Source organism: Stomoxys calcitrans, chromosome 3, assembly GCF_963082655.1.
Source record: "Stomoxys calcitrans chromosome 3, idStoCalc2.1, whole genome shotgun sequence".
Lineage (NCBI taxonomy): Eukaryota > Metazoa > Arthropoda > Insecta > Diptera > Muscidae > Stomoxys > Stomoxys calcitrans.
In genome coordinates, this window is record NC_081554.1 from 139,555,491 (window position 1) to 139,627,579 (window position 72,089).

General features: G+C 42.1%; 4 protein-coding genes across 4 annotated transcripts; all 4 read right to left on the reverse strand.

Annotated features, from left to right (window-relative positions):
• Positions 1-1,849: 1,849 nt before the first annotated feature.
• On the reverse strand, positions 1,850-2,374 carry LOC131995887 (histone H2A). Its single transcript, XM_059365165.1, has one exon. The coding sequence runs from the start codon at positions 2,329-2,331 to the stop codon at positions 1,957-1,959; it is 375 nt and encodes a 124-aa protein (XP_059221148.1). The 5' UTR covers positions 2,332-2,374; the 3' UTR covers positions 1,850-1,956.
• Positions 2,375-17,837: 15,463 nt separating this feature from the next.
• Positions 17,838-22,015, reverse strand: LOC131996160 (histone H1-like). The gene is made up of 2 exons (XM_059365612.1): positions 21,347-22,015; positions 17,838-17,873 (listed from the first exon to the last, which is right to left on the reverse strand). The coding sequence occupies exons 1-2, from the start codon at positions 22,013-22,015 to the stop codon at positions 17,838-17,840; spliced, it is 705 nt and encodes a 234-aa protein (XP_059221595.1).
• A 4,529-nt stretch (positions 22,016-26,544) lies between these two features.
• LOC131996161 (histone H1-like) lies at positions 26,545-35,228 on the reverse strand. The gene is made up of 2 exons (XM_059365614.1): positions 34,560-35,228; positions 26,545-26,940 (listed from the first exon to the last, which is right to left on the reverse strand). Exons 1-2 carry the CDS (start codon positions 35,226-35,228, stop codon positions 26,545-26,547), a joined length of 1,065 nt encoding a protein of 354 aa, XP_059221597.1.
• A 14,020-nt stretch (positions 35,229-49,248) lies between these two features.
• LOC131996162 (histone H1-like) lies at positions 49,249-53,757 on the reverse strand. The gene is made up of 2 exons (XM_059365615.1): positions 53,089-53,757; positions 49,249-49,275 (listed from the first exon to the last, which is right to left on the reverse strand). The coding sequence occupies exons 1-2, from the start codon at positions 53,755-53,757 to the stop codon at positions 49,249-49,251; spliced, it is 696 nt and encodes a 231-aa protein (XP_059221598.1).
• Between the last annotated feature and the right edge of the window lie 18,332 nt (positions 53,758-72,089).

The window sequence follows — 72,089 nt, forward strand, 5'->3', positions numbered from 1 at the left end:
GGCACCTCGATGGACAAAAGACCAAGTTCGTGTCTTAAGTCTTTCGACACTCAAATGCCGTCGGCAAATGCACAAGTTTGTGTCCTAAGTCACTGGATGCAGAATGCCGTCGGCAAAACAACAGACCAATGAGTAGCTGGCAAACAGGAACACACAACAGGGAGCAATGGAATATTCTTCCAGCTCTATAGGTCACTTCCAAAAGATCTATGTGGCCAAAGGACACACGCGTGAATAAAAGTCTTTTCTTTTTTCAATAAATCCTCTCAAAATCAAGCTTTTTTGCCACCAGTAGATTTACGGGCAGTTTGCTTAGTACGAGCCATTTTTCACTAGAGGTATTTAGTTCACTTCACGATATGCACACAAACACTGTTAACACTGTAATAGTTGCCTTACGGAGCGATTCCCGATATTTATAGAAAAAATTTGGCGGGCTACAGTTTCCAATAAGGGTGTGTGCTGCGTATATGCTTCAACATTTGTATCTGTACACACGAAGTGTATACGAACAACCCCGAAGATAGATCGAAGCGTATGTGTATGTAGTAAATTCAGAGCGGATTTTGTATAAATATGAGGTATCGCAGCATGGTAAGTATTAGTTCTTGTGCATAACTTGTGAAGTGAATTTAATTTAAAAAGTGAAAAAATGACTGGTCGTGGTAAAGGTGGCAAAGGCTTGGGAAAAGGTGGCGCTAAACGTCATCGTAAAGTGTTGCGTGATAACATCCAAGGTATCACCAAGCCTGCAATCAGACGTTTGGCTCGTCGTGGCGGTGTAAAGCGTATCTCTGGATTGATTTACGAAGAAACCCGTGGTGTCCTGAAGGTGTTTTTGGAAAACGTTATTCGTGATGCTGTCACCTACACTGAACACGCTAAGCGTAAAACCGTCACCGCTATGGATGTCGTCTACGCTTTGAAGAGACAAGGCCGCACTTTGTACGGTTTCGGCGGTTAAACATTATCTTGACGCTATTTTGGAGAAAATTTTAAAAACTAAAACAATCGGTCCTTTTCAGGACCACAAAACATATTTAAAAAGAGATATATCTTGTTATAAATTTTTACTAAAAAAAAATACATAAAATTTATTTGAAAATAAATATTACCATTTTTCAATTTGCCGTCGGCCAAAATGTAGCTTCTATAATATACATACATACATGACGAAACTAAAACCGACGCCATTAGAACAATACGATGAAACGATGGTATACAACACTAAAAAGCATACATACACACAGATACCAAAATGCACGCATATACTACCATTAAATGTTTCCTTTGCTTGGAGCTGCTAACTTTGTCACAAATGTACGAAGAGGGACGATCGTAGATACTTCGTTTCGATGTTTTGTTATTACATATGCCAATTTTTTTCAGCATCAGAAAATGAACAATGATTACCATGTGATATTCAAATGTAAAATAAATAGTTTTTACAGTACCCTAATGGTAACATTGATCCTATTAAATGCCGATAATCTTGAGTAGGGTCGATAAAACTAAATTCTTATTATGTTAATGTATGCAAATAGGCGAAATGTTGATGCATGATAATTGATAACTGATAATTATGACATGTATATTAAAAGACCTGCAATAGTCGATAAGATGTAAACATATTTGAAAATGTTTACCTATAAACAATAGATGGCAGATTTTTTTGTATTTACGCCAAAAACAGGATTGTTTAAGGAAATTTCGAATAACGAAATTGCTAGCAAATTACCAAATCGACCAAAAAATATTTTTTTTTAAATTTAACTACAATTAAAATTTTATTTATTATTTAAAACTATTTTTTAAGTAAATTTTCTTGATAAAATAAGGGGTTTGATATAGTTTTTTCTCTTTTAAAAAAATTTTTGTCGTCCTGAAAAGGACGGATTGTTGTTGATTTATACGATGGCCTGTATTTACATTTTTTCTTTGATGCTCGTAGATAATTTAAGCCTTCTTTTCGGTCTTCTTGGGCAAGAGAACAGCTTGGATGTTTGGCAATACACCACCTTGAGCAATGGTGACACCGGACAGCAATTTGTTCAATTCTTCGTCATTACGGATAGCCAATTGCAAGTGACGGGGGATAATTCTTGTCTTCTTGTTGTCACGAGCAGCGTTGCCAGCCAATTCAAGAACTTCAGCGGCCAAATACTCCATGACAGCAGCCAAGTAAACTGGAGCTCCGGCACCAACACGTTCAGCATAGTTGCCTTTGCGCAACAAACGATGGATACGACCGACGGGGAATTGAAGACCAGCACGGTTGGAACGGGACTTTGCCTTTCCCTTAACTTTGCCACCTTTACCACGACCAGACATTTTTAGTTATTTTTTTTTTAATTCACTTCACTTAGCACTGAAACACAAATGATATTAGTTCGCATTTTTTTTTTTTTTTTTGCCTTACGTTTGATTTATTTATTTCCATATTCACTTATGTTTACGTTTACAAGATTCTCTTATAACTATGCGTTCATATGCTCTAACTATTAAATAATATTCTCTAGAGATATACATTTCTTCTCCAATAATGACCTGATCGAGTCCAGCCCATTCATATCTTATTAAATATCTGTGGAAGCAATCCATTAAAAGTCCTGTACCCCCGAATAAAAGGAAAAATCGGGATCTATCCTTAACCATAAAATAAATCTAATTAACAAGCTAACTACAACTAATTAAAACTAATAACATCAACTAAATAAAATGTGTAATCCAATGCAAAGGAACAAAAATTAACTATTTACAAAAACAAAATAAAATAAAAGCAAAATATACAAATAATATACAGAAATAAACAAAATAAATCAATCAGAACAAAATAAAATAAATCCAATCCAATAGACTATCTACATATTTACAATCACCTTATAGCCCGCAGGCTACTATTGATCAAGACAATACACAGGGTCGTCAAAGTCCTGTCTCCCATATCTCCTGTGGTAGTACATAAGACGACCATTCGAGTCGTACATCATACCATCCTCAACCATATGCAGAAGGCATGTGGGAGGGAGGATTCCTCCAGCAGTCTTAAGGCTGTCGAATCGTCGACGTGTTGGAAGGGAGTCGCGAACCATCCCATTCGGGTGTGTGGCGTATCCATCGATGTGCTTGACGGCCATGCCGACCATGAATGCGTCGATCCTGGGTATTCCTGCAGCCCCATATACCCTCCTGTTAGCGGGCGACCTAAATTGTCCTTGCGGCGTCATCATCTTCCTAAGGCCCAGTGAGTACCGAAGCATCTTCCTCTCAAAGACCCTTATCCGTTCCATTTGGCACGATGAAATTGAGCTCCACACTGGGAATGCATATGTCATTGTTGGCCTGACCACCTGCCTGTATATACAGAGCTTTACCTTCCTGCTCAATCCACTTGTCTTCTTCATCATACCAGCGTATGCATGGAATGCATTCTTTGCCCTCTCTAATAGTCGATCAACATGTCTAGTGAAGGCCATGTCTTCCTGAAAGGTGACGCCCAAGTACCTCAACGACCCATAGTTCGTGATGGCTTCATTCCCAATCCTGATGTCAGGGACATAGGACCTGGCATTCCTATAGAGATTCCGCTTCCTCCCCCTGAATACCATAGTCCTGCATTTAGAAATATTTAGACACAATCGCCACTCGGTGAAATATCGCTGAAGGACCTCAAGATACTCCTCAAGATTCCGGGCAGCCCTTTTTGCCCTAGCATGAGTAGATGCCACCAAGATGTCATCCGCATATATCAGAAGCAGCTCACCTGCAGTCGGCTGCGGTATATCGGCCAAATAGAGATTGTACAGGACCGGCCCAAGCACAGATCCCTGCGGCACCCCGGCTCTGACACTCCTCAAGGCTGACCTAGATTCAGCCACCATCACCCTGAACGACCTCCCCTTGAGGTAGTCTTCCACCATGTCAATGATGAAGCCATCAAAGCCATATCCCCTCATCTTATGAACCAGGCCCTCATGCCAGACTGTGTCAAAGGCCTTAGCAAAATCGAGGCTCGCTGCTATCGTTACACTCCTGTCATTCATTCCCTCTGTGACCCTATTCGTCAGGGTCATTAGTGCATGCGTTGTAGATGTTGATCGCCTGAATCCAAACTGGAACTCCCGTAGCACCTGGGACTCCTCGACATGATCATTGATTGACTGAAGAATAAAAATCTCAAACAATTTAGAAACTGATGACAACAGGGATATGGGCCTATATCCAGCGGGTGACGTAGGATCCTTGCCTGGCTTCAAGATTGGGACCACTTTCGCAGTCTTCCATTTCGCGGGGAAATATCCTAAATTAAGGCAATGATTAAAAGTTATTGCCAGGAATCGCCATGTTCTCGCATCCGTCCTGCGGAGTATATAATTCGGCACGCCGTCCTCTCCCGAGCTCTTCTTATTATTCATTCTCTGGAGGACAGCTCCAATCTCCGCAGGTTTAATCAAACGGAATGGACCCTCCGTGGTAACCGAAGCATCAGCCATATTCCTTTCATTGAAGTCCATTTTAGGAGCATAGGTTCTCGATGCAAATTCAGGAATCCTGTTCGACATCTGGGGTGTTGCAGCGTTTTGAGCCTTGGCAAATTCGTCAGCTATAACATTCGCCTTTCCTTCATCAGTCGTAACCTGGTTACCGCTCTCCTCAATTAGATTCTTGATCCTGTTACGTCTTCTAGCGCCACTAATGCTCTTGAGTTTCCTGAACATTTCATTGTTAGGTTTTATACCCTCCAACATCCGAATATAACTCTCTTCTTCAAAGCGAGCGATGCGCTGAGCGATAATATTCCCCAGATTCTTTATAATAGCACCGAGGGTCGAGGCTTCCTGTTGATCTATGATTCTATGTCTCCTTCTTCGTAGGGTCTTTTTTCTGTTTATGAGGTTCACAATGTCCTCAGGCAGGCTTCTCAAGGTCCCTTTATATGGCCTAATTCTCTTCATACTACTATTCATTGCCTCGGAGAAAGCCGTATCCATTCCTTCAATCGCCCTGTCCACTTCGTCCTTCGTGACAATCCTTGTCGTAGGCAACTCATACTCGCGGAGGCCCTCGGTTAGTGTATCATTCAGGGCTCGGATCCTTAAACTACCAAAATCAAAAATCTCCCTTGGCCGGCACTCCTCAATATCAATATCGGTTGTCTCCAAGAGCACTGCTCTATGATCCGAGTCAAAATCAAGCGTCTCTAGGCCCCTGTAGTCCCGGGCCGAGTCCGCAAGTCGCAGTCCACTCGTCTTCATGAACACGTCAATGAAAGACCTTGTCGATGCAGTAACTCTTGTTGGCCCCTCAGTCCTTAGGAGTGAAATAGTGGGAGTCATCCTCAACCACTCGTGAAGTATGCGGCCGTTCCTATTAATATCGTCTCCACCCCAGTCAACATGCTTAGCGTTCAGGTCACCGCCTATCACCGCCTCGGCAGGACCTATAAGATCTGCAAGCCCATCCAGTGCCCCACTAGGCAAGATGTCAGTTGGTCTATTATACAGAGAGACAAAATACGTATATCCCCCAGAAATCCTCACCTTGACGACCGTACACTCAATCCCGTCTAGATTGCATTCACATCCCTCAGCCATCATATTCGATCTCACCAATATCGCAGTACCTCCGCCCCTCCTGCCATTAGTCCTGTCCCGTCTGAAGCAATTGTAGCCATCAATCTCAAACACATGTCTACTCGAAAGTCCATGTTCCGCCATCATCAAAACATCCGGTTTATGTCGATCCATAAACATCTTGAGATAGTGTCTCTTTTGGCGAGACACTATAAAATTCACATTTATAAAAATAGTCTTAAATCCGGACATCAAGGCGCATGGATAACAATAGCCCATAGAGCGCACGGGTCCTCTCATCATCGTTCCTAAGTTGTCGATATGTGTCAGCATATGCCCCAATTTTCCTGATGCAGGTCATTAAATCACCACCAAGGAGACGCCTACATTCACCGTCAAAGTGGTCCAGTGCCCTGTCAATGCCGCCAGAGGGAGCAGCTCGAGCAGTATCCGCTGAAGATCCCATACGTACTCCACGGGCCATATCAGCAAACGACCCACCTCTGCCATCAATGGGAGGAGGGGGAGGAGCCACAATCGTCGTCCTGCGTCCCGGTGCTCTCCTGGCGGTTTTCTTCTGAAGCAGTTCTAACCGTTTTGGACATTCCTTGGAACTGGCCACATGTCCATCAGTCCTACAATTGACACAGTGGACAGGGACGCCAATAGTCTTAACAATACGACCCGTAGACGGCTCAGTCACCACATTCTCCATCGTGTTCAGATCCCTCTCAGGAATGCTGCAATTGTCTGGCCCATGCGAGCCTCCACACTTAACGCAACGGAATACCATCTTGCAATTCGTCGATATATGCCCAAACCGCTGGCAATTTCTGCATTGCGTCAGGCCACCCGACTTATGCCTCTTCACGTTAACCCGACAATGTAGTATATACTGCAGTCTCTTAAAGCCGGCGACGTCAGACCCATTCCCCAATTGGACGATCCAGCGATCCCTTTCCAACTTAATAATCTTCAAGACGTCCAATTCAAGTCCACAGCCCTCCAGAAACTGCCGAAGGTCCTCAATGTCATACGTACCAGACAAGCCCCGTATCATAAGGGAGAAAGGCCTCAATTCCCTTGGTGTAAAGGTAAAAAAGTTCAAACCTAGCTCCGTCAAGAAATCCTTGGTCTTAACGTGATCCTCCATCTTGCTCAGATACAAGCCAACTAAGTTCCTGTTCACTAACTTAATACTAAACAAGGAGTGTCCTAGATGCCTAGTCAAACCATCAATCATCTCCTTAGGATTGCCTCCATATACCCTAATAACAGGTGGGCTGGACTTACCTTTACCACGTGTATTCATCTGCGCACTTGGTTCGCCACTGCTTGCCTGCGCCACTCTGTTGTCATCATCAGTCATCCTTCTCTCGGGTAATTTGACTGGAATAGTTGCCTTCTTGATAGCACCCTTGTTGGTTCCCATGGTTGGTTTATCGTTTTCGGATGCCTTCACCCATACTTCTTTCTGTGGTACCACAGTCTTCTTAGGAATCATCTTCGCAGTGTCAAAGCTTTCGGCTGCTTTGACCGACAATATATCTTTATTTAGGGCGGCAGCTTCGTTGACGACCTCCATGTCATCGCCATTGTTTGAGCTGCTTCCATTATTCATGGTGCCATGTATATGACCTTGGCCATCATTGGCAACAGTCGATGATGCCATACAAGTATTAACATTGGCCTGCATAAGTAAGCGTAATTCGGTCACTTCCTTAGCAAGTTGATTTTTCTCCTCCTGTAGTTTCTCAATTGTCTCCATAAATTGAGACGTAATCAATTCAATGCGGAAATCCTCATATTGGGAATCACTTCCACTTCCGCTGCCACTCTTCTTCTTCTTCTTACGCTTGCGTTTCAGGATCTCATTGGTGGAGAGACCCCCATCAGACGTACATGTATCGTTTGTTTTCATATTGGCTCCTTTAGGACCTGAAGCTGTCTTATTATTCTGATTTTGAGCAGTGCCCTGTGCATGCTCAGTAAGTATACTGTAGTAATTTTCACCAGCCATTAGTTCATGATGACGGTCAGAACTATTTGTGGCCTGATTGCCAGTCTCTAATGGCGCACATGAGAAATGTGCGCCGGTATTGTTTCTGTGGTCTCTCTGCTTCTCCACTGGTACGTATCAATCGAGGCAAGTGACTACTATCACTTCTCAAAATTTCAAGTGATGTTTCACAAATCACTAACTACTATGTGATTCTCAATGTTTGTACTTAATAAAAGTTTTCAATGGTGACTACTATCACTTCTCATAAATTTGAATGAGGTAACACAATTTTAAAGACTACTATCACTTCTCAAAAGTTCGAGTGACTTATCAAATTTGTCAAAGTGTTCTGCGCTTACTATGCGCTTCTCACTAATAGCACTTAACCAATCAAAAGATCACTGGTTGAGATTAAAATTTGTCATCAAACACAAGGCTGAGATTAAAATTTGTTATTAAACACTTGAAACTATCCGCAAATTGATCTTCACTGCACAAGAGCTTAACAATGAATTAATATTAATGAATGAATATTAGTTCGCAGCATGAACTGCAGTATTTATACTTTCGGATCCAACGTGTAGCTAATTTTAGAGGGTTGTTTTCGTAAACATAGCGACTGTTTTCGTCTACCTGAATATCTTGTGCATGAAATGGTTTAAATATTCCGAGTAAGCCATCAAACACACAAAATCGTGAACAGTGTTAAAAGTGTTTGTGTGACTTAAAAAAAAACCAAGTGAAAATGCCTCCAAAAGCCAGTGGTAAAGCAGCAAAGAAGGCCGGCAAAGCCCAAAAGAACATCACTAAGGGTGACAAGACCAAGAGACGCACCAAGCGTAAGGAGAGTTATGCTATCTACATTTACAAAGTGTTGAAGCAAGTCCATCCCGATACTGGTATCTCCTCAAAGGCCATGAGCATCATGAACAGTTTCGTCAACGATATCTTTGAACGTATCGCCGCCGAAGCCTCCCGTTTGGCTCACTACAACAAGCGTTCCACCATCACCAGTCGGGAAATCCAAACTGCCGTCCGTCTATTATTGCCCGGTGAGTTGGCTAAGCACGCTGTCAGTGAAGGTACCAAAGCCGTTACTAAGTACACCAGCTCCAAGTAAATGGCATACTTATTTCGTCGTACAATATTTTCCCTACAACATCAAAGGCCCTTTTCAGGGCCACAAAATAAATTAAAAAAGAGACTTAATTCGTTATTCAACTAAAATTAATTTATATTTACAAATTTAAAGAAAAAATATATCTACCACTCACCCTCACATTGCCCTTATTACTTTTTTAAAATAAAATATGTATACTACCCATACTCTAATATTGCCCTCCTTGCTTAGCACCATCTACATCTACAGTAATATGATCAACACATATTGCTCTTATGCTCAAACACTCGGTATGCAACGTTGTATTGATGTTCGAGTATATGTGAGCGTGTGTGTTGATACTAAATTTTTTAGGGATGTATACTAGTATGTTAGCGTGAAATGGTGTAGAGATGTATATGTGGACTTATGCGTTTGTACGCGAGATCTATGGGTAGGTATGCTCGTAAAGAATGAAATAGGTATGCTAAGTGCGATTTTTGAAGGGAATATTGTACGCCACTCTCTTATTGGTTAGGTATGCTAAATGAGATTTTCTTTAACATTAAGTGATTTTCATAATTCTTAGTAATTGCTTTGGTTTATGACCCTAAGTGAAACAGTTAATCCAGTTGCGGAAAAAATCCCATTTAACATGTGATTACTTAAATTTTCTTAAAGGGTAATTTATTCCCATATTAGGTAACAATGGTATTAAAAGATTTCAACAGATGTTTTACAGCTACGAAAAGGGCTGTGATTAGCTTTTCCCTTAAAATTAACATAGTATTTATTAGGTAATTAAAAAATTGTTCGAGTTAAATTTGGTCTCTTTTTAAAAAATTTTTTGTAGCCCTGAAAAGGGCTGTTAGATATACTGCTTTCGAATATCGAAAATAATCATTTTGACATGATAAGTAATTTTGCATGGAAAAATTACTTCTTAGCGGCGGTCTTCTTGGCAGCTGGCTTCTTTGCTGCGGCAGCCTTTTTGGGCTTGGCAGCGGTGGTTTTTGCCTTGGGTGCCTTTGGTTTAGTGGCTGATGCTTTGGCGGCTGTTTTTGCGGGTTTAGCTTTAACTGTACCTGTCTTTTTGGCAGTTTTAGCCTTGGCCTTTTCGGTCTTCTTCTTCTCGGCGGTCTTTTTAGCAGCGGAAGGCTTCTTTGCAGCGGCTTTCTTTTCACCGGCTGCCTTTTTGGGTGCTGCTGCCTTCTTTTTCTTATCACCGGCTGGGGCCTTCTTCTTCTTTTCAGCGCTCTTTGCTTTAGGTTCCTTCGAGGCAGATGGGGACAATTTGAATGAACCGGAGGCACCCTTACCTTTAGTTTGGATCAATTTTCCACTAGCAACAGCGCTCTTCAAGTACTTCTTGATGAATGGGGCCAATTTTACAGCATCAACTTTGTATGTGCTGGCCAAGTATTTCTTGATGGCAGGCAATGAGGAACCACCACGTTCTTTCAATGTTTTGATGGCAGCATCGACCATTTGTTGGGTTGGTGGATGGCTTGGGGCAGCAGAGGGTTTCTTTGCCTTGGCAGCGGCTTTCTTAGGTGCCTTTTTCTCAACAGCGGCGACTGGAGATGCGGTGGCTTCAACAACGGCGGCGTCAGACATGATTTCACTTATATTTTTCTTTTTAAACACACTTTAACACTTTGTAAATATACACTCACTACTGGTGTACGCTGATTGGTTGAAAATATGGTTTCAACCTTTAGACTAGTGATGGCTGGGTACATCGAAATTATGAGAAGTACATAGTAGTCAACTACGAAATTTTGCGAAACGTTGTGTGGAAGCGAATAAAAATTTTTACAAAAGTTTTCACAGAATTATTCATTTTACGATGAGATAGTAACAATTTCTTTTAATTTTTTATACAATTCTTCTAGTAGAGATATCCAGCTAATCATTAAAGAAAATCCGAGTTAATTATCTTTAAGCGTTACCGAGTTATAAGGGTTTGAGTTGAAAGTTTATAAAAATGTTATGATAAAATTGTAACTAAATTATAAAAATTTTCCAATTTTTATTGAAAATTGGTTTTTATAAAAATTTAGTATGGAATCTTGATATGTTTTCTTGAAAGAAGTGTAAAAAAAAGTGAAAATTTGGATGATTTTCATAGTGAAATAATCGATTTTATTATGTAGTCTATGACAGTTGAATTCACCATATTGGCGTATTTTCCATGAATAAAAGTTTTTCTGCAAATTAATTTGAAAGCTCTAATGTAAAAATGTTTTAGGAAAATTTTATCATAAAATATTATAGAAATGATAGATTTCTATTAAAATGTTACATAATTTGTAAAAAGTGTACGTTTGTTACGAAAAGTCTAAAATATTACGATGCTATGTTATACCAACGTCGTTGGCTATGCAAAATGTGCGGTGAGCTCTATTGCATTTATTATAAAATATTTTTTTCTATATAAAGTGGACTTGAAACTAAATAAAAAATTTAAAAATGTAAATTCTAAACAATGTATTGTTGCAATTACAAATTTAAAAAAAAATATATTTTTTTTTTTGGAAATTAAACACAAATTGAAAAATGCCCTTGTCTAAGCAAGCAAATGTAGAACAGTTGCATACCGAACGAAATCTATTTCCCTTTAATAATTTAAAATATTAAAATACTATTTTATTCTTTTTAAAACAGTTTTTAGAATAGCAAAAAATATCATTTGTTTAAAAATAATAAAAAATACAGAAAAAATTTATATTCAATGTATCTAAATTATCTATTTAAAGTTAAAATTCTCTCGAATGTATTGGCCTGCCTGTTTTTATCTTCATTCATTCTTGTTATGTAGCTACTACGAAAAATCAAATTTTGCAAAAAGAATAACAGCAAATATACTGTTGCTAATAGAAAATAAAAAATTTCAATTCCACATAAAAAGTAAATTAAATAATTTTTTTTTAAAAAAAGTTTTTGATTTCGCTCCATGTTTTGAAACCCAATATTACCAAAAGTAAAACGCATAGAAAAGAAAAATTTTTTTTTAATAAAAATAGTGTATTTTTCCATCCCCAAAAAAAGACTATATTTATTTATTTTAATAAAAATAAAAAGGTGTAAGTTTTGAATAAATTTTTTTCTCTTTTTTATAAAAATATTGTGGTCCTGAAAAGGACCGATTGTTTTTGTAAAAAAAAGTTGGCTTTTAAAATGTCAATAATTTAAGCACGTTCTCCACGAATACGTCTGGCCAATTGGATATCCTTGGGCATGATGGTGACACGCTTGGCATGGATGGCACACAAGTTGGTATCTTCGAAGAGACCGACCAAGTAGGCTTCGCTAGCTTCTTGCAAGGCCATGACAGCAGAGCTCTGGAAACGCAAGTCAGTCTTGAAATCTTGGGCAATTTCACGAACCAAACGTTGGAAAGGCAATTTGCGGATCAACAACTCAGTACTCTTCTGGTAGCGACGGATTTCACGCAAAGCAACGGTACCAGGGCGGAAACGATGTGGCTTCTTAACACCACCGGTGGCTGGTGCGCTCTTACGAGCAGCTTTGGTAGCCAATTGCTTACGAGGGGCTTTGCCACCAGTAGATTTACGGGCAGTTTGCTTAGTACGAGCCATTTTTCACTAGAGGTTTTTAGTTCACTTCACGATATGCACACAAACACTGTAATAGTTGCCTTACGGAGCGATTCCCGATATTTATAGAAAAAATTTGGCGTGCTACAGTTTCCAATAAGGGTGTGTGCTGCGTATATGCTTCAACATTTGTATCTGTACACACGAAGTGTATACGAACAACCCCGAAGATAGATCGAAGCGTATGTGTATGTAGTAGATTCAGAGCGGATTTTGTATAAATATGAGGTATCGCAGCATGGTAAGTATTAGGATTCAGTGTTTGGTGCTCGAAGCGTAAACATCAAGAGCGGATAACTGAAAGTGGAAGTGACAACAAATTTTAATCTCGAAGATAGTTCGAACAAATTTTAATCTCAAACTGAAACGAAATTGAAATTTCTTAAGTGCCTTAAGTGAGAAGAAATAGTAGGCACCAGTGCTGCGCAAAGGACAATAATTTGCATTTTGGTGCCTTTAAAACTTGAGAAGCAAGAGTAGGCATCAGTGCTGGAATTTTTACAAAAACCATCAGATGACGTCCCTTTCGATTTTGAAAATCGCATAGGAGGCGGTCAAAACACGAAGATGGAGAAGTTAAGCGAAGTAGTGGCTAATGCCTCAAATATTATTGCTGGCAACGAAATAGCACGCAAATCTGAGAAGAGAAAATCCACTGAAAAGGATTATCATTATAATAACATAAGATATGAAGCAAAAATAAGAGAACAAAATAAGCAAATCGAGGTTCTTAATACGAATCTCAAGATGACCACGGAGAAGTTTGTGGAAGCAGATGCAAAAAGATTGCACGCGGAAAAGCGAGTAGATGATCTGGAAGCTAAGTTAAACAGCCTCATGAAAGACCTAGCGGGCAAGGAAGTCCGTGTTAATCTACAACTGCCGAGAGAGTGGGCAACAGCAGATTCATATCAGCCCAATACTACTAAGAAGGATGACTGGAATGTTGATTCTAATTTAATTAATGGTGATGTGTCAGTGGGAAGCCGTAGCACTGATATACCGGAGAATAGCCAAGTAACTCCGATGGAGGAAGAAGCTGCTACTGCCGTGCAGCGGGACAATGAAGAAGCTGTGAATGCCGAACAGCAAATGGATGGTGAAGCTGGTTTCATCAAGGTGCCGTCTAGAAGAAGTACTGGAGCAATTCCGAAACAGACAGCAAAGAAGTCCACGAAGGATCATAATATGAATACGAAGAGTAACGAGGATAAAGGTAAGGCCAGTCCACCTATGATAAAAATATACAATGTTAATATTAAGAACCTCACGAAAGAGATTACAGGGCTGTTAGGTCACAGCATATTCACACTTAATATTGTAAATAGGAACATGATAGGTTTGATGGTAGGGACGGTTCAAGACCATACCATGGTCAAACAATACCTTGAGAGGGAGAAGATCTCATTTTTTACGTTTACGCCTAAGATTTTAAGGCCATATTCGCTTGTAGTGAGAGGACTCTCAGACACGTATGACGTGGATGACCTCAAGGAGTTCATTGAGGAGAGAAAACTGAATCTGAAGGTAGTCAACATTATTAAGGCATTTAATGACAGGTGGATAGTGCAGCTGGATAGGGAGTCTGACATCGGCGCATTTAGGAAACTACGATACCTCCTTAACTGTAGGGTCTCGATAGGTAGGTACAGGAAGAAGGGCATAACACAATGCAGAAATTGCCAGAGATTCGGGCATGCATCTACCAATTGCAGTATGCCATACCGCTGCGTTAAATGCGGAGGCGACCATGGCCCAGGAAAATGTGCAGTTCCCAATAAGGAACAGGAGAAAGAGGTGCTGAAGACAGATCCTAAGACAGGACAAGTTGTGAAGACAGTGGAGCACCCAGTAAGGTGTGTGAACTGTGGGAACGAGGGCCACGTGGCAAGTTCGAAGCAGTGCCCGGTCCGACGGAGGATATTGGAAGGAAGAACCGGAAATCGAAAGGTCGTTGTTAATATGGCGCCACATGCTGGTGTGGCACCTACGACTGTTGAGATCCCTTTATCGCGAAATACCGCCTCATCAGTGGGTGCGACAAAGGCTATACCGAAGAATAATAGTACTGTTTCCTATGCGGGCGCAGTAAGGAACAGGTCGACGGACGGTGGTGCATCCCCAGCGACTGCTACGGATATTACAGGAACCGTGACACACACCATGAGGTTCTTCGATGGAGAATGTGAGAGACTTCTAGGCGGGGACTTCCTCACTATATTTAACAAGGTTGGCGGTTATCTTGCTGACTACAGGAGATTGAAGACCGATGAAGAGAGGACACGTGCCATGGTAGGGCTTATGGCGACTCTAGTGATGGACAGATAATGACCTATAAGTGCATCTTTATTAATGCGAACTCGCTGGTGTCCAGATGTAAGAGACACTATATGCAGATGTTTTTAGATCGTCATAAGCCCGATGTGTTGCTGGTGGCGGAACATAAATTGACTAGTAGGAATAGGATATGTTTTAAAGGATATAGATCCTTTATAGGAAATAGGACAGGCGGAGGCGGTGGTGGCACCGCTATTTTTATGAGGGAGGGAATAAGAGGTGAGAGGATATCGGCGGACCTAGGCAGGATAGAAAATACTGTAGTCAGGGTGAGTACAGTCAATGGAAGAGGATTTATTATAGCGTCTCTATACCTGAGACCACTGGATACACTGAGGATGGCAGAATTGGAGGCCTTGAAGGGTCTTATAGGTGCAGACGAGGCGATCATAGGGGCAGACCTGAATGCCAGACATGTGCAATGGGGAGATCATACTGATAATGGCAGTGGCAGGACATTGGCGAGGTGGTTGGAGCGCGAAACCATACTAGTACTGAGAAGAACGGCGGGACCGACAAGAATTGCGGCGCAATCCCGCTCATATATAGATTTCTTCTTGACGACAGTCGGGATAGTGAGGACAGAGATCGAAAGGAGCGAAGGCGGCCTTCGGACGCTGGATTTCGAGTCAGATCATATGGCTGTTCAGCTCGATGCTGAGATGGAGACGCTAGCCACGAGGACACCTACAGAGATGTATGACTATACCACAATTAGAACGCAGGCATTCAATGCCAGGCTTGCTGCTGAACTGGCGACATGTGCGTTGCCGGATGATCGCAACGTAAACACGGAGGAGATAGATGCCGCTGTGGAGGGTGTAACAGTGGCCTTCAAATCTGCAATGGAGGAAAGTATCCGGAAGTTTAGGCCCAGGAATGGTTTAATGCGAGAGTTACCCGGTGACATCTTGAATCTTATTTCGCAGAAGAAGACCTTGAGGAGAAGGATGCATAGACTGGTAGATATACAGGAGGCAATGACCATAAGGGCAGTGGTCAGAAATTTAGACACTATAATAAGAGAGAGAATAAAATTATTCGAGGATGACCTCTTTGTAAGACAACTGAACGGGATAAAACCAGACAACAATATGTATCGGAAAATACATGCTTTCACTGGCACCCGAAGGAGGAAGGAGATAGGGCAACTGGTTGACGATACTGGAAGGACGATTTTAGCTGACATGGAGAAAGCCGAGACACTGGCGGAAACATTTTCAAGGATACAAGGAAATTCAGGATTACGAGACGATAATGGCGTTACAAGAGAGGAGATTTACCGCCCAATGACGACATTTGGAGATTCCCACCTTGCGAACGGGAATATGCTACCTGGAGCCAGCCCTTTGCCGATGAGACTGGTGAAACCAGGGGACATAGGAGCGGTACTTAGACGCCTGAATAATAAGAAGAGCTCGGGAGAAGATGAGATTCCCAACTATGTCCTGAGAAGGGCTGGCGAAAGGTCATGGAGGCACCTTGCAACGCTATTTAATCACTGTCTAAATCTGGGTTATTTCCCTGAGAAATGGAAGAGGTCCAGGGTGATACCGATATTGAAACCGGGGAAAGATCCCACTCGTCCCGAAGGATATCGACCAATATCCTTGCTTTCCAATCTGGGTAAGATGTTTGAAATATTCGTTCTGGAGAGAATAAACGAGCATATAGAGGATAAAGAAATACTGTCTCATGCGCAGTTTGGATTTAGGAGAGGTTTATCCACCGGTCATGCACTCATGTCTCTGGTGGACAAGATAAGCAGAGGACTCAACAGGAAGAGGGCCACAGTAGCTGTCAGCCTGGATTTTGAGAAGGCCTTCGACACTGTGTGGCAAGAAGGAATACTGCAGAAGATGGAAGGTACCCATGGATTTAATCCATGTCTATCCAGGCTGACACGCGACTACCTGAGGAGTAGAAGCTTCACTGTTGAAATTGGAGAAACCAGATCTGCTGACAGAGACGTTAAGGCAGGAGTGCCACAGGGTTCGGTGCTCGGCCCTGTCTTATATAACCTATATCTGGCAGACTTGCCAAGGCCGGAGAGCGATGAGACAGTAATAATATATGCCGATGATATAATCGTGGCTGCAACAAATGCCAGGGCGAAGACAGCCGAGAAGAATCTTACGAGATACCTGGAGAGACTGGGAGAATATTTCACGCAATGGAGGCTGCGACTGAATGTTCCAAAATGCCAGGCGATCATTTTCAAAGGGAAAAGGGGCAGTGTATATAGGAATGCCCGTTCATATGTTCCAAGGATAACAATCAATGGAGAGACCATAGGCAGTACCAGCACGATTAAGTACTTGGGTATCATGTTTCAGGAGGACATGTCCTTCATAAAACATGTGGACTACGTACTTAGAAAGGGATGGGCTGCCTTGGCCAACTTCAGAGGTCTGTTGTCGAAGAGAGGAGGGCTGAGCAGAAAGGTGAAGACTGCCTTATATAGACAGGTGATAAGACCCACGATGACGTACGGATTCCCGGCATGGTATACCATCAGTTCCCATCAGATGGAGCGAATCAGAGTCCTCGAGAGGAAGATGCTGGCTTACTGCCTCGAGATTAAAGGAAGGCTGGACATCACCGGCTCCTATAAGAGACCTTCATGTAGGGAGATCTACCGGGAGGGAGGATTGCCGCGCATTGACGTATTCATGTTCGGTTCTGCAGTTAGCCACCTGTCGAAATGCCAGGGCCATGTGAATGACTTGGTCAGAAATTGCGAGTTGGCAGCGGAAGAGCTGCAGAATATCCTTGATAATAGAGGTCATCTCACGCCTATGTGTATGCTGGGATTGATTGAAAAGGGTCTAGCATTTGACCGGGAGGATAGATTACTCTTTTATCACCGAAGATACGGCGAATATGGCCTTGATAACATGGTGTACAACACTGCACAGTGAGATAGCGGGGAAAGCATATTTTCTTTATTATTTTTATTATTTTTATTATTTTTGTTTCATTCATGATTTTGTAAATAGTTTATATTTCTGTTTGTTTACATGCGATGGATTGTTTGTTTTCTTTTTTCTGTTTTGTTTGGCGTTATTTGTAAATAGTAGACATATATTAGTTTTAAGTAGTATGTAGGTAGAAGGGAGAAAGATGAGTTGGAGATCTCGGTTTTTTTTATTCCATTTTTCCGAGGCATATGAAAATGATGAGTAGGGCTTATTGCTAAATATTTGTTAAAAACTGAACGGACTGGCCTTTGCCAAAGTATACTAGTAAATAGAATAATACATCTCTAGATAGACATAAGTGCTTAGAGGATAAGGGATATATATATATAAATATATATAGACAATAGATTTAAGTGTGATTTACATACATTGTAATAATGAATTATATGGAAAATAAAAGACAAGTATACATGGTAAGTATTAGTTCTTGTGCATAACTTGTGAAGTGAATTTAATTTAAAAAGTGAAAAAATGACTGGTCGTGGTAAAGGTGGCAAAGGCTTGGGAAAAGGTGGCGCTAAACGTCATCGTAAAGTGTTGCGTGATAACATCCAAGGTATCACCAAGCCTGCAATCAGACGTTTGGCTCGTCGTGGCGGTGTAAAGCGTATCTCTGGATTGATTTACGAAGAAACCCGTGGTGTCCTGAAGGTGTTTTTGGAAAACGTTATTCGTGATGCTGTCACCTACACTGAACACGCTAAGCGTAAAACCGTCACCGCTATGGATGTCGTCTACGCTTTGAAGAGACAAGGCCGCACTTTGTACGGTTTCGGCGGTTAAACATTATCTTGACGCTATTTTGGAGAAAATTTTAAAAACTAAAACAATCGGTCCTTTTCAGGACCACAAAACATATTTAAAAAGAGATATATCTTGTTATAAATTTTTACTAAAAAAAAATACATAAAATTTATTTGAAAATAAATATTACCATTTTTCAATTTGCCGTCGGCCAAAATGTAGCTTCTATAATATACATACATACATGACGAAACTAAAACCGACGCCATTAGAACAATACGATGAAACGATGGTATACAACACTAAAAAGCATACATACACACAGATACCAAAATGCACGCATATACTACCATTAAATGTTTCCTTTGCTTGGAGCTGCTAACTTTGTCACAAATGTACGAAGAGGGACGATCGTAGATACTTCGTTTCGATGTTTTGTTATTACATATGCCAATTTTTTTCAGCATCAGAAAATGAACAATGATTACCATGTGATATTCAAATGTAAAATAAATAGTTTTTACAGTACCCTAATGGTAACATTGATCCTATTAAATGCCGATAATCTTGAGTAGGGTCGATAAAACTAAATTCTTATTATGTTAATGTATGCAAATAGGCGAAATGTTGATGCATGATAATTGATAACTGATAATTATGACATGTATATTAAAAGACCTGCAATAGTCGATAAGATGTAAACATATTTGAAAATGTTTACCTATAAACAATAGATGGCAGATTTTTTTGTATTTACGCCAAAAACAGGATTGTTTAAGGAAATTTCGAATAACGAAATTGCTAGCAAATTACCAAATCCACTGAAAAAAAAATCGACCAAAAAATATTTTTTTTTAAATTTAACTACAATTAAAATTTTATTTATTATTTAAAACTATTTTTTAAGTAAATTTTCTTGATAAAATAAGGGGTTTGATATAGTTTTTTCTCTTTTAAAAAAATTTTTGTCGTCCTGAAAAGGACGGATTGTTGTTGATTTATACGATGGCCTGTATTTACATTTTTTCTTTGATGCTCGTAGATAATTTAAGCCTTCTTTTCGGTCTTCTTGGGCAAGAGAACAGCTTGGATGTTTGGCAATACACCACCTTGAGCAATGGTGACACCGGACAGCAATTTGTTCAATTCTTCGTCATTACGGATAGCCAATTGCAAGTGACGGGGGATAATTCTTGTCTTCTTGTTGTCACGAGCAGCGTTGCCAGCCAATTCAAGAACTTCAGCGGCCAAATACTCCATGACAGCAGCCAAGTAAACTGGAGCTCCGGCACCAACACGTTCAGCATAGTTGCCTTTGCGCAACAAACGATGGATACGACCGACGGGGAATTGAAGACCAGCACGGTTGGAACGGGACTTTGCCTTTCCCTTAACTTTGCCACCTTTACCACGACCAGACATTTTTAGTTATTTTTTTTTTAATTCACTTCACTTAGCACTGAAACACAAATGATATTAGTTCGCAGCATGAACTGCAGTATTTATACTTTCGGATCCAACGTGTAGCTAATTTTAGAGGGTTGTTTTCGTAAACATAGCGACTGTTTTCGTCTACCTGAATATCTTGTGCATGAAATGGTTTAAATATTCCGAGTAAGCCATCAAACACACAAAATCGTGAACAGTGTTAAAAGTGTTTGTGTGACTTAAAAAAAAACCAAGTGAAAATGCCTCCAAAAGCCAGTGGTAAAGCAGCAAAGAAGGCCGGCAAAGCCCAAAAGAACATCACTAAGGGTGACAAGACCAAGAGACGCACCAAGCGTAAGGAGAGTTATGCTATCTACATTTACAAAGTGTTGAAGCAAGTCCATCCCGATACTGGTATCTCCTCAAAGGCCATGAGCATCATGAACAGTTTCGTCAACGATATCTTTGAACGTATCGCCGCCGAAGCCTCCCGTTTGGCTCACTACAACAAGCGTTCCACCATCACCAGTCGGGAAATCCAAACTGCCGTCCGTCTATTATTGCCCGGTGAGTTGGCTAAGCACGCTGTCAGTGAAGGTACCAAAGCCGTTACTAAGTACACCAGCTCCAAGTAAATGGCATACTTATTTCGTCGTACAATATTTTCCCTACAACATCAAAGGCCCTTATCAGGGCCACAAAATAAATTAAAAAAGAGACTTAATTCGTTATTCAACTAAAATTAATTTATATTTACAAATTTAAAGAAAAAATATATCTACCACTCACCCTCACATTGCCCTTATTACTTTTTTAAAATAAAATATGTATACTACCCATACTCTAATATTGCCCTCCTTGCTTAGCACCATCTACATCTACAGTAATATGATCAACACATATTGCTCTTATGCTCAAACACTCGGTATGCAACGTTGTATTGATGTTCGAGTATATGTGAGCGTGTGTGTTGATACTAAATTTTTTAGGGATGTATACTAGTATGTTAGCGTGAAATGGTGTAGAGATGTATATGTGGACTTATGCGTTTGTACGCGAGATCTATGGGTAGGTATGCTCGTAAAGAATGAAATAGGTATGCTAAGTGCGATTTTTGAAGGGAATATTGTACGCCACTCTCTTATTGGTTAGGTATGCTAAATGAGATTTTCTTTAACATTAAGTGATTTTCATAATTCTTAGTAATTGCTTTGGTTTATGACCCTAAGTGAAACAGTTAATCCAGTTGCGGAAAAAATCCCATTTAACATGTGATTACTTAAATTTCCTTAAAGGGTAATTTATTCCCATATTAGGTAACAATGGTATTAAAAGATTTCAACAGATGTTTTACAGCTACGAAAAGGGCTGTGATTAGCTTTTCCCTTAAAATTAACATAGTATTTATTAGGTAATTAAAAAATTGTTCGAGTTAAATTTGGTCTCTTTTTAAAAATTTTTTTGTAGCCCTGAAAAGGGCTGTTAGATATACTGCTTTCGAATATCGAAAATAATCATTTTGACATGATAAGTAATTTTGCATGGAAAAATTACTTCTTAGCGGCGGTCTTCTTGGCAGCTGGCTTCTTTGCTGCGGCAGCCTTTTTGGGCTTGGCAGCGGTGGTTTTTGCCTTGGGTGCCTTTGGTTTAGTGGCTGATGCTTTGGCGGCTGTTTTTGCGGGTTTAGCTTTAACTGTACCTGTCTTTTTGGCAGTTTTAGCCTTGGCCTTTTCGGTCTTCTTCTTCTCGGCGGTCTTTTTAGCAGCGGAAGGCTTCTTTGCAGCGGCTTTCTTTTCACCGGCTGCCTTTTTGGGTGCTGCTGCCTTCTTTTTCTTATCACCGGCTGGGGCCTTCTTCTTCTTTTCAGCGCTCTTTGCTTTAGGTTCCTTCGAGGCAGATGGGGACAATTTGAATGAACCGGAGGCACCCTTACCTTTAGTTTGGATCAATTTTCCACTAGCAACAGCGCTCTTCAAGTACTTCTTGATGAATGGGGCCAATTTTACAGCATCAACTTTGTATGTGCTGGCCAAGTATTTCTTGATGGCAGGCAATGAGGAACCACCACGTTCTTTCAATGTTTTGATGGCAGCATCGACCATTTGTTGGGTTGGTGGATGGCTTGGGGCAGCAGAGGGTTTCTTTGCCTTGGCAGCGGCTTTCTTAGGTGCCTTTTTCTCAACAGCGGCGACTGGAGATGCGGTGGCTTCAACAACGGCGGCGTCAGACATGATTTCACTTATATTTTTCTTTTTAAACACACTTTAACACTTTGTAAATATACACTCACTACTGGTGTACGCTGATTGGTTGAAAATATGGTTTCAACCTTTAGACTAGTGATGGCTGGGTACATCGAAATTATGAGAAGTACATAGTAGTCAACTACGAAATTTTGCGAAACGTTGTGTGGAAGCGAATAAAAATTTTTACAAAAGTTTTCACAGAATTATTCATTTTACGATGAGATAGTAACAATTTCTTTTAATTTTTTATACAATTCTTCTAGTAGAGATATCCAGCTAATCATTAAAGAAAATCCGAGTTAATTATCTTTAAGCGTTACCGAGTTATAAGGGTTTGAGTTGAAAGTTTATAAAAATGTTATGATAAAATTGTAACTAAATTATAAAAATTTTCCAATTTTTATTGAAAATTGGTTTTTATAAAAATTTAGTATGGAATCTTGATATGTTTTCTTGAAAGAAGTGTAAAAAAAAGTGAAAATTTGGATGATTTTCATAGTGAAATAATCGATTTTATTATGTAGTCTATGACAGTTGAATTCACCATATTGGCGATTTTCCATGAATAAAAGTTTTTCTGCAAATTAATTTGAAAGCTCTAATGTAAAAATGTTTTAGGAAAATTTTATCATAAAATATTATAGAAATGATAGATTTCTATTAAAATGTTACATAATTTGTAAAAAGTGTACGTTTGTTACGAAAAGTCTAAAATATTACGATGCTATGTTATACCAACGTCGTTGGCTATGCAAAATGTGCGGTGAGCTCTATTGCATTTATTATAAAATATTTTTTTCTATATAAAGTGGACTTGAAACTAAATAAAAAATTTAAAAATGTAAATTCTAAACAATGTATTGTTGCAATTACAAATTTAAAAAAAAAATATATTTTTTTTTTTGGAAATTAAACACAAATTGAAAAATGCCCTTGTCTAAGCAAGCAAATGTAGAACAGTTGCATACCGAACGAAATCTATTTCCCTTTAATAATTTAAAATATTAAAATACTATTTTATTCTTTTTAAAACAGTTTTTAGAATAGCAAAAAATATCATTTGTTTAAAAATAATAAAAAATACAGAAAAAATTTATATTCAATGTATCTAAATTATCTATTTAAAGTTAAAATTCTCTCGAATGTATTGGCCTGCCTGTTTTTATCTTCATTCATTCTTGTTATGTAGCTACTACGAAAAATCAAATTTTGCAAAAAGAATAACAGCAAATATACTGTTGCTAATAGAAAATAAAAAATTTCAATTCCACATAAAAAGTAAATTAAATAATTTTTTTTTAAAAAAAGTTTTTGATTTCGCTCCATGTTTTGAAACCCAATATTACCAAAAGTAAAACGCATAGAAAAGAAAAATTTTTTTTTAATAAAAATAGTGTATTTTTCCATCCCCAAAAAAAGACTATATTTATTTATTTTAATAAAAATAAAAAGGTGTAAGTTTTGAATAAATTTTTTTCTCTTTTTTATAAAAATATTGTGGTCCTGAAAAGGACCGATTGTTTTTGTAAAAAAAAGTTGGCTTTTAAAATGTCAATAATTTAAGCACGTTCTCCACGAATACGTCTGGCCAATTGGATATCCTTGGGCATGATGGTGACACGCTTGGCATGGATGGCACACAAGTTGGTATCTTCGAAGAGACCGACCAAGTAGGCTTCGCTAGCTTCTTGCAAGGCCATGACAGCAGAGCTCTGGAAACGCAAGTCAGTCTTGAAATCTTGGGCAATTTCACGAACCAAACGTTGGAAAGGCAATTTGCGGATCAACAACTCAGTACTCTTCTGGTAGCGACGGATTTCACGCAAAGCAACGGTACCAGGGCGGAAACGATGTGGCTTCTTAACACCACCGGTGGCTGGTGCGCTCTTACGAGCAGCTTTGGTAGCCAATTGCTTACGAGGGGCTTTGCCACCAGTAGATTTACGGGCAGTTTGCTTAGTACGAGCCATTTTTCACTAGAGGTTTTTAGTTCACTTCACGATATGCACACAAACACTGTTAACACTGTAATAGTTGCCTTACGGAGCGATTCCCGATATTTATAGAAAAAATTTGGCGTGCTACAGTTTCCAATAAGGGTGTGTGCTGCGTATATGCTTCAACATTTGTATCTGTACACACGAAGTGTATACGAACAACCCCGAAGATAGATCGAAGCGTATGTGTATGTAGTAAATTCAGAGCGGATTTTGTATAAATATGAGGTATCGCAGCATGGTAAGTATTAGTTCTTGTGCATAACTTGTGAAGTGAATTTAATTTAAAAAGTGAAAAAATGACTGGTCGTGGTAAAGGTGGCAAGAACCAGCTACCTGCGCTTTTGACTGCTGAATTGTGAAGCTGTTATTAACAAACAAGTGTGTTATTGTGCCGTCGGCATTTGGTTGGCCGAAGACTTAGGCAACAGAAGATATTTGCTTTCGAAGACTGAAGCAACGAACCTGATTTTGGTGGCGAATTTTGAAGGACTTAAGACACAAAGTCGTTATTGTGTGTCAGAGTATAGCACTTTCTCTGCATCGAATTCTCAAAGGTGCATTGGTGTGGCTGTGTGCTCCAATCCAGGGGTCACATAGCCAGTTAACAAGATGTCAGTACGTCCGAGGGTTGAGTCCGATGAGGAGTACCCTGAGAAGCGAATGGCGATGGAGACTGACATCGTGGTTTTAAACCGCGGTGATCTGCGAGAGAAGGAAGAACTCCTGGAGACTTATGGTCGCCAAATCCAGGAATACCAGAAGAATGAGGCCAGCTATAGGCGTGTTATCGACCAGCTTACGGCCGACAACGCCAGATTTCAAGCTGAACTTGCGGAATTTCGAAAAGAGTTGCGAGGCATGGCTTATGGCCAGACGATGGAGTGTGAATCTGTGTCCACAACGCCGGTGGCACAGCCCGGGCTCAATAAGCCAATGCCCGGGGGAAGTGGATGTGTGAAGGCACCGCCGGCCTCACAGGAAAAGCTATTGAAGATGACAGAGCCGATAGCCAGTACATCGGCGGAAGCTAAGAAGAATTTGGGGGCGAAATCATCCAAGAAGCCCAAACGCAAAGTCACTGTGAGTATAGTGAGAAATGACAGTACAACAGCAGAGCGGCAAGACGAGCCGGTCCAACAACAAAAGAAGTCTGAAGAAGCAGCCGTGAAGAGAGATGATACTAGTCCTAAGATTAACGGCGGGGCAGCTAATATCAGTAATGGGTCATCTATGGTATCTAAAGCTAGAGAGAGAGCAATGCCTGCAGTCACCATCTATGATGCGGGCGTCAAGGAAATAAGCAGTCTCCTGAGAGCAATTCTGCGTCCAGGTGAGTTTTTTATGAGTCTGGTTCGAAAGTCCATTATCTCGGTTAGAATCAAGGTCCTGGCAGGTTTCGAGACATTTAGGGCTAGGCTATTGGAAAGGGGGTATAGGTTCCATACACACACCCCTAGTGCTCTGGTTCCTCACACTGTTGTGATTGAGGGGTTGTCTTCGGAGTTTACGGTGGATGAGGTGGCTGAATTCTTTGATAGTCAGCCTGAGTTGAATGCTCAATTCGTTGGGGGTTATAGCGTGGCAGGTGATAAGTGGGTCGTTCGCCTGGCAAAGGGTTGTGACATCGGTAAGGTGTATGCGGTTACGAGGATGTTGCACTGTAGGGTGAAGATTAGAAGGGACAGGAAGCTGAAGGTGACACAGTGCTTCAGATGCCAACGGTTTGGACATGTTTCGATCAACTGCGGGATGCCCCGCCGTTGTGTGAAATGTGGACAGGACCATGAATCATCTGAGTGCACTGTGCCTCCAAGGAGTGAGGAGGTTCCGGTTGATGTGTTGGATGCTTCTACGGGCGAAGTACTTAGGAAGGCGACGAAGGAGGTGAGTTGTGTCAACTGTGGTGTGGTTGGGCACTCTGCTGGTTACGTGCAGTGTCCGAAGCGCGTGGAGTTCCTTGGGAGGCTGAACGAACGAAGGGAGGAGGCTCGTGCGAGGGGCCAGGCGCGTTCTTCTCGTTTGGCTGATATTCGGGCTGGTGTTTCGTATGCGGCTGCGATTGGGGGGCGCCCTGTAGGGACGACATCTGGTCTTCGGGCTGCCCGGCCCACTGTGACTGCGCCGTCTGATGCTGGCATGATGGCGGATTGCAGGGACATCTTAGGTGGGGATTTCCTGGGGATCTTCAGGGTTTTGAAGGAGTTTGGACCATCGTATCGTCGGTTGAGGGAGGAGAAAGGTAGAGATGCTGCTTTTGCAGCACTCTTAGAAAGATTCTGTGATGATTAGTCCCCTTAAATGTATATTCCTGAACGTAAACTCTCTTATCTCTCTGGATAAGAGACATTACCTCAGGAACTTCATTAGGGGTCAAAAGCCTGATGTTCTTCTTCTGGCAGAACACATGCTTTCTGACCGTCACAGGGTCGAGTTCGACGGGTATACTATGTATAGACAGCATAGGTCGGTAGGTAGAGGAGGCGGAACCGCTGTGCTTGTGCGTGAGACTTGCGGTCACGATTTTATTCCCCTTCGGCTGGAGGGCGTTGAGGGCTGTGCGGTGAGGTTGCGGCGGAGTAATGGCTCATCGATTTCCTTTGTTTCCTTATACCTTGCTCCTTCAGCGGGGTTTGATGTATCAGCGCTGGATCCTGTGGTACGGCTGGCGGATGAAGGTGAGGTTGTAGTGGGATGTGATCTCAATGCTAGGCACCCCCTCTGGGGTGATGTGATGCGTAATCGGAAGGGCAATTTGCTGGCTGCGTTCTTGATGGAAAGGGCGGCTTTTTGTGTTGTTCCGTCCGACAGGCCATCGAGGCCCAATGGAGTATCGGGGTCATATATAGACTTCTTCCTCAGGACACAGGGAGTCTCCTTGGCAGGTGGCGATGGTATGTGTAGGGCGCTCGACTTTGAGTCAGATCATAGGGCGATCGCTATTGAACTTAGATTGGGCAATCTGATGAGGGTGGAAGGCCGCACCTTTATGGACTTCGAGAGGATGGATGTTAGGCGATTTAGGCGTGAGCTTGAGGCGAGTTTGAGGGATTCTGCTCTTCCGGTGGACCGGAATGTTGGGCCCCGTGAGGTCGACTTGTGTGTAAGGGATCTGGACTCTGCGTTTTGTAGTGCTATTGGAGCTGCTGTTCCGAAGGTCCGGATTAAACGCAGAATGCTGGGTGAACTTCCACCTAGGATTATGCATTTTATCCGTGAGAGAAAGAGGCTTCGGGCTGTTTTGCGCAGATGTCCTGATCCGGACAGGGCTCGTGTTCTGAGGGCTGATGTGCGGAATTTAGGATGCATAATAGGCGACTTGATAAGGTTGTTTGAGGGTGATCGGGCTAGGCGTTATCTTGAGGGCATTCGTGTGGATGCTAGGTCCTATAGTCGTGTGAGGAGGGCCGCTGGGTTGTCGGCTGGGAATCCTTTCGGGGCCCTGGATGGGGCAGATGGTGCGCCGGTTCAGGATGATACGGCTAGGGCGGACCTTCTGGCTGATTATGTGGGGAGTTCCTTCGGATTTGAGGGAGATTCTATTGATATCCCCCTACGCAATCTTGTTGCTGGGGCGGCGGAGGCGGCGATTGATGAATCCCCTCTTGTGGAATTCTCCACTTCCTTTTCGGCTGATGGTCGTACTGTTCACGACAGATCCCTCTGGAAGGATGGGGGATTTATTGACTGTGGTGCAATTGCTTTGGCTATTTCCCGCAGGCCCTCGAAGAGATCGTGTGGCCTTGATGGGATTCCGGATGTGGCATTGAAGAGGGCTGGTGATGTGGTGCACTCTTTCCTGGTTGTGCTATTCAACCATTGTCTCAACGTGGGGTATTTTCCAACTGCCTGGAAGAGGGCGATGGTTGTCCCTATTTTGAAGCCGGGCTCCGACCCGGCTCGTTGTTCCAGTTACAGGCCGGTGTCACTCCTCTCTGTTTTTGGCAAATTATTTGAGTCCTTTCTGCTCGCTAGGATCACAGATTTCATTGAGGATAGGGGAGTCCTGAAGAACTTCCAGTTTGGCTTTCGGTCGGGGCACTCAGCCACACATGCACTCGCGGTTTTTGCGAATTATGTGACTGAGGGTCTCCCCCGGGGACGTGGCACGATTGCGGTCGGACTCGACTTCGCGAAGGCGTTTGACACTGTCTGGCATGACGGTGTCATCTACAAGCTTCGATCAATCGGGATTGATCGTCGGATTTGTAGACTGGTGGCGAGCTTCCTGACGGGTAGGACCTTCAGGGTGAGGGTGGATAGAGGACTCTCTTCGGAGAGACAGGTGATCGCTGGAGTTCCTCAGGGGTCCCTACTTGGACCGATTTTGTTTAATATTTTTGTCCACGATGTTCCGGATCCGCCTCCTGGTGGCCTCTTGTTGGCATATGCCGATGATGTACTTCTTGCTTTTTCTGGGGTAAGGGCGTCTACTGTGGGTGATGCGATGAACTCCTTCTTGGAGGAACTCCACCACTACTATATGAGATGGAGACTTAGGTTGAATGTGGGTAAGTGCTCGGCACTGGTGGTAAGAGGGAGACCGGGGGTAACGTTCCCTAATTTTAGGAGATACAGACCCCGCCTCTCAATTGGGGGCGAGGATATCTCCGTGGCGGATACGATGAAATACCTGGGGGTGGTATTCGACTCTCGTTTCACTTTTGCGAGACATGTTGATCATGTTCTGGATAGGGCGAATAGGGCGTATTTTGCATATGGTGGTCTTTTACGGATGCGGGGTGGTCTATCTCAAGAGGTTCGCCTTCTTATATATAGACAGGTGGTCAGGCCGGTGTTGGCGCATGCATTCCCCGTGTGGTATGACATATCGTCGTGTCAGATGGAGAGGTTTAGGGCCTAGGAGAGGCGTGTCCTATGGCGTTGTTTGGGCCTTAGGGCTGTCGCCGATGGGAATGGCATCTTCAGATATCCGGCGTCAAGGGTTGCTTATGACAAGTATGGGGATCGAAGGATAGATGTGTTCCTTATGGGCTGTGCCCTTGATTTTATAGAAAAATGCCAGGACCTTGATAATGGACTTGTTGCAGACTCTGTGTGCCGAATTGTGGACCTAGACTTCGTTCTCAGGAAAAAACATCTTCCGACTGCTGCTCTGCCCGCACTCAAAGAGGCAGGGCATTTATATGTTGATGGGCGTCTCCTCTTCTATCATCGGAGAGCTGACTCTTATGGTCTAAGGGACTTGGTCTATGATCCTACGCAGTAGGGATGGTGACTGCAACAATTGTAAATAGTGTACATAGTTAGTCTTAAGTATAGGTTAGTTGATAGAATTAAGTTATATATTAATTGGAAAGCTGCCTTGGCCTTTTTTAAAAATCTATTTTTTGGGTCTAACTTTTTGTTTTTGTTTGAATTTTAATTTTCATTTTGATGTATGTAGTAACTGTTGCCTAAGAACGCAGTACAATTGAATTTAATGTAGAGTACTCAAGATCGCATTAGCAATGAGATAGTAGTTCTAAGAATTTATCAGTAAGCGCCTCTGTTACATGCAAATATGAATTTAGAAATAAAGCGTTATATTTGAATTGAATTGAAATGGTAAGTATTGGTTCTTGTGCATAACTTGTGAAGTGAATTTAATTTAAAAAGTGAAAAAATGACTGGTCGTGGTAAAGGTGGCAAAGGCTTGGGAAAAGGTGGCGCTAAACGTCATCGTAAAGTGTTGCGTGATAACATCCAAGGTATCACCAAGCCTGCAATCAGACGTTTGGCTCGTCGTGGCGGTGTAAAGCGTATCTCTGGATTGATTTACGAAGAAACCCGTGGTGTCCTGAAGGTGTTTTTGGAAAACGTTATTCGTGATGCTGTCACCTACACTGAACACGCTAAGCGTAAAACCGTCACCGCTATGGATGTCGTCTACGCTTTGAAGAGACAAGGCCGCACTTTGTACGGTTTCGGCGGTTAAACATTATCTTGACGCTATTTTGGAGAAAATTTTAAAAACTAAAACAATCGGTCCTTTTCAGGACCACAAAACATATTTAAAAAGAGATATATCTTGTTATAAATTTTTACTAAAAAAAAATACATAAAATTTATTTGAAAATAAATATTACCATTTTTCAATTTGCCGTCGGCCAAAATGTAGCTTCTATAATATACATACATACATGACGAAACTAAAACCGACGCCATTAGAACAATACGATGAAACGATGGTATACAACACTAAAAAGCATACATACACACAGATACCAAAATGCACGCATATACTACCATTAAATGTTTCCTTTGCTTGGAGCTGCTAACTTTGTCACAAATGTACGAAGAGGGACGATCGTAGATACTTCGTTTCGATGTTTTGTTATTACATATGCCAATTTTTTTCAGCATCAGAAAATGAACAATGATTACCATGTGATATTCAAATGTAAAATAAATAGTTTTTACAGTACCCTAATGGTAACATTGATCCTATTAAATGCCGATAATCTTGAGTAGGGTCGATAAAACTAAATTCTTATTATGTTAATGTATGCAAATAGGCGAAATGTTGATGCATGATAATTGATAACTGATAATTATGACATGTATATTAAAAGACCTGCAATAGTCGATAAGATGTAAACATATTTGAAAATGTTTACCTATAAACAATAGATGGCAGATTTTTTTGTATTTACGCCAAAAACAGGATTGTTTAAGGAAATTTCGAATAACGAAATTGCTAGCAAATTACCAAATCCACTGAAAAAAAAAATCGACCAAAAAATATTTTTTTTTAAATTTAACTACAATTAAAATTTTATTTATTATTTAAAACTATTTTTTAAGTAAATTTTCTTGATAAAATAAGGGGTTTGATATAGTTTTTTCTCTTTTAAAAAAATTTTTGTCGTCCTGAAAAGGACGGATTGTTGTTGATTTATACGATGGCCTGTATTTACATTTTTTCTTTGATGCTCGTAGATAATTTAAGCCTTCTTTTCGGTCTTCTTGGGCAAGAGAACAGCTTGGATGTTTGGCAATACACCACCTTGAGCAATGGTGACACCGGACAGCAATTTGTTCAATTCTTCGTCATTACGGATAGCCAATTGCAAGTGACGGGGGATAATTCTTGTCTTCTTGTTGTCACGAGCAGCGTTGCCAGCCAATTCAAGAACTTCAGCGGCCAAATACTCCATGACAGCAGCCAAGTAAACTGGAGCTCCGGCACCAACACGTTCAGCATAGTTGCCTTTGCGCAACAAACGATGGATACGACCGACGGGGAATTGAAGACCAGCACGGTTGGAACGGGACTTTGCCTTTCCCTTAACTTTGCCACCTTTACCACGACCAGACATTTTTAGTTATTTTTTTTTTAATTCACTTCACTTAGCACTGAAACACAAATGATATTAGTTCGCAGCATGAACTGCAGTATTTATACTTTCGGATCCAACGTGTAGCTAATTTTAGAGGGTTGTTTTCGTAAACATAGCGACTGTTTTCGTCTACCTGAATATCTTGTGCATGAAATGGTTTAAATAATCCGAGTAAGCCATCAAACACACAAAATCGTGAACAGTGTTAAAAGTGTTTGTGTGACTTAAAAAAAAACCAAGTGAAAATGCCTCCAAAAGCCAGTGGTAAAGCAGCAAAGAAGGCCGGCAAAGCCCAAAAGAACATCACTAAGGGTGACAAGACCAAGAGACGCACCAAGCGTAAGGAGAGTTATGCTATCTACATTTACAAAGTGTTGAAGCAAGTCCATCCCGATACTGGTATCTCCTCAAAGGCCATGAGCATCATGAACAGTTTCGTCAACGATATCTTTGAACGTATCGCCGCCGAAGCCTCCCGTTTGGCTCACTACAACAAGCGTTCCACCATCACCAGTCGGGAAATCCAAACTGCCGTCCGTCTATTATTGCCCGGTGAGTTGGCTAAGCACGCTGTCAGTGAAGGTACCAAAGCCGTTACTAAGTACACCAGCTCCAAGTAAATGGCATACTTATTTCGTCGTACAATATTTTCCCTACAACATCAAAGGCCCTTTTCAGGGCCACAAAATAAATTAAAAAAGAGACTTAATTCGTTATTCAACTAAAATTAATTTATATTTACAAATTTAAAGAAAAAATATATCTACCACTCACCCTCACATTGCCCTTATTACTTTTTTAAAATAAAATATGTATACTACCCATACTCTAATATTGCCCTCCTTGCTTAGCACCATCTACAGCGGTCAAAAAAAGTATTCATCATTCAATGTTTTTTTTTTAATAAGTCTACAAAAGACAATTGGAATAAAAACATATTAAACTAATGATGCAGTAGTGCTTGTGTGATATATATGTACACAATTTCATTGTTTTTAAAGAAAAAAATAGTATTTATTGGAACAAAAAGGGCCATTTTACAGCTGAACACAAAAAATTAAACAAAAAAAGTATTCATCATTGCAAAAAAACAAAAAAATAAATAACATAATTTAAAAAAATTAATACTTTGTTATTCGACCACCGCGTCTTATAACTTCTTTTAAACGGTTTGACATCGATTGGACTAATTTAGCGGTTATATTTTGGTCTATATTAGTCCATTCCTCCATTATCACCTGTTGCATTTGACTCTTGCTCGAAAAATTGCGCGTTCTCAATTTGCGTTCGAGATGTTCCCAAAGATGTTCAATTGGGTTCAAGTCGGGACTTTGAGGAGGAGTTTTAATGACTTTGGGGCAGTTATACAGCATCCACATCTTGGTATTTAAAGCAGAATGTTTGGGGTCATTATCTTGATAATATTGAAAGTTATTACCAAGCCCAAGTTTTACAGCACTATCTTTTAAATTCCTCTTTAAAATGTCAATGTAATACTTATGATCCATTACTCCATTAATAATTTCAAGATTTCCCGCTCCTGAAGCCGCCATACACCCCCAAACCATTAAACCACCTCCACCATTTTTTACAGTAGCAACTGTGTTTCGTTCTTCAAGCTCTGTATTTGGTTTTCTGTACACTATGACCTTTCCATCGCACCCAAAAAGATTAAACTTGCTCTCGTCTGCAAAAATGACTGTTTTCCAAAATGATTCGGGCTGTTTTACATACATTTTTGCGAAGTTTAGCCTTTTCACTCGGTTTATTTTATTTATAAAGGGCTTCTTACGTGCAGTTCTTCCTCTGTAACTATGCCTTTTGAGTGTATTTCGAATTGTTTGTGTAGTAACTTCCTTCCCTAAATATTCCATAGTGTTTTTACGAAGAATGGTCGCATTTGTCTTCGGAGTTTTCTGAACTTGCCGCACTAGCCAACGCACATCTCCAACTGAAAGTGCTTTTGGTCGACCAGATCTTGGTTTATTGTCAACAGTTTTCGTTTCTGTCCACTTTCTGATGATGGATTGTATAGTAGATCGTGGTCTATTTAATATTTCACTGATAGTTTTTTGAGTTAAACCATTCCTGTGGTGTTTTATTATCAAAACTTTTACCTCATCAGAAACCTCGTTTTGCTTACGACCCATTTTGACAAAAACTATATTTTCAATGAAATTAAATATTTGCTGTTAAGGGCAAAGCCTCCTTTACTAAATAAAACAGAAAAGGGGGATTCCCAAATAATATTTGAATTTGACTTTGATGATAGCACATCAATGATGAATACTTTTTTTGTTCTGTTTTTGGTGTTATTATATAAAATTGCATTTTTTGCGCTAATTAAATTTATTTTTTGAATTTATTTTAAAACATATTACGAAAAATAAACTATTACATAAAACTGCATTATTTGTTTACTTTAAATTTTCTTCAATTACCCAAAATAAGTGAATTTATTATCAATTTTGCTAATGATGAATACTTTTTTTGACCGCTGTACATCTACAGTAATATGATCAACACATATTGCTCTTATGCTCAAACACTCGGTATGCAACGTTGTATTGATGTTCGAGTATATGTGAGCGTGTGTGTTGATACTAAATTTTTTAGGGATGTATACTAGTATGTTAGCGTGAAATGGTGTAGAGATGTATATGTGGACTTATGCGTTTGTACGCGAGATCTATGGGTAGGTATGCTCGTAAAGAATGAAATAGGTATGCTAAGTGCGATTTTTGAAGGGAATATTGTACGCCACTCTCTTATTGGTTAGGTATGCTAAATGAGATTTTCTTTAACATTAAGTGATTTTCATAATTCTTAGTAATTGCTTTGGTTTATGACCCTAAGTGAAACAGTTAATCCAGTTGCGGAAAAAATCCCATTTAACATGTGATTACTTAAATTTCCTTAAAGGGTAATTTATTCCCATATTAGGTAACAATGGTATTAAAAGATTTCAACAGATGTTTTACAGCTACGAAAAGGGCTGTGATTAGCTTTTCCCTTAAAATTAACATAGTATTTATTAGGTAATTAAAAAATTGTTCGAGTTAAATTTGGTCTCTTTTTAAAAATTTTTTTGTAGCCCTGAAAAGGGCTGTTAGATATACTGCTTTCGAATATCGAAAATAATCATTTTGACATGATAAGTAATTTTGCATGGAAAAATTACTTCTTAGCGGCGGTCTTCTTGGCAGCTGGCTTCTTTGCTGCGGCAGCCTTTTTGGGCTTGGCAGCGGTGGTTTTTGCCTTGGGTGCCTTTGGTTTAGTGGCTGATGCTTTGGCGGCTGTTTTTGCGGGTTTAGCTTTAACTGTACCTGTCTTTTTGGCAGTTTTAGCCTTGGCCTTTTCGGTCTTCTTCTTCTCGGCGGTCTTTTTAGCAGCGGAAGGCTTCTTTGCAGCGGCTTTCTTTTCACCGGCTGCCTTTTTGGGTGCTGCTGCCTTCTTTTTCTTATCACCGGCTGGGGCCTTCTTCTTCTTTTCAGCGCTCTTTGCTTTAGGTTCCTTCGAGGCAGATGGGGACAATTTGAATGAACCGGAGGCACCCTTACCTTTAGTTTGGATCAATTTTCCACTAGCAACAGCGCTCTTCAAGTACTTCTTGATGAATGGGGCCAATTTTACAGCATCAACTTTGTATGTGCTGGCCAAGTATTTCTTGATGGCAGGCAATGAGGAACCACCACGTTCTTTCAATGTTTTGATGGCAGCATCGACCATTTGTTGGGTTGGTGGATGGCTTGGGGCAGCAGAGGGTTTCTTTGCCTTGGCAGCGGCTTTCTTAGGTGCCTTTTTCTCAACAGCGGCGACTGGAGATGCGGTGGCTTCAACAACGGCGGCGTCAGACATGATTTCACTTATATTTTTCTTTTTAAACACACTTTAACACTTTGTAAATATACACTCACTACTGGTGTACGCTGATTGGTTGAAAATATGGTTTCAACCTTTAGACTAGTGATGGCTGGGTACATCGAAATTATGAGAAGTACATAGTAGTCAACTACGAAATTTTGCGAAACGTTGTGTGGAAGCGAATAAAAATTTTTACAAAAGTTTTCACAGAATTATTCATTTTACGATGAGATAGTAACAATTTCTTTTAATTTTTTATACAATTCTTCTAGTAGAGATATCCAGCTAATCATTAAAGAAAATCCGAGTTAATTATCTTTAAGCGTTACCGAGTTATAAGGGTTTGAGTTGAAAGTTTATAAAAATGTTATGATAAAATTGTAACTAAATTATAAAAATTTTCCAATTTTTATTGAAAATTGGTTTTTATAAAAATTTAGTATGGAATCTTGATATGTTTTCTTGAAAGAAGTGTAAAAAAAAGTGAAAATTTGGATGATTTTCATAGTGAAATAATCGATTTTATTATGTAGTCTATGACAGTTGAATTCACCATATTGGCGTATTTTCCATGAATAAAAGTTTTTCTGCAAATTAATTTGAAAGCTCTAATGTAAAAATGTTTTAGGAAAATTTTATCATAAAATATTATAGAAATGATAGATTTCTATTAAAATGTTACATAATTTGTAAAAAGTGTACGTTTGTTACGAAAAGTCTAAAATATTACGATGCTATGTTATACCAACGTCGTTGGCTATGCAAAATGTGCGGTGAGCTCTATTGCATTTATTATAAAATATTTTTTTCTATATAAAGTGGACTTGAAACTAAATAAAAAATTTAAAAATGTAAGTTCTAAACAATGTATTGTTGCAATTACAAATTTAAAAAAAAATATATTTTTTTTTTTGGAAATTAAACACAAATTGAAAAATGCCCTTGTCTAAGCAAGCAAATGTAGAACAGTTGCATACCGAACGAAATCTATTTCCCTTTAATAATTTAAAATATTAAAATACTATTTTATTCTTTTTAAAACAGTTTTTAGAATAGCAAAAAATATCATTTGTTTAAAAATAATAAAAAATACAGAAAAAATTTATATTCAATGTATCTAAATTATCTATTTAAAGTTAAAATTCTCTCGAATGTATTGGCCTGCCTGTTTTTATCTTCATTCATTCTTGTTATGTAGCTACTACGAAAAATCAAATTTTGCAAAAAGAATAACAGCAAATATACTGTTGCTAATAGAAAATAAAAAATTTCAATTCCACATAAAAAGTAAATTAAATAATTTTTTTTTAAAAAAAGTTTTTGATTTCGCTCCATGTTTTGAAACCCAATATTACCAAAAGTAAAACGCATAGAAAAGAAAAATTTTTTTTTAATAAAAATAGTGTATTTTTCCATCCCCAAAAAAAGACTATATTTATTTATTTTAATAAAAATAAAAAGGTGTAAGTTTTGAATAAATTTTTTTCTCTTTTTTATAAAAATATTGTGGTCCTGAAAAGGACCGATTGTTTTTGTAAAAAAAAGTTGGCTTTTAAAATGTCAATAATTTAAGCACGTTCTCCACGAATACGTCTGGCCAATTGGATATCCTTGGGCATGATGGTGACACGCTTGGCATGGATGGCACACAAGTTGGTATCTTCGAAGAGACCGACCAAGTAGGCTTCGCTAGCTTCTTGCAAGGCCATGACAGCAGAGCTCTGGAAACGCAAGTCAGTCTTGAAATCTTGGGCAATTTCACGAACCAAACGTTGGAAAGGCAATTTGCGGATCAACAACTCAGTACTCTTCTGGTAGCGACGGATTTCACGCAAAGCAACGGTACCAGGGCGGAAACGATGTGGCTTCTTAACACCACCGGTGGCTGGTGCGCTCTTACGAGCAGCTTTGGTAGCCAATTGCTTACGAGGGGCTTTGCCACCAGTAGATTTACGGGCAGTTTGCTTAGTACGAGCCATTTTTCACTAGAGGTTTTTAGTTCACTTCACGATATGCACACAAACACTGTTAACACTGTAATAGTTGCCTTACGGAGCGATTCCCGATATTTATAGAAAAAATTTGGCGTGCTACAGTTTCCAATAAGGGTGTGTGCTGCGTATATGCTTCAACATTTGTATCTGTACACACGAAGTGTATACGAACAACCCCGAAGATAGATCGAAGCGTATGTGTATGTAGTAAATTCAGAGCGGATTTTGTATAAATATGAGGTATCGCAGCATGGTAAGTATTAACACAAGGGGGAGGGCGCTCTACGAGTGGCTGCTGTCGTGCCCGTCTTTGCTGGTTAGACCTACGGTTGGGCCGACAAGGTGTGCGATGGGGACAGGGTCGTATATAGACATGATTCTGACTACTGTGGGTATTCGACCTACAGAGGGTGCCATGAGGAGGGGTGGACTGAGGATCGTGGATTTTGAATCCGATCATAAGGCGGTGGTGTTAGAGGCCACAACTATTGGGTTGCGGGCTGGAGAGAGGGTGGAGGTCTATGATTTCAATAGGATGGATGTCAGGGCCTTCAATCGGAAACTGGCCGAGAGGCTTGGATCGGAATTGCTCCCTAGGGATCGCAATGTGTTGCCGGCTGAGATAGATGAGGCAGTTGGAAAGCTTTCATCTGCTATTAATCAGACCATGGTAGAGACCATTAGGAAGGTTACGCCAAAGAGAGATGGGTTGCCGGAACTGCCGCCCGACATTTTGGATTTGATCCGCCAAAAGAAGACGCTCAGGAGGAGAGTACATAGGACTCTTGACCCGCAAGGCTACATCACTGCGAAGGCTATTATCAAGAGGATGAATAAACTGATTGGCGAGCGGATAGCAAGGTTTGAAGAGGAGTATTACCTTCGAAGGCTGCAGGCCATCTCCGCAGACAAGGACATGTACAGAAAGGTGAAGGGGCTGAGTGGTGCCCTAAGGAGAAGGGGAATCGATGACTTGGTGGACTCGGGTGGCAGGAGAGCTGTGGCCGATCGAGAAAAGGCCGAGATACTAGCTAGTGAATTTGCGAGAATACAGGGGACTGCTGTAGCCGGATACGCCCCTGATGACGATGAAGAGCCCTTGGCACCTATGGTGGATTTTGGCACAGACTATTTTGCAGATGGGACAGTGATCCCGGGATCGACCGCAGTACCGTTACGGCTGGTCAAAGTGGAGGAAATAGGAGCCTATCTCAAGAGGCTAAATAACAAAAAGAGTTGTGGAGAAGACGGAATCCCGAATTTTGTTCTGAAGAGGGCTGGCAGAGGGGCATGGTCTGCCCTGACCCTAATATTCAACCACTCATTAAATGTTGGATATTTCCCTAAGGAGTGGAAGGTGTCCAAGGTTGTCGCAGTACCTAAACCGGGCAAGGATCCCACTGACCCAGGTGGATATAGGCCAATCTCGCTTCTATCGAACGTGGGGAAGCTGTTTGAGATAGTGATTCTGGAGAGGCTGAACGAACATCTCGATACGGAGGCTGTTCTTGGCGATTGCCAATTTGGTTTTAGAAGGCAGACCTCGACGGTACATGCACTGATGACCCTGACGGACAGGGTGACAAGAAGGTTGAACGACCGCTGTGCTACCATAGCCGTCAGCTTGGATTTCCAGAAGGCCTTCGATACCGTGTGGCAGATGGGTATTGTAGAGAAGATGAGGACATTCGGTTTCGATCGGTATGTTGTTGCCTTGGTGGGGGAGTACCTCAGAGGCAGATCATTTGCTGTGGCCTTAGGGACCGTTAGGTCTGATACGAGGGCCGTGATGGCGGGGGTACCACAGGGCTCGGTGCTGGGCCCTGTACTGTACAACATATACTTAGCAGATATTCCTCTCCCACAGGGAGGGGAACTTCTGCTAATATATGCGGACGACATAATGGTGGCGTCCACTCATGCCAGCGCGAGGATAGCTGAGAGGAATTTGACCAGGTACCTGGAGACCCTCAGGATTTATTTCGACAGATGGAGACTCTCGCTCAACGTGGAGAAGTGCAGAACGATTATGTTCAAGGGCATCAAGAAGCGGATATTCAAGAACGCTAGGGGATATATACCTAGGGTGACCATCGGAGGGGAGGTGATTGCTAATGCAAGGGTCCTGAAGTACCTGGGCATTGTATTTCAAGAGGACATGACCTATACGCGTCATGTGGACCATGTCATGGCGAAGGGTAGGATGGCTTTCCAGGCATTGTACAGTGCCCTCGCGGGAAGGGGAGGCCTGAGCCGGAGGGTTAAACTGGCCATATATAGACAGATTGTGCGTCCGTCGATGTCATACGGATTCCCGATATGGTTCTCCATATCATCTCATCAGATGGAGAGGATTCGGATGTTGGAGAGAAGGATCCTTAGATATTGTCTGGATCTCAGATGCAGGATGGATGAGGAAGGGCACTGGATCAGGCCTAGCTGTAGGAGGATATATGAATTGAGCGCTTTGGGCCGGATCGATGTATTTATGACACGGACTGCCCTTGATCAACTCTCGAAATGCTCCAGCCATCCAAATGAGATGGTAAGGGGCTGCGCTGTCTCTGATGAGACTTTTGACCGATACATTCGACAAGGGGCATACTTACCCCCGGCCTCCTTGTTAAACATGTCCGAGAATGGGAAACTTTACGATGAGAATGGTCGGCTGCTGTTTTATCATAGACGGTTCCGAACATACGGTTTTGACGATCTTGTTTATCGTACTTCGCAATGAGAGATCCCCTATGGGGGAAATAGAATTTGGAGAGAATAATTTTATGACCTTTTTGTAAATACCTTAATAATTTTGCTTTCAAGAATGGATTGTTAATTTAAGTTTATGAACCTGTAAATATTATGTAAATACCTTTTTGAATTTTTGTTTTATTATGATTTCCTTTTTAGTTTTTGTTATGTAAATACGTTTTATTAGTTTTAAGTAGGAAATATAAAAAAAAAAAAACATTTGAGAGTTAGATCCTAGAGTTTTTCTTTACCTTTTTACTAGGGCAAATATGATAAGTGACTCCACGGGCTTTTAAAGTGGAACTAGAATGAAATAAGGATAATGGGTTTGGCTGGCCTACCAAAAACATTAGTATATAATTAGAATGTAAGAACTTTATAGAAATATATATATATATATGCTAAAGAAAATAAGACATAAGATCGTAGCTTATAAGGCAAAAATTGTTAAATGAAAAATATGGTAAATAAATAAATAAATAACATGGTAAGTATTAGTTCTTGTGCATAACTTGTGAAGTGAATTTAATTTAAAAAGTGAAAAAATGACTGGTCGTGGTAAAGGTGGCAAAGGCTTGGGAAAAGGTGGCGCTAAACGTCATCGTAAAGTGTTGCGTGATAACATCCAAGGTATCACCAAGCCTGCAATCAGACGTTTGGCTCGTCGTGGCGGTGTAAAGCGTATCTCTGGATTGATTTACGAAGAAACCCGTGGTGTCCTGAAGGTGTTTTTGGAAAACGTTATTCGTGATGCTGTCACCTACACTGAACACGCTAAGCGTAAAACCGTCACCGCTATGGATGTCGTCTACGCTTTGAAGAGACAAGGCCGCACTTTGTACGGTTTCGGCGGTTAAACATTATCTTGACGCTATTTTGGAGAAAATTTTAAAAACTAAAACAATCGGTCCTTTTCAGGACCACAAAACATATTTAAAAAGAGATATATCTTGTTATAAATTTTTACTAAAAAAAAATACATAAAATTTATTTGAAAATAAATATTACCATTTTTCAATTTGCCGTCGGCCAAAATGTAGCTTCTATAATATACATACATACATGACGAAACTAAAACCGACGCCATTAGAACAATACGATGAAACGATGGTATACAACACTAAAAAGCATACATACACACAGATACCAAAATGCACGCATATACTACCATTAAATGTTTCCTTTGCTTGGAGCTGCTAACTTTGTCACAAATGTACGAAGAGGGACGATCGTAGATACTTCGTTTCGATGTTTTGTTATTACATATGCCAATTTTTTTCAGCATCAGAAAATGAACAATGATTACCATGTGATATTCAAATGTAAAATAAATAGTTTTTACAGTACCCTAATGGTAACATTGATCCTATTAAATGCCGATAATCTTGAGTAGGGTCGATAAAACTAAATTCTTATTATGTTAATGTATGCAAATAGGCGAAATGTTGATGCATGATAATTGATAACTGATAATTATGACATGTATATTAAAAGACCTGCAATAGTCGATAAGATGTAAACATATTTGAAAATGTTTACCTACAAACAATAGATGGCAGATTTTTTTGTATTTACGCCAAAAACAGGATTGTTTAAGGAAATTTCGAATAACGAAATTGCTAGCAAATTACCAAATCCACTGAAAAAAAAAATCGACCAAAAAATATTTTTTTTTAAATTTAACTACAATTAAAATTTTATTTATTATTTAAAACTATTTTTTAAGTAAATTTTCTTGATAAAATAAGGGGTTTGATATAGTTTTTTCTCTTTTAAAAAAATTTTTGTCGTCCTGAAAAGGACGGATTGTTGTTGATTTATACGATGGCCTGTATTTACAGCGCTCTTCAAGTACTTACAGCGCTCTTCAAGTACTTCTTGATGAATGGGGCCAATTTTACAGCATCAACTTTGTATGTGCTGGCCAAGTATTTCTTGATGGCAGGCAATGAGGAACCACCACGTTCTTTCAATGTTTTGATGGCAGCATCGACCATTTGTTGGGTTGGTGGATGGCTTGGGGCAGCAGAGGGTTTCTTTGCCTTGGCAGCGGCTTTCTTAGGTGCCTTTTTCTCAACAGCGGCGACTGGAGATGCGGTGGCTTCAACAACGGCGGCGTCAGACATGATTTCACTTATATTTTTCTTTTTAAACACACTTTAACACTTTGTAAATATACACTCACTACTGGTGTACGCTGATTGGTTGAAAATATGGTTTCAACCTTTAGACTAGTGATGGCTGGGTACATCGAAATTATGAGAAGTACATAGTAGTCAACTACGAAATTTTGCGAAACGTTGTGTGGAAGCGAATAAAAATTTTTACAAAAGTTTTCACAGAATTATTCATTTTACGATGAGATAGTAACAATTTCTTTTAATTTTTTATACAATTCTTCTAGTAGAGATATCCAGCTAATCATTAAAGAAAATCCGAGTTAATTATCTTTAAGCGTTACCGAGTTATAAGGGTTTGAGTTGAAAGTTTATAAAAATGTTATGATAAAATTGTAACTAAATTATAAAAATTTTCCAATTTTTATTGAAAATTGGTTTTTATAAAAATTTAGTATGGAATCTTGATATGTTTTCTTGAAAGAAGTGTAAAAAAAAGTGAAAATTTGGATGATTTTCATAGTGAAATAATCGATTTTATTATGTAGTCTATGACAGTTGAATTCACCATATTGGCGTATTTTCCATGAATAAAAGTTTTTCTGCAAATTAATTTGAAAGCTCTAATGTAAAAATGTTTTAGGAAAATTTTATCATAAAATATTATAGAAATGATAGATTTCTATTAAAATGTTACATAATTTGTAAAAAGTGTACGTTTGTTACGAAAAGTCTAAAATATTACGATGCTATGTTATACCAACGTCGTTGGCTATGCAAAATGTGCGGTGAGCTCTATTGCATTTATTATAAAATATTTTTTTCTATATAAAGTGGACTTGAAACTAAATAAAAAATTTAAAAATGTAAATTCTAAACAATGTATTGTTGCAATTACAAATTTAAAAAAAAATATATTTTTTTTTTTGGAAATTAAACACAAATTGAAAAATGCCCTTGTCTAAGCAAGCAAATGTAGAACAGTTGCATACCGAACGAAATCTATTTCCCTTTAATAATTTAAAATATTAAAATACTATTTTATTCTTTTTAAAACAGTTTTTAGAATAGCAAAAAATATCATTTGTTTAAAAATAATAAAAAATACAGAAAAAATTTATATTCAATGTATCTAAATTATCTATTTAAAGTTAAAATTCTCTCGAATGTATTGGCCTGCCTGTTTTTATCTTCATTCATTCTTGTTATGTAGCTACTACGAAAAATCAAATTTTGCAAAAAGAATAACAGCAAATATACTGTTGCTAATAGAAAATAAAAAATTTCAATTCCACATAAAAAGTAAATTAAATAATTTTTTTTTAAAAAAAGTTTTTGATTTCGCTCCATGTTTTGAAACCCAATATTACCAAAAGTAAAACGCATAGAAAAGAAAAATTTTTTTTTAATAAAAATAGTGTATTTTTCCATCCCCAAAAAAAGACTATATTTATTTATTTTAATAAAAATAAAAAGGTGTAAGTTTTGAATAAATTTTTTTCTCTTTTTTATAAAAATATTGTGGTCCTGAAAAGGACCGATTGTTTTTGTAAAAAAAAGTTGGCTTTTAAAATGTCAATAATTTAAGCACGTTCTCCACGAATACGTCTGGCCAATTGGATATCCTTGGGCATGATGGTGACACGCTTGGCATGGATGGCACACAAGTTGGTATCTTCGAAGAGACCGACCAAGTAGGCTTCGCTAGCTTCTTGCAAGGCCATGACAGCAGAGCTCTGGAAACGCAAGTCAGTCTTGAAATCTTGGGCAATTTCACGAACCAAACGTTGGAAAGGCAATTTGCGGATCAACAACTCAGTACTCTTCTGGTAGCGACGGATTTCACGCAAAGCAACGGTACCAGGGCGGAAACGATGTGGCTTCTTAACACCACCGGTGGCTGGTGCGCTCTTACGAGCAGCTTTGGTAGCCAATTGCTTACGAGGGGCTTTGCCACCAGTAGATTTACGGGCAGTTTGCTTAGTACGAGCCATTTTTCACTAGAGGTTTTTAGTTCACTTCACGATATGCACACAAACACTGTTAACACGGTAATAGTTGCCTTACGGAGCGATTCCCGATATTTATAGAAAAAAATTTGGCGTGCTACAGTTTCCAATAAGGGTGTGTGCTGCGTATATGCTTCAACATTTGTATCTGTACACACGAAGTGTATACGAACAACCCCGAAGATAGATCGAAGCGTATGTGTATGTAGTAAATTCAGAGCGGATTTTGTATAAATATGAGGTATCGCAGCATGGTAAGTATAGAGATTAAAAGTAGAAGCCGAGCAGCGCTCGAAGTGTAAACATCAAGTGTTAGAAGTGAACTTATACGAAGTGCAAAAGAAGTTAACTTTCGTAGTATTACGAAGTCTTGAAGTGCATCATGAGTGATAGCAGTGGTGGTGCTATTGGCACCCCAGACGATGAGAATCGCATAGTAGTCAATTCTATGAACAATAGAAACCCGAGCATTAATGGTACTCTCAACGCCAATGTTGCCGAAGAAGAATTTTTAACAGCCGATGGTTTCCAGGTGGTTCAGAGTCGTGAATCCACGAAGAGAAAGAAAAACAGATCGGGAAATTCCGGCGACAGGGATTTCAAAAAATTGAAAGCCGATGCAGCAATAATAGAGCTCACGAGACAACTAGAGCAATTAAAAAATGATCATCAGATAGCCCTCCAGAAAATAAATGAGCTTATGATGGTAAACAATCAATTAACATCAAAATTGGCCGGTGGAGACGCCAACATCAATCTCCAACCGCCAAATAATGTGAACTATTGCCAAACGACAACAATGGCAAAAACGAATATAAATGCCGAAGCAGCCAACCCCCTCGGCAAAACTACAAAAACAACGGAAGTCGTCAACAACCCGACTAGAACTATCACAAAAGCCGATGTCATGCCGACAGCACATCATATAACAGCAACAGAGTGGAGCCTAGAAATCGACCATGAAATCGATATGGACATGAATGTAGATATAGCAGGGCAGCAGGCCACATTACCAGCCAACAAAGGAGCAGTGCCAAAACAGCCAGGGCAGCAACAACAACAACTGCAGAGAAATACTGAGAAGGAAGCCATGGATCATGAGAGAGGCCAAATTAATTCAACAACAAAGGGACCGACAACGTCAACAGGATCGAAAGGTAAGGCCAGCCCACCCGTCATAAAAATATATAATTCCAATTCGAAGGTATTGATAAGTAATGTTAAGGAGAGATTAGGACATAATCTTTTTTCACTGCATATTGTTAATAAGAACTTGATAAATCTTAAATTGAATACGAATGGGGACCATGAGGTGATTAGGAAGTTTTTGGAGGAAAGGGGGGTCTCTCATTTCACCTTTACGCCGAGGGAGTTAAAACCGGTTTCGGTTATTATAAAGGGGTTGTCGGACACGTTTGACAAGGAGGATTTAGAGGGGTATATTAATGAGAATATGCCGGAGCTGGGTCTGAGGAATGTGGTCAAGCTGAGGGGTGACCGATGGGTAGTCCAATTGGACAAAAGTGCTGATATAAAGGCTTTTCGGAGGCTTAGGTATCTGTTGAACTGCAGGGTCAGGGTTGAGACCCACAAGAGGAAGGGTCTGGTTCAGTGCCATAATTGCCAGAGGTTCGGGCATGTGTCCACTAATTGTAGAATGCCGTACAGATGCGTCAAGTGCGGCCAGTCGCATGGGGCCGGGAAATGCGAGGTCCCGAATAGAGAGCAGAATTGTCAGGAGACTTTGGAGAAGGACCCTGTGACCGGGGAGATAGTGAGGAGAATAGGTCGGCAGGTTCACTGTGTTAATTGCGGGGTGGATGGCCACGTGGCCAGTTCAAAGGAGTGTCCAAAGAGGATAAGTCTCCTTAGGGAGATGGAGGAGAGGAAGTCGTTTGCGAGGGCGAATAATGTGAATAGAGCGGTGGGGCCCCGGAGAGAGGCGGTGGCGCCTAGTTTTGTGCAGCAGGGTAGGACCTTCGCTGGCGCTGTAGGGATGGCTGAGTCGGCCGGTTTACGGACTAGGGTGGATGCGGTACCGGTGTCTAGGGAAGCGTCTGGGCAGGTAGGAGCCGCGATGGGCTGGTTTGATGGGGAGCTGAAGAGGCTCATAGGAAAGGACTTTGTCACGTGCATGAGGAAGGTGAATGGGTTTGTCGACACATACAGGCGATATACGAATGATGATGAGAGATTGCAGGGCGTTTTCGGTCTGCTTCTTAGCCTGAGACTCTATGACTAGTTTGAAGTGTATTTTCTTGAATGTGAATTCCTTAGTGTCTCGCCAGAAGAGACACTACTTGGAGCTGTTTGTGAGGGAGCACAGACCTGATGTACTACTGATAGCCGAGACGAAGTTATCAGCTAGGCACACATATGGTCTGCAGGGCTATACGGTCTTTAGGCAGGATCGGAGAGGGGGCAGCGCCGGTGGTGGTACGGCGATATGCTTGACGGACAGGTTGAGTGGGGAGAGGCTTGCGTCGGATTTCGGAAACGTCGAGGCTACAGTAGTCAGGATCAAAGGGACCGGGGGCAGGAGCGTCGTTGCCATGTCGTTGTACTTACGGCCGACTGAGGCGCTGGGAGTGGGAAGCCTCGATGCGGTCGAGGCAGTCATTGGGACTGATGAGGCGGTCATAGGCGCAGATCTTAATGCCAAGCATGGCTCATGGGGTGGGGTCCAGATGAACACAAGGGGGAGGGCGCTCTACGAGTGGCTGCTGTCGTGCCCGTCTTTGCTGGTTAGACCTACGGTTGGGCCGACAAGGTGTGCGATGGGGACAGGGTCGTATATAGACATGATTCTGACTACTGTGGGTATTCGACCTACAGAGGGTGCCATGAGGAGGGGTGGACTGAGGATCGTGGATTTTGAATCCGATCATAAGGCGGTGGTGTTAGAGGCCACAACTATTGGGTTGCGGGCTGGAGAGAGGGTGGAGGTCTATGATTTCAATAGGATGGATGTCAGGGCCTTCAATCGGAAACTGGCCGAGAGGCTTGGATCGGAATTGCTCCCTAGGGATCGCAATGTGTTGCCGGCTGAGATAGATGAGGCAGTTGGAAAGCTTTCATCTGCTATTAATCAGACCATGGTAGAGACCATTAGGAAGGTTACGCCAAAGAGAGATGGGTTGCCGGAACTGCCGCCCGACATTTTGGATTTGATCCGCCAAAAGAAGACGCTCAGGAGGAGAGTACATAGGACTCTTGACCCGCAGGGCTACACCACTGCGAAGGCTATTATCAAGAGGATGAATAAACTGATTGGCGAGCGGATAGCAAGGTTTGAAGAGGAGTATTACCTTCGAAGGCTGCAGGCCATCTCCGCAGACAAGGACATGTACAGAAAGGTGAAGGGGCTGAGTGGTGCCCTAAGGAGAAGGGGAATCGATGACTTGGTGGACTCGGGTGGCAGGAGAGCTGTGGCCGATCGAGAAAAGGCCGAGATACTAGCTAGTGAATTTGCGAGAATACAGGGGACTGCTGTAGCCGGATACGCCCCTGATGACGATGAAGAGCCCTTGGCACCTATGGTGGATTTTGGCACAGACTATTTTGCAGATGGGACAGTGATCCCGGGATCGACCGCAGTACCGTTACGGCTGGTCAAAGTGGAGGAAATAGGAGCCTATCTCAAGAGGCTAAATAACAAAAAGAGTTGTGGAGAAGACGGAATCCCGAATTTTGCTCTGAAGAGGGCTGGCAGAGGGGCATGGTCTGCCCTGACCCTAATATTCAACCACTCATTGAATGTTGGATATTTCCCTAAGGAGTGGAAGGTGTCCAAGGTTGTCGCAGTACCTAAACCGGGCAAGGATCCCACTGACCCAGGTGGATATAGGCCAATCTCGCTTCTATCGAACGTGGGGAAGCTGTTTGAGATAGTGATTCTGGAGAGGCTGAACGAACATCTCGATACGGAGGCTGTTCTTGGCGATTGCCAATTTGGTTTTAGAAGGCAGACCTCGACGGTACATGCACTGATGACCCTGACGGACAGGGTGGCAAGAAGGTTGAACGACCGCTGTGCTACCATAGCCGTCAGCTTGGATTTCCAGAAGGCCTTCGATACCGTGTGGCAGATGGGTATTGTAGAGAAGATGAGGACATTCGGTTTCGATCGGTATGTTGTTGCCTTGGTGGGGGAGTACCTCAGAGGCAGATCATTTGCTGTGGCCTTAGGGACCGTTAGGTCTGATACGAGGGCCGTGATGGCGGGGGTACCACAGGGCTCGGTGCTGGGCCCTGTACTGTACAACATATACTTAGCAGATATTCCTCTCCCACAGGGAGGGGAACTTCTGCTAATATATGCGGACGACATAATGGTGGCGTCCACTCATGCCAGCGCGAGGATAGCTGAGAGGAATTTGACCAGGTACCTGGAGACCCTCAGGATTTATTTCGACAGATGGAGACTCTCGCTCAACGTGGAGAAGTGCAGAACGATTATGTTCAAGGGCATCAAGAAGCGGATATTCAAGAACGCTAGGGGATATATACCTAGGGTGACCATCGGAGGGGAGGTGATTGCTAATGCAAGGGTCCTGAAGTACCTGGGCATTGTATTTCAAGAGGACATGACCTATACGCGTCATGTGGACCATGTCATGGCGAAGGGTAGGATGGCTTTCCAGGCATTGTACAGTGCCCTCGCGGGAAGGGGAGGCCTGAGCCGGAGGGTTAAACTGGCCATATATAGACAGATTGTGCGTCCGTCGATGTCATACGGATTCCCGATATGGTTCTCCATATCATCTCATCAGATGGAGAGGATTCGGATGTTGGAGAGAAGGATCCTTAGATATTGTCTGGATCTCAGATGCAGGATGGATGAGGAAGGGCACTGGATCAGGCCTAGCTGTAGGAGGATATATGAATTGAGCGCTTTGGGCCGGATCGATGTATTTATGACACGGACTGCCCTTGATCAACTCTCGAAATGCTCCAGCCATCCAAATGAGATGGTAAGGGGCTGCGCTGTCTCTGATGAGACTTTTGACCGATACATTCGACAAGGGGCATACTTACCCCCGGCCTCCTTGTTAAACATGTCCGAGAATGGGAAACTTTACGATGAGAATGGTCGGCTGCTGTTTTATCATAGACGGTTCCGAACATACGGTTTTGACGATCTTGTTTATCGTACTTCGCAATGAGAGATCCCCTATGGGGGAAATAGAATTTGGAGAGAATAATTTTATGACCTTTTTGTAAATACCTTAATAATTTTGCTTTCAAGAATGGATTGTTAATTTAAGTTTATGAACCTGTAAATATTATGTAAATACCTTTTTGAATTTTTGTTTTATTATGATTTCCTTTTTAGTTTTTGTTATGTAAATACGTTTTATTAGTTTTAAGTAGGAAATATAAAAAAAACAGTTGAGAGTTAGATCCTAGAGTTTTTCTTTACCTTTTTACTAGGGCAAATATGATAAGAGACTCCACGGGCTTTTAAAGTGGAACTAGAATGAAATAAGGATAATGGGTTTGGCTGGCCTACCAAAAACATTAGTATATAATTAGAATGTAAGAACTTTATAGAAATATATATATATATATGCTAAAGAAAATAAGACATAAGATCGTAGCTTATAAGGCAAAAATTGTTAAATGAAAAATATGGTAAATAAATAAATAAATCAAATAAATCATGGTAAGTATTAGTTCTTGTGCATAACTTGTGAAGTGAATTTAATTTAAAAAGTGAAAAAATGACTGGTCGTGGTAAAGGTGGCAAAGGCTTGGGAAAAGGTGGCGCTAAACGTCATCGTAAAGTGTTGCGTGATAACATCCAAGGTATCACCAAGCCTGCAATCAGACGTTTGGCTCGTCGTGGCGGTGTAAAGCGTATCTCTGGATTGATTTACGAAGAAACCCGTGGTGTCCTGAAGGTGTTTTTGGAAAACGTTATTCGTGATGCTGTCACCTACACTGAACACGCTAAGCGTAAAACCGTCACCGCTATGGATGTCGTCTACGCTTTGAAGAGACAAGGCCGCACTTTGTACGGTTTCGGCGGTTAAACATTATCTTGACGCTATTTTGGAGAAAATTTTAAAAACTAAAACAATCGGTCCTTTTCAGGACCACAAAACATATTTAAAAAGAGATATATCTTGTTATAAATTTTTACTAAAAAAAAATACATAAAATTTATTTGAAAATAAATATTACCATTTTTCAATTTGCCGTCGGCCAAAATGTAGCTTCTATAATATACATACATACATGACGAAACTAAAACCGACGCCATTAGAACAATACGATGAAACGATGGTATACAACACTAAAAAGCATACATACACACAGATACCAAAATGCACGCATATACTACCATTAAATGTTTCCTTTGCTTGGAGCTGCTAACTTTGTCACAAATGTACGAATAGGGACGATCGTAGATACTTCGTTTCGATGTTTTGTTATTACATATGCCAATTTTTTTCAGCATCAGAAAATGAACAATGATTACCATGTGATATTCAAATGTAAAATAAATAGTTTTTACAGTACCCTAATGGTAACATTGATCCTATTAAATGCCGATAATCTTGAGTAGGGTCGATAAAACTAAATTCTTATTATGTTAATGTATGCAAATAGGCGAAATGTTGATGCATGATAATTGATAACTGATAATTATGACATGTATATTAAAAGACCTGCAATAGTCGATAAGATGTAAACATATTTGAAAATGTTTACCTATAAACAATAGATGGCAGATTTTTTTGTATTTACGCCAAAAACAGGATTGTTTAAGGAAATTTCGAATAACGAAATTGCTAGCAAATTACCAAATCCACTGAAAAAAAAAATCGACCAAAAAATATTTTTTTTTAAATTTAACTACAATTAAAATTTTATTTATTATTTAAAACTATTTTTTAAGTAAATTTTCTTGATAAAATAAGGGGTTTGATATAGTTTTTTCTCTTTTAAAAAAATTTTTGTCGTCCTGAAAAGGACGGATTGTTGTTGATTTATACGATGGCCTGTATTTACATTTTTTCTTTGATGCTCGTAGATAATTTAAGCCTTCTTTTCGGTCTTCTTGGGCAAGAGAACAGCTTGGATGTTTGGCAATACACCACCTTGAGCAATGGTGACACCGGACAGCAATTTGTTCAATTCTTCGTCATTACGGATAGCCAATTGCAAGTGACGGGGGATAATTCTTGTCTTCTTGTTGTCACGAGCAGCGTTGCCAGCCAATTCAAGAACTTCAGCGGCCAAATACTCCATGACAGCAGCCAAGTAAACTGGAGCTCCGGCACCAACACGTTCAGCATAGTTGCCTTTGCGCAACAAACGATGGATACGACCGACGGGGAATTGAAGACCAGCACGGTTGGAACGGGACTTTGCCTTTCCCTTAACTTTGCCACCTTTACCACGACCAGACATTTTTAGTTATTTTTTTTTTAATTCACTTCACTTAGCACTGAAACACAAATGATATTAGTTCGCAGCATGAACTGCAGTATTTATACTTTCGGATCCAACGTGTAGCTAATTTTAGAGGGTTGTTTTCGTAAACATAGCGACTGTTTTCGTCTACCTGAATATCTTGTGCATGAAATGGTTTAAATATTCCGAGTAAGCCATCAAACACACAAAATCGTGAACAGTGTTAAAAGTGTTTGTGTGACTTAAAAAAAACCAAGTGAAAATGCCTCCAAAAGCCAGTGGTAAAGCAGCAAAGAAGGCCGGCAAAGCCCAAAAGAACATCACTAAGGGTGACAAGACCAAGAGACGCACCAAGCGTAAGGAGAGTTATGCTATCTACATTTACAAAGTGTTGAAGCAAGTCCATCCCGATACTGGTATCTCCTCAAAGGCCATGAGCATCATGAACAGTTTCGTCAACGATATCTTTGAACGTATCGCCGCCGAAGCCTCCCGTTTGGCTCACTACAACAAGCGTTCCACCATCACCAGTCGGGAAATCCAAACTGCCGTCCGTCTATTATTGCCCGGTGAGTTGGCTAAGCACGCTGTCAGTGAAGGTACCAAAGCCGTTACTAAGTACACCAGCTCCAAGTAAATGGCATACTTATTTCGTCGTACAATATTTTCCCTACAACATCAAAGGCCCTTTTCAGGGCCACAAAATAAATTAAAAAAGAGACTTAATTCGTTATTCAACTAAAATTAATTTATATTTACAAATTTAAAGAAAAAATATATCTACCACTCACCCTCACATTGCCCTTATTACTTTTTTAAAATAAAATATGTATACTACCCATACTCTAATATTGCCCTCCTTGCTTAGCACCATCTACATCTACAGTAATATGATCAACACATATTGCTCTTATGCTCAAACACTCGGTATGCAACGTTGTATTGATGTTCGAGTATATGTGAGCGTGTGTGTTGATACTAAATTTTTTAGGGATGTATACTAGTATGTTAGCGTGAAATGGTGTAGAGATGTATATGTGGACTTATGCGTTTGTACGCGAGATCTATGGGTAGGTATGCTCGTAAAGAATGAAATAGGTATGCTAAGTGCGATTTTTGAAGGGAATATTGTACGCCACTCTCTTATTGGTTAGGTATGCTAAATGAGATTTTCTTTAACATTAACTGATTTTCATAATTCTTAGTAATTGCTTTGGTTTATGACCCTAAGTGAAACAGTTAATCCAGTTGCGGAAAAAATCCCATTTAACATGTGATTACTTAAATTTCCTTAAAGGGTAATTTATTCCCATATTAGGTAACAATGGTATTAAAAGATTTCAACAGATGTTTTACAGCTACGAAAAGGGCTGTGATTAGCTTTTCCCTTAAAATTAACATAGTATTTATTAGGTAATTAAAAAATTGTTCGAGTTAAATTTGGTCTCTTTTTAAAAATTTTTTTGTAGCCCTGAAAAGGGCTGTTAGATATACTGCTTTCGAATATCGAAAATAATCATTTTGACATGATAAGTAATTTTGCATGGAAAAATTACTTCTTAGCGGCGGTCTTCTTGGCAGCTGGCTTCTTTGCTGCGGCAGCCTTTTTGGGCTTGGCAGCGGTGGTTTTTGCCTTGGGTGCCTTTGGTTTAGTGGCTGATGCTTTGGCGGCTGTTTTTGCGGGTTTAGCTTTAACTGTACCTGTCTTTTTGGCAGTTTTAGCCTTGGCCTTTTCGGTCTTCTTCTTCTCGGCGGTCTTTTTAGCAGCGGAAGGCTTCTTTGCAGCGGCTTTCTTTTCACCGGCTGCCTTTTTGGGTGCTGCTGCCTTCTTTTTCTTATCACCGGCTGGGGCCTTCTTCTTCTTTTCAGCGCTCTTTGCTTTAGGTTCCTTCGAGGCAGATGGGGACAATTTGAATGAACCGGAGGCACCCTTACCTTTAGTTTGGATCAATTTTCCACTAGCAACAGCGCTCTTCAAGTACTTCTTGATGAATGGGGCCAATTTTACAGCATCAACTTTGTATGTGCTGGCCAAGTATTTCTTGATGGCAGGCAATGAGGAACCACCACGTTCTTTCAATGTTTTGATGGCAGCATCGACCATTTGTTGGGTTGGTGGATGGCTTGGGGCAGCAGAGGGTTTCTTTGCCTTGGCAGCGGCTTTCTTAGGTGCCTTTTTCTCAACAGCGGCGACTGGAGATGCGGTGGCTTCAACAACGGCGGCGTCAGACATGATTTCACTTATATTTTTCTTTTTAAACACACTTTAACACTTTGTAAATATACACTCACTACTGGTGTACGCTGATTGGTTGAAAATATGGTTTCAACCTTTAGACGCCTTTGGCTGATTTATTAATTTTCAAAACACTTATCGTTAGGACAATTAGGAACATTCTTAAAGTTATGTTGTCTATATACGTATAAATTTAGCGTAAAATATTATTACTTATCTAAATATATTCTCTATTCGAAAGAGGTGCAGAGGCGCAGCCATAGCACATAACTATTACTTTATTCTTTTAACCATAGTACCTGGAAGGAAAGTTAATATCCAATAATACTTATAAACTAAGATAAAATAATGACACTTATAGACTAAATATTATATACTATATACACATTTAGGAGCCCAATGCCCCCGCAGAAGACTGCCTACTGGGCAGTGTTGTAGACCAGGTCCTCAATTCCGGTGGATCCGAACCTCCTATTATAGAACAGGAGTCTGCCATCCCTAGAAAGCAGGCCCTGTTCCTCCAAATCCGCAAGGCACACCGGCGGCCGGTGTGGCACTTCCAACAAACGTCCAGGACTTATGCCGCCCTGAAGACATCCCCTCACCAAACCATTGTCCACAGTGGACGCCTTCTCCAAGAAACCCAACGCGCACCTGACAAGGAACACATCGATCCTCTCAAGACCTGCCATGGAGTAGACCATCTCACAGGATGGCCGTCGCATCACCCCATCAGGGCCCATAGCAGGTCTGAGGCCCAGACAAGAGACGAGGATCCTCCTCTCCCAGATCCTCAACCTTTCCATTTGGTTGGACGTGATGTCGAACCATACCGGAAAGGCGTACGCGGTGATAGGCCTGATGATCTGTTTATAGATCAGCAGCTTCACACGCCTACTGAGACCCCCTGAGGTTCTAAAGACCCTCAGGTAGGAGAAGAAGACCCCTTTGACCTTGTTGAGCAGATAATCAATGTGTCTAACAAAGGTGAACCTTTCCTGGAAGACAACGCCTAGATACTTAATGCTGTCGCGAGTGGCGATGGCCTGACCTCCAATGGCAAGAGCGGGTTCGTACGCCCGTGAACGGGGGTACAAGTTCCGCCTCTTACCCTTGAAGATCATGCCCTCGCATTTGTCAACATTAAGCTTCAGCCTCCATCTGTCAAAATAGACAGAGAGCTCCTCCAAGTAATGGTTCACTCTGGCATCCACAACCGCAGCGTCTGGTCCCGATGCCGCAATGAAAATGTCATCGGCATAAGCAAGGAGCAGGTCGCCAGCGGGTGGTTCCGGAATGTCAGACACAAAGATGTTGTACAAAATCGGGCCCAGGAGAGACCCCTGGGGTACCCCGGTTCGCACGTCTCTACCACCCGACAAAGTCTCGCCTACCCGGATCCTGAAAGTTCTGCCACCAAGGAAATCTCTGACCAATCGGCAGAGGTTCGTGTCAAAACCCAGGATCCTCATCTTGTATATGATAGCATCATGCCATACGCTATCAAACGCCCTGGAGAAATCAAGGCTCACGGCAATCGTGACGTGTCGCCGGTTGAGCCCCCTAGAAACATGGTCCCCGAATACAGTCAGGGCATGGGAGGTGGAGAGACCCCGCCTGAAACCGAACTGGCAGTCAGGCAGGATCGCCCTGTCATCGAGAGTTTCCCTGATGCCCTCAAGCATGAAAAACTCAAAGAGCTTGCCCAACGAAGGGAGCAAGCTGATCGGTCTGTAAGCATCGCCCCTGGATGGGTCCTTCCCCGGCTTAAGGATGGGGACCGTAATGGCCTCCTTCCAAGACGCCGGGAAATAACCCAAATTAAGGCAATGATTAAATAGGACCGCGATGACACCCCAGGCCCTCCTGTCCGTCCTCTTAAGGACGATGTCAGGAACGCCGTCCAAACCGCAGGATCTACGATTACGCCTAGCCCGAAGGGCATCTCCCACCGCGTCGGCTGAAACAAATCGGCCCCTGCGCCAGTCCACAGAGCCTCCTCCAGCGGAGCCATCAGCGGCCAGAGCCGCAGAAAATTCCACCAGAGGGACACCGCCGACCAGCGACGAAACCTCGTCTCTGACCAACCCGTCTATAGGAAGTCCCCTCCCGGCCATCTCCGACACGTCACCCTGGACATGATCCGCCAGTATGTCCGCCTTGAGACGGTCATCCGAGACGACAGACCCGTCCGCCCGGACAAGATCAGGGATCGGAACCCTTTTCTTAATGCCGGCAGCGGCCCTAACCTTAGAGTAAACCCTATCGTCCACCCTTACACTCGCCAGATGACGAGCTTGGCGCTCCTCATCGTACCGTCGTATCTCATCACGCAAGATACGGTCCAAATCCCGGATCTCCATCCTATACAAGTCGTACCGGAAAGGATCCGTGGTCCTATGAAGAGCGCGCCTAAGCCTTTTCTTCGTCCGGAACAGTTCCACAACCTCCGGGGAAAGTCTCCGAGAGTCACCACGCCTAGGGCGTACCCTTGGTGTGGAGGACTCCATGGCATCACGAAGTGCCCCACTCAGGGAATCAATGCACGCATCGATCTCCTCGCATGTGACATTTCGGTCCACCGGCAGAGAACATTCACCCAGATTGTCGGCAAGAACCCTGTGGAACCTGTGTCGGTCCATCCTAGCGTAGTCATAGACCAAAGCAGGCTCCCTCGTATCCGGGCGAACACCGGAGACAAGGATCTCCAAGGCCCTATGATCAGACTCATAGTCCAGAGTGCCGATCATCCTACCACGCGTACCGGACACTGCAACGCCGGGCGATGCCAAACAGATATCGATGTAGGAGGCTGACCCCCTACCGAACCTGGTTGGTCCGTCCGTCGGAACAACGTCCAGATCGGGACACCGGAGCAAAAACTCGCGTACCAATCTCCCTCTGCCGCAAGTAGAGCCGCCGCCCCACTCGACGTGCCTGGCATTCAGGTCAGCGCCGACCAGGACCTCACAGCCCGCAGCCAATGACCCCAACGCATCTAGGGAAGATACATCAAAGTCATTGGCCGGTGCGCAGTAGAGGGAAACCACACAGAGCGGCCTTCCGCCCTCTCTGTGTATCCTGACACAGGTCCCCTCGAGAACCCCTAAGTCCAACTGGACCCTATCACACCTGATATTGTCCCTGACCAACACAGCCGTTCCGCCACCCACGCGGTCCCGTCTGTACTGGGCAAAGACAATATACCCTTCCATCTCAAAGCGATGCCCCGCGTTCAGCTTATGCTCGGCCACAAGCATGACGTCAGGGCTGTGTCTATCCAAGAATAGTCTAAGATAATGTCTCTTCAGCCTAGAAACGACTGAATTGGCATTAACAAATACTACTCTCAGATCTCTAGACATCGCAGAGAGAGTCAACTACCGACATCATGGCTCCACAAATGTCGCCTACCTCTACCATCGTCCTGATGTCAGCAGATCGCTGACGCAGGACGGCTGCGCAGGTAAGGAAGTCCTTACCGAAAGCATCCCTGCACTTCGCGTCAAACGAGGCGAATAGACCAGCAGCGGATGCGGCGGCAGAACCAGCCCCATTCGGCACCGCAGCAAGTGCGGGACGAACAGCGGCCGGTGCCACAACAGGCGCAGTGCGAACCGTGGCCACAGCAGCATAGGAGACACCCCGTTGGGCGTAGCGTCCAACCGGAGCCGCCGAAGCAGCCGTTGCAGCAGGCGTAGATGAAGCACCAGACTTCATCAGTGCCCGCTGGGCCAGAAGAGCCTGCCTCTTAGGGCAGTTCTTCGCGCTCGCAGCGTGGCCGTCAACACCACAATTGACGCACCTCAACGCAAACTCAGGACGCACCGTCACAACTCCAGTGGTAGGGTCCTGCACCTTTATCGAACGGGGTTGTGAGACCCCCTTCGGAATGGCGCACTTCCCAGGGCCATGTTCGCCACCACATTTGACGCACCGGAATGGCATGCCGCAGTTGGTGGAAACATGGCCGAACCTCTGGCAGTTGAAACACTGCGAGACCCCGACCTTCACGTCCTTCCTAAACAAGACCCTACAGCTGAGAAATCTTCTAACCTCGAAGAGTCCGTCAACGTCGGGTCCTCTGGCCAAGTGGATAAGCCACTTATTCCCCCCTAACCTCACAACTCGTCTGATGTCCAGGCTTAGTGGCAGACCACGTAGCCCAGCCCGGACATCTTCCTCATCATAAGACGACGACAGACCCTCGAGCACGACGGAGCGTGCGGTCTGTCCCTTGGGAGAGTAGGTGAACGAAGCGATCCCCTTTTCCCTAATCATGGAGAGAACCTTCGCATGCTCGTCCATGGACAAGATCCGAAGGTTCACCCCATTCCTGCCAACCAGCGACAACGTATACTTGTCGTGTCCCAGCAAGGCCCTAACGTCATCTGCGAACCCCTTGACATTCACCCCTACCACCGAGATCACCGGAATTGAGGACTTACCTGGTCTCTGATCCGTTGGAGCGGGTGGGGTTGGAGCGGGTGGGGTAGGTGGGGCTGGTGCAGATGCTGATGCTGATTTGAGGGGAATGGACCGATTGCCCGAGTAAACGGCCACAACCCTTGCCCTTGCCCTCTTTGTTTTTTTCTTCGTCTTGCCATCCGGTTGGGTAGCAATCTTCTTATCCACAGTAGATGCGGCCTTTGCTGCTGCTGCTGCTGATGTAGATGGCAGGTCATCTGCCATTGTTGTTTTAAACGATGATGCTGCAGCTGATGATGTTGATGGAACTGCAGTTGTTGATGGTGCTGCCACAGCTGGGGTGCTAGGAGGTCCATCGCTCAATATCGTCTTGGCCGGCTTCTTCGGTACCACCACGTGTGAGGCCGGCGCTGCACTCACAACATTGATCTTCCCGGGCATCGGCTTTATGACCACGGGCTGCTGCACTGGCGGTGTGTCAGCAGTCTCCATATCCATGGCATCCATTGTGCCATTGTTGGCATTAGGTCCCTTGACCTCTGCCAGCTGTTTCTGCAAGGAGCCCAGCAAGCGTTTATAGCTGAACTCCTTGTTCCCGAGCTCTTGGACTTGGTGGCCAAGCTCTTTAACAAGCGCCAATAGACGTTGTTGCTCTTGTCGCTGACTTTCGACCAAATCTACCAGGGACTGGTATTCGGTCCTATTGATTGTAACGACGTCCAGCATTGTCGTTGCTTTTTTATCTGGCGCGCTCTTCGACGGTCCGTCGGAATCTTCATCGGAGGTAATTTTCCTTCGAATTGACATGGCACCATAGGCTTTGCGCACTCAGTCACAATATCTGCTGTTGTTGTTGACGGCTGCCAAACTGACCGCAGGTATCCAATTCGCTAATCGTTGGGAAAACCCACGGTAAAACCTAATAGCGATGTTATTACCGTGGCTTGCTGTTGTTGTTGTTGTAGTCTTGGCAAAGGGTTGATGCCTTGACTCTTTTCTTCCGCTGCATCCAGGCTACGCCAGGCCAAAGATGAATCGATGTTACCTGCCCTCGGCACGTGAATAACGAAAAGCCGCTGGCAGGTATAACTTCACTTATATTTTTCTTTTTAAACACACTTTAACACTTTGTAAATATACACTCACTACTGGTGTACGCTGATTGGTTGAAAATATGGTTTCAACCTTTAGACTAGTGATGGCTGGGTACATCGAAATTATGAGAAGTACATAGTAGTCAACTACGAAATTTTGCGAAACGTTGTGTGGAAGCGAATAAAAATTTTTACAAAAGTTTTCACAGAATTATTCATTTTACGATGAGATAGTAACAATTTCTTTTAATTTTTTATACAATTCTTCTAGTAGAGATATCCAGCTAATCATTAAAGAAAATCCGAGTTAATTATCTTTAAGCGTTACCGAGTTATAAGGGTTTGAGTTGAAAGTTTATAAAAATGTTATGATAAAATTGTAACTAAATTATAAAAATTTTCCAATTTTTATTGAAAATTGGTTTTTATAAAAATTTAGTATGGAATCTTGATATGTTTTCTTGAAAGAAGTGTAAAAAAAAGTGAAAATTTGGATGATTTTCATAGTGAAATAATCGATTTTATTATGTAGTCTATGACAGTTGAATTCACCATATTGGCGTATTTTCCATGAATAAAAGTTTTTCTGCAAATTAATTTGAAAGCTCTAATGTAAAAATGTTTTAGGAAAATTTTATCATAAAATATTATAGAAATGATAGATTTCTATTAAAATGTTACATAATTTGTAAAAAGTGTACGTTTGTTACGAAAAGTCTAAAATATTACGATGCTATGTTATACCAACGTCGTTGGCTATGCAAAATGTGCGGTGAGCTCTATTGCATTTATTATAAAATATTTTTTTCTATATAAAGTGGACTTGAAACTAAATAAAAAATTTAAAAATGTAAATTCTAAACAATGTATTGTTGCAATTACAAATTTAAAAAAAAATATATTTTTTTTTTTGGAAATTAAACACAAATTGAAAAATGCCCTTGTCTAAGCAAGCAAATGTAGAACAGTTGCATACCGAACGAAATCTATTTCCCTTTAATAATTTAAAATATTAAAATACTATTTTATTCTTTTTAAAACAGTTTTTAGAATAGCAAAAAATATCATTTGTTTAAAAATAATAAAAAATACAGAAAAAATTTATATTCAATGTATCTAAATTATCTATTTAAAGTTAAAATTCTCTCGAATGTATTGGCCTGCCTGTTTTTATCTTCATTCATTCTTGTTATGTAGCTACTACGAAAAATCAAATTTTGCAAAAAGAATAACAGCAAATATACTGTTGCTAATAGAAAATAAAAAATTTCAATTCCACATAAAAAGTAAATTAAATAATTTTTTTTTAAAAAAAGTTTTTGATTTCGCTCCATGTTTTGAAACCCAATATTACCAAAAGTAAAACGCATAGAAAAGAAAAATTTTTTTTTAATAAAAATAGTGTATTTTTCCATCCCCAAAAAAAGACTATATTTATTTATTTTAATAAAAATAAAAAGGTGTAAGTTTTGAATAAATTTTTTTCTCTTTTTTATAAAAATATTGTGGTCCTGAAAAGGACCGATTGTTTTTGTAAAAAAAAGTTGGCTTTTAAAATGTCAATAATTTAAGCACGTTCTCCACGAATACGTCTGGCCAATTGGATATCCTTGGGCATGATGGTGACACGCTTGGCATGGATGGCACACAAGTTGGTATCTTCGAAGAGACCGACCAAGTAGGCTTCGCTAGCTTCTTGCAAGGCCATGACAGCAGAGCTCTGGAAACGCAAGTCAGTCTTGAAATCTTGGGCAATTTCACGAACCAAACGTTGGAAAGGCAATTTGCGGATCAACAACTCAGTACTCTTCTGGTAGCGACGGATTTCACGCAAAGCAACGGTACCAGGGCGGAAACGATGTGGCTTCTTAACACCACCGGTGGCTGGTGCGCTCTTACGAGCAGCTTTGGTAGCCAATTGCTTACGAGGGGCTTTGCCACCAGTAGATTTACGGGCAGTTTGCTTAGTACGAGCCATTTTTCACTAGAGGTTTTTAGTTCACTTCACGATATGCACACAAACACTGTTAACACTGTAATAGTTGCCTTACGGAGCGATTCCCGATATTTATAGAAAAAATTTGGCGTGCTACAGTTTCCAATAAGGGTGTGTGCTGCGTATATGCTTCAACATTTGTATCTGTACACACGAAGTGTATACGAACAACCCCGAAGATAGATCGAAGCGTATGTGTATGTAGTAAATTCAGAGCGGATTTTGTATAAATATGAGGTATCGCAGCATGGTAAGTATTATTAAGTATTATTGGCTGAGCAGCCGTGGTGACAACACCAAGTGAAGTGCAGTGAACAGTAAATAATTAAACAAGTGAAGTGAGATAAAGCAATTGCTTTAAGATAGAGGAGAAGGTGGAAACGATTAAAGTGTCGGCCGAGAATTTCTCTTATGAGATAAATATTCCGGCCAATTTATCGAATGTGACACTGGAAGGCAGTGCCAATAACATGTCTGGCAACCACAATGATGACATTGGCGGTCGACGACCCAATGAGAACGACTGTCGGCGACAGCAAAATACTGATTTTAACGGCCACCCCATGGATTTGGCTAAATCGTCAATTGAATCTGACAAGGAAGATTCAAAAATGCGGAAGCGGAAGAAGGGCCATGGTTCTGATGGCGATTCCAGCTATAACGCCATGAAATTGCAACTTGCCGTTGAGAGGCTTGAGACAGCGAATAGAAATCTTGAAGCGCGGAATCAGGACTTGATTGCTAGAATGGAAGCACAGTGTGCTCTTGTGGAGACGCTGCGCTGTAAAATTGAACAGCTTGAAGGCACACGATCTGGTTTCGTTGCTGCTGCTAACATCACTACTGAGGCTACTGTACACCAATCGCAGTCAGCAAGAAACAACAATGATATTACTACCACCACTACATCTGGTAGTACATTTACGACAAACTGGCTTGCTGCCAGCACCACCACTAAAGCTGCCATGCACCAATTGCAGCCAACAGCAACCAACTATGACAGCACTACCATAGCTACATCTGGTAGTAAGGCTATAACCGAATGGTCCACCGAGGTAGCCGAAAACCTCGGTGCAGCGTTGATGGAAGAGGATGATGTCGCACCGCCGGCGACTGTAGACATGTCAAAAGGGGCTATTCGCAAGACCACACAGAAGCAGCCACAAACGACCCAAGCTAATAATGGAAAGTCATCAACAACTATGACAACAACAACCTTGAATCACCAGAGGACCACTACCAGGAACAGAGGCGCTGACTCGAACACGGATGCGGGAAGGACCGTTGGATCAGGTAAGGTCAGCCCACCTATAGTGAAGGTTTATGGGGTAAATGTTAAGACATTCATGTCAGGTCTTAAGGGGCTTTTAGGACATGATCTCTTTAATATTGATATAAAGAATAGGAACATGATTGTTCTTAAATTAGTGAGACTGGAAGATCACGCTAGGGTCAAGCAATATTTGATAGGAGAGGGTACGTCCTTCTACACCTTCACACCGAGGAATATGAGGCCATATACGATAATGCTTTCTGGTTTGTCTAGCACCTATGACGTAGAGGATTTAAAGGCCTTCCTGGACGCGACTGGCATCAAGATCTGCGATATGGTCATAAAGAAACTCATGTACGACAGATGGATCGTACAATTAGGCCAGGATTCCGATGTGAAGGCTTTCCGTAGGCAAAGATACATACTGGGCTGCAGAATAGACATGGTGAAGAACAAAGCAGGAGGGGTTACCCAATGCCATAACTGCCAGAGGTTCGGGCACGTTGCGGCCAATTGCAGCATGGAGCACAGATGCGTGCGATGCGCATCTCCACACGGACCAGGAGAGTGCAGTGTGCCATCGGCCGAGGCCGGGGGAGAAGGGACCTTATCCAAGGATCCGGCTACAGGGGAGATTGTCAGGGCGGCTGTTGCCCCTCTATATTGCGCTAATTGTAAGGCTAGCGGACACATGGCCAGCGACAAGAATTGCCCGAAGCGCCTGGAAGTACTCCAGCGCATGCAAGAGAGGAAAGTGACCATGGCGCCTCCAAAGAGGGCCCAGGTGCTGGCTCCGGCGCCACCACCACCAAGGATGACCGCGGGCTCTTATGCCAACGTTGCCAGGCATGTGAATTCTCCAACGATCACCCCAGTTGGAATGAGGAATGAGACGGCGCAGAGGGCGGCTCAGGCAATGGGCTTCTTCAATGCGGAGTGTAGACGGCTGTTCGGACAGGACTTCCATGTATACATGGCCAAGATTGCTGGGTTCGCTGAGACCTTCAGGGGACTGAACTCTGATGCTGAGAAAAGGCAGGCGCTGTTCGGCCTTGGTTTGAGCATGGCTCCTGATGGGAATTAAATGCATTTTTGTGAATTTACACTCGGTAGTATCTCGACACAAGAGACACTACTTACAACTTTTCGTGGAGGAGCATAAACCGGACGTTTTGATGCTGGCGGAGCACTGCTTGTCGGCGCGTCATAATTTTGTTTTGAAGGGGTACTCGATTCATAGACAGGACCGGACTAGTGGTGCTGGTGGTGGGACGGCGATCTGTTTGAGGGGAGATGTCCGTGGTGAAAGGGTTGATGCAAGCCTTGGGAGATTGGAGGGTACTGTTGTTGCGATAAATAGGCCTGATATGGGCAGGATACTTCTGGTATCTTTGTATCTTAGACCCCAGGATACCCTGGGTGTGTCTGATCTGGACGCTTTGGAGAGGGTTATTGGGACAGAAGAGGCTATAATTGGAGCGGACCTCAATGCGAGGCATCGCGTTTGGGGGGATTCTACTGTTAACACTTCCGGGAGGAGATTAAAGGAATGGCTTGATATGAGCCCAACGGTCGTGATGAGACCAACCGATGGACCAACGAGGATACAGGGGAGGAGTCGGTCTTTTATAGACGTTATAATGACTACGACGGGATTAAGACTGACTGACGGACCTAATGGTAGACAGACGGTGCACGGTCTACGGACGCTAGACTATGAATCGGACCATAGGGCGGTGGAGATTTCTGTCTCAGTTGACAGCATTGAGGAGGTTACTCCAAGAGTAATATACGACTACAAGAGGATGCGGACCGGTGTCCTGAACGATGAACTGGCAGAGAGGCTTCAAGGGTGTGCACCACCTATATATTGGAACGCCGACACATCGGAGATTGATATGGCAGTAGGGGCTCTTGCTGGGGGCCTGGCACATGCAATGGAGAAGGCAATTCCGAAAGTAAGGCCCAGGGGGAATTGTCTGACACAACTTCCTCCGGATATTCTGGCACTTATCTCCCAGAAAAGGACCCTCCGCAGGAGATTGCACAGGCTGCATGACACACGCGATGCAAATGAAATACGGGCCATCATGAAGAACCTGGATAAAATAATACAACAACGGATTCGTTTATTTGAGGACGACAATTTCATTAGGACACTGGAGGGGATCACTCCCGGAAACGACATGTTTCGAAAAGTGAAGCGATACACAGCCAGGAAGGTAGGAGGTGAAATGGCTGATCTGGCAACTCCCAACAACGAAAGGGTAACCTCGACGAGGGCAAAGGCAGACCTGCTGGCATCGACATTTGCACTGGCCCAGTGCGATGGTCCCATGCCTGACACGAATGTGGTAGAACGGACACCGATGATCATATTTGGCCAGGATTGCACGGCTGATGGAATAATGATGGAGGGATCCTCACCCCCCCCTGTGGCACTAGTGAGACCCTCGGAGGTCGGCTCTATCCTACGCCGACTCAATAATAAGAAGAGCTGTGGGGAAGACGGCATTCCGAATTTCGTTCTTAGGAGGCTGGACCAGCGGGCCTGGGCCTATATGGCAGCGATTTTCAACCACTGCCTGAATTTGGGGTATTTTCCCGTAGCGTGGAAGAAATCGAAGGTGATACCCATCCTGAAGAAGGGTAAGGAACCAAGCGATCCGTCTTCATACAGGCCCATATCACTCCTTTCCAGCCTTGGAAAGGCATTTGAGGTTGTGATCAATCATAGGGTGAACGATCATCTGGAGGACTCAGGGACACTGGGTGATTTCCAATTCGGCTTCCGCAAGGAGACGACCACGACGCACGCGTTGATGGCCTTATCAGACAGGATAGCGAGGGGATTCCAGGCTAGGAGTCCGACAATCGCGGTCAGCCTCGATTTTGAGAAGGCGTTCGATACCGTCTGGCAAGACGGTATCACGCAGAAAATGGATACATTCCATGATTTCGACCCCCATCTCACGAGACTCATTGGGGACTACCTCAAAGGTCGGAGCTTTTCAGTGTCTGTTGGAGACACAGTGTCCTCCACACATAGGACCAGATCAGGAGTACCACAAGGATCGGTGCTTGGACCTGTACTTTATAATATATACCTATCGGATATACCGAGGCCTGAGAGGGACTGCCTCATTATCACGTATGCCGATGACATCTTGGTGGCTGCCACGCACCCTCGGGCCAGTATTGCGGAAAGAAACCTGACGCGATATCTCGCTAGACTGGAGGAATACTTCCGGCAGTGGAAACTTAATCTCAATGTGGACAAATGCAAGACCATCATTTTCAGGGGCAGGAGCAGGAACCTCTACCGGAACGCCAGGGGCTATATCCCCAGTATAAGGATCGGCGACACGGTTATACAAAACTCCAATACCCTGAAGTACCTGGGTGTTGTGTATGAAGAGGATATGTCGTTTATCAGACACATTGATGAGGCGATCGGAAAGGGAAGGGCGGCGTACCACGCCTTCCGTACGATGTTGGCCCGTAGAAGAGGATTGAGCCAGAGGGTCAAACTGGCGATTTATAAGCAGGTGGTGAGACCGACGGTTGCATATGCCTTCCCGATTTGGTACACGGTGTCCTCGCACCAGATGGAGAGATTGAGGGTGCTCGAGAGAAAAATGTTAGTCCAATGTCTCGGACTGAGAGGAAGGAGATCGGAGCAAGGGTACTGGATTGGGCCCTCCTGCCGGAAAATCTACGAGGAGTCTCGGATGTGTCGTATAGATGCCTTTATGGTCCGTTTGGGCATTAAACATCTTGAGAGGGCCATTTCACATTGGAACCCCATGGTACAACGGTGCCAAACGTCCAGGGGGGACTACCTACGCGTGAGGGAGATGGGTGGCCACCTTTCTCCCATGTGCCTTTTGCATCTTAACGATGATGGCTTGGTGTACGACTCGGAGGGACGTACCCTTTTCTACCACAGGAGATTCCGCCAATATGGCATGGATGATATGGTATACGCCACGGCACAGTGGGTGCCTGTGGTCTGATTGTAAATAGTGTAGATAGTTGTGGAGATGTATATAGCTTTATGATTTTGTTCATTTTATTTTATTTTATTTTGCTTTTATTGCGATGGACGCATTTCTTTCTTTTATTCGTTTTTGGTTTTATTAGATTTAGTTAGTGATAGTTTAGCTTAGGTTTTTATATAGTAGGTTTTACATTCCCTGTTTTTCCATTTTTTCGGGGAGGATTTAATGTATCCGTGCATTCGGGAATAGATACTTATGGTAAATCGGCTGGGCTGGCCTTGCTAGAATTTATTTGGAATTATTATAGACTCAGAGAAATGTAGAATAAGCATGTTGAGTATTATATGTATATAGGACTACAATGGAAATGTAAAATAATTTTAAGTGAATTGGAAAATAAATATGAATCCATGAATCCATGGTAAGTATTAGTTCTTGTGCATAACTTGTGAAGTGAATTTAATTTAAAAAGTGAAAAAATGACTGGTCGTGGTAAAGGTGGCAAAGGCTTGGGAAAAGGTGGCGCTAAACGTCATCGTAAAGTGTTGCGTGATAACATCCAAGGTATCACCAAGCCTGCAATCAGACGTTTGGCTCGTCGTGGCGGTGTAAAGCGTATCTCTGGATTGATTTACGAAGAAACCCGTGGTGTCCTGAAGGTGTTTTTGGAAAACGTTATTCGTGATGCTGTCACCTACACTGAACACGCTAAGCGTAAAACCGTCACCGCTATGGATGTCGTCTACGCTTTGAAGAGACAAGGCCGCACTTTGTACGGTTTCGGCGGTTAAACATTATCTTGACGCTATTTTGGAGAAAATTTTAAAAACTAAAACAATCGGTCCTTTTCAGGACCACAAAACATATTTAAAAAGAGATATATCTTGTTATAAATTTTTACTAAAAAAAAATACATAAAATTTATTTGAAAATAAATATTACCATTTTTCAATTTGCCGTCGGCCAAAATGTAGCTTCTACAATATACATACATACATGACGAAACTAAAACCGACGCCATTAGAACAATACGATGAAACGATGGTATACAACACTAAAAAGCATACATACACACAGATACCAAAATGCACGCATATACTACCATTAAATGTTTCCTTTGCTTGGAGCTGCTAACTTTGTCACAAATGTACGAAGAGGGACGATCGTAGATACTTCGTTTCGATGTTTTGTTATTACATATGCCAATTTTTTTCAGCATCAGAAAATGAACAATGATTACCATGTGATATTCAAATGTAAAATAAATAGTTTTTACAGTACCCTAATGGTAACATTGATCCTATTAAATGCCGATAATCTTGAGTAGGGTCGATAAAACTAAATTCTTATTATGTTAATGTATGCAAATAGGCGAAATGTTGATGCATGATAATTGATAACTGATAATTATGACATGTATATTAAAAGACCTGCAATAGTCGATAAGATGTAAACATATTTGAAAATGTTTACCTATAAACAATAGATGGCAGATTTTTTTGTATTTACGCCAAAACAGGATTGTTTAAGGAAATTTCGAATAACGAAATTGCTAGCAAATTACCAAATCCACTGAAAAAAAAAATCGACCAAAAAATATTTTTTTTTAAATTTAACTACAATTAAAATTTTATTTATTATTTAAAACTATTTTTTAAGTAAATTTTCTTGATAAAATAAGGGGTTTGATATAGTTTTTTCTCTTTTAAAAAAATTTTTGTCGTCCTGAAAAGGACGGATTGTTGTTGATTTATACGATGGCCTGTATTTACATTTTTTCTTTGATGCTCGTAGATAATTTAAGCCTTCTTTTCGGTCTTCTTGGGCAAGAGAACAGCTTGGATGTTTGGCAATACACCACCTTGAGCAATGGTGACACCGGACAGCAATTTGTTCAATTCTTCGTCATTACGGATAGCCAATTGCAAGTGACGGGGGATAATTCTTGTCTTCTTGTTGTCACGAGCAGCGTTGCCAGCCAATTCAAGAACTTCAGCGGCCAAATACTCCATGACAGCAGCCAAGTAAACTGGAGCTCCGGCACCAACACGTTCAGCATAGTTGCCTTTGCGCAACAAACGATGGATACGACCGACGGGGAATTGAAGACCAGCACGGTTGGAACGGGACTTTGCCTTTCCCTTAACTTTGCCACCTTTACCACGACCAGACATTTTTAGTTATTTTTTTTTTAATTCACTTCACTTAGCACTGAAACACAAATGATATTAGTTCGCAGTTTTGTTTGTTTTGTTTTTGTTTTTGCAAAAGGCCATTTTTATTGATGAAATTCTTAAATTTAATTTACAAAACAACCTTAGAAAATAAAGATTCCGTATACAATATTACCCAGCAAAAAAATATATCAGGGTCTTCCAAATTCAGTTGAATACAACAGGAGTAGCAATATACATCACACTCTTCATTTAAAATACATAAGAAAAAAAAAGATTAGATCATGTCACCCGAAAATTTAGCACAAACTTAAAAAGGGCAATTCTCTCAAAACTTAAAATTTAAACTTAAAAAGGTAACTTAAACTAAAAAGTACATAAATATAAACCTAAATAATATATACAAGAAATTAAAAACTAAACGATATCTAAACTAAAGACTATGTACACTATTTACATCGACTCGACTCCGGGGCACCCCCTCCGCGAGAACATCATTGCGCAGCGTCATATACTGTATTTAAAACATTAAAGGAGTCACTTCTCCTATGGTAAAATATCAGGACGTCATCAGAGAACAGCATCCCTTCATCATTCAAGTTGGCAAGGGCTGACGGGCGTAAATGCCTCATAGTGACCTCGGATGAAGTGTCCGGAGGATGGTCAAGAGAAGCTTGAACAATCAAGTTACTAGAAGCTCGAGAATTTTCAAAGTATCTGAGGGCGCTCCTAACCATAAACACGTCAATCCTAGGGAAATCAACAGCCCCATATATCTGCCTGCACGGTGTACTCCTGACAGAACCATCCACCACAACGCGTCTCCTCATCCCAAGGCATGTCCTAATGATCCTCCTTTCCCATACACGTAGTCTTTCCATCTGGTGTGACGAAATACCACACCAGGCGGAAAAGGCGTATGTAAGTATGGGCCTGATTACCTGTCGGTAAATCAGAACCCTTACATCAGGAGGAAGACCACCCCTCATGCCGAGGAGTCTGCAGTAGCCAAAGTAAACAGACTTGGCCTTACAGAGCACGAAATCAACATGTCTACAGAAGTCGAATCGACCGTGAAAAACAACGCCCAAGTACCTCATAGAATCCTGCACACGAATAATCCGGCCACCTATACGAAGCACAGGGACATAGCGTCTGAAATTCGGATAGACAATCCGTTTGGACTTGCCGCTAAACACGACTGCCACACACTTATCAACATTGAGCCTCAGGCCCCAGTCTTTGAAATAGCCATGCAGAGACGCAAGGTACGCATTGAGCCGTCCGGTGACCGTGCTGGCCCTTGGACCAGAACTCACCACCAATACGTCATCCGCGTAGGTCAAAAGCAAGCACCTTTCAGGGGGTGCAGGAATGTCGCAAACGAAGATGTTGTACAACACCGGTCCCAGCAGAGAACCTTGCGGCACCCCTGCTGAAACGTGGCGCTGCACAGACATCTCTTCGCCGACTTTAACCCTATATACGCGCCCCCGAAGGAAGCTTGCTATCATCCTACATGTCTGATGATCAAAGCCAAAGGACTGGAGCTTATAAAGAAGGCCGTTGTGCCAGACCGTGTCGAACGCCTTGGAAAAATCCAAACTGATCGCAATGGAACCCCACCTCTTCTCGAAGCCCCCAACAACAAAGTCGGTGAGGGCTACAAGTGCGTGCGAGGTCCCAAGGCCAGACCGAAAGCCGAACTGGCAATCGCGCAGAATCCTCCTGTCCTCAAGTACATCCTTAATCCTGGAGAGAAGAAACGCCTCAAGTAGCTTGCCAAAAGACGAGAGTAAAGAGATAGGTCGATAACCCGTAGCAGAGAGTGGATCGGCGCCGGGTTTCCTAATCGGGACCACCATGGCCTTCTTCCAAGCTCCCGGGAAGTAACCAAGATTCAGACAATGATTGAAGAGGACAGCGAGAAAGGTATGAACCAATTCATCTGTCCTCTTCAATACAATGTCCGGAACTCCGTCAATCCCACTAGATCTTTTCGAAGGTCTGGTGACCAACATCTCGCGCACCTGGACCGAAGAGACAAAGCCCCCCCTACTCCACTCCGACCTATCTGAAATCGTAGAACCATCAGCCATAAATACCCTAGAAAAAGTCACCAGCGGCGTCCCATCATCCACATCAGCCACAGCACTATCCACCATGGATCTGAGTGAGGTGTCAACCGAGTCCATCGCATCCTGCACACCATCCAGGGTCTCAGCGAGACATTCCGCCTTACCCCTATCATCGAAGATGATCGATCCATTCGACGAACGAATCCCCTCTATGCGCTCCCTAGCGGCAAGACCTGCAGCGGACTTCACCTTTCCGTACGTCCAGGAGTTGACCCGTATCCGCTCCAATCGTTCCTTCATACGGTCCTTCCCGTAGTTGTATATGGCACCCTCAATAATCCTGCCCAGGTTTCGGATATCCGCACGAAGAATGAGATGGCGTCCGGGATCCCCAGACCTATGCAACACTCTGCGCAGACGTTTACGCTCCTGGATAAATCGTAATATATGCGACGGCAACGGGCCAAGGGAAGCGGACCGGGGGGTAACCCTCGGTGTGGAGCCCGCAATAGACTCGCCAAAAGCAGAGGAAAGGTCTTCTATGCAAACATCAATCATTTCGCGGGTCACATTCGAGTCAGTCGGAAGAGAAATGGCCGGTAGACGATCTCCTAAAAGTCGCCTGAAGCGGCGGACATTCATCTTTGGGAAATTGAAAAAAGTCGTGGGCTCACGCGGTTGCAGATCAATCAAGGCAATGGGAAAACGGACCGCCCTATGGTCCGATTCAAAGTCATGTGTCATCAGAGGAGTTCCATCCCTCGGAGGTATGCCGGGGGTCCAAAGAAATAAATCAATGTGCGACCCACCCGAGCCATTCGGTCTGGTCGGTTCGTCGGTGGGACCCGTGTCAAATTCCGGAGAATCGATAAGGAATCTATGAAGTAAACGACCCCTAGAGTCCGCCTCGGCCCCTCCCCAGGCGGGATGCTTAGCATTCAAATCGCAACCTATCAAAACCTCATCAGTACCAGCCAAGGCGACCAAGGAATCCAAATCACCAATTCTAAGCTCAAACTGCGGGCGCAAGTACATCGACACAAAAACCACCGACGAACCATCCGACCTCCAAACTCTGCTGGCACAAGACTCAATCAGGCCAGTACCAATCACAACCTGTTCAGACCTAAAGGTTTCCCTTACTAAAACCGCCGTGCCACCACCAGCACCCGCCTCCCTGTTCTGCCTATAAACCACATAACCATCCATGGAGAATCTATGCCTGTTAGAGAATCGATGTTCAGCGATCAGTAAAATATCCGGGCAATGCTCATCTATAAATAAA

Excerpts from the sequence above, each read along its gene's own strand:
- LOC131996162 (XM_059365615.1), bottom strand. The coding sequence starts at position 53,757 with ATGTCTGACGCCGCCGTTGTTGAAGCCACCGCATCTCCAGTCGCCGCT. Across the intron at positions 49,276-53,088 it reads CAGCTGCCAAGAAGACCGCC|GGGATCTCTCATTGCGAAGT; the intron begins GCTAAGAAGTAA and ends TTTCCCCCATAG.
- LOC131996161 (XM_059365614.1), bottom strand. The coding sequence starts at position 35,228 with ATGTCTGACGCCGCCGTTGTTGAAGCCACCGCATCTCCAGTCGCCGCT. Across the intron at positions 26,941-34,559 it reads CAGCTGCCAAGAAGACCGCC|TCGAGCGCCCTACACATACC; the intron begins GCTAAGAAGTAA and ends TCTGACTCAAAG.
- LOC131995887 (XM_059365165.1), bottom strand. The coding sequence starts at position 2,331 with ATGTCTGGTCGTGGTAAAGGTGGCAAAGTTAAGGGAAAGGCAAAGTCC.
- LOC131996160 (XM_059365612.1), bottom strand. The coding sequence starts at position 22,015 with ATGTCTGACGCCGCCGTTGTTGAAGCCACCGCATCTCCAGTCGCCGCT. Across the intron at positions 17,874-21,346 it reads CAGCTGCCAAGAAGACCGCC|TATACTTTGGCAAAGGCCAG; the intron begins GCTAAGAAGTAA and ends TCTATTTACTAG.